Source organism: Acomys russatus, chromosome 14 (genome assembly GCF_903995435.1).
Source record: "Acomys russatus chromosome 14, mAcoRus1.1, whole genome shotgun sequence".
Lineage (NCBI taxonomy): Eukaryota > Metazoa > Chordata > Mammalia > Rodentia > Muridae > Acomys > Acomys russatus.
The window spans coordinates 47,337,824-47,389,729 of NC_067150.1; the positions used below are offsets into that span (position 1 = coordinate 47,337,824).

The 51,906-nt window shown below is 46.1% G+C and overlaps 1 protein-coding gene and 1 pseudogene across 1 annotated transcript; one reads left to right on the forward strand and one right to left on the reverse strand.

Moving 5' to 3' along the window:
- Nucleotides 1-825: 825 nt before the first annotated feature.
- On the reverse strand, nt 826-24,962 carry Tspan3 (tetraspanin 3). Its single transcript, XM_051156496.1, has 7 exons — nt 24,827-24,962; nt 11,996-12,187; nt 11,699-11,773; nt 11,078-11,179; nt 10,135-10,287; nt 9,830-9,913; nt 826-1,273 (listed from the first exon to the last, which is right to left on the reverse strand). Exons 1-7 carry the CDS (start codon nt 24,887-24,889, stop codon nt 1,181-1,183), a joined length of 762 nt encoding a protein of 253 aa, XP_051012453.1. The 5' UTR covers nt 24,890-24,962; the 3' UTR covers nt 826-1,180.
- Nucleotides 24,963-38,706: 13,744 nt separating this feature from the next.
- On the forward strand, nt 38,707-39,714 carry LOC127198053 (beta-1,4-galactosyltransferase 7-like; annotated as a pseudogene).
- Nucleotides 39,715-51,906: the final 12,192 nt, after the last annotated feature.

A 51,906-nucleotide genomic window follows, 5' to 3' on the forward strand; every position in this document is an offset into this window, starting at 1 on the left:
TCCTGTGCACCCTCTCCAGACCCCTGCAGAGCCTTCCAGCTTCTAGGCTTGGAAAATTTCCCCAGGAGCCCATGAAAGTAACGTCACTAAGCGCTCTGCACACACAGGGCCCTGTCCTCTCTGGGGCCTCCTCTGGGCCCCATTCTTTTGCACCACCATCACTGCACTGATGGGAATCACCTGCTCCTGCATGTCTCCTGTCCTTGGGACTAGGACAGCATCGTCACTGTGTCTGTCCTCTAGGCCTTTGCGCACCGAGGATGATCTGACACTCTGAAAGCACCTGTAGCTTGCTGACTCCACGGCCTTGAGAATCTGCCAGCATAGAATGAAAACCCATGCAGCCAACAGCAGCATTTGAAACATTATACTGCTGCTCTGGAACTGAACTATCCCCAAATAATTAAAAATTACACACGGTGAGGGCTGATACAGAGTTTATTGAATTAAACTTTTCTATTTACAATTGAGATCACATCTACACACTATTTTGCTAGTCCACATGGGTACACTGTCTCTAATGAGTTTAAGACTTGTGATGAATGAGTTCAATCACACAGAAACTCACACCCTTACACTAACGGCTTTAAAACAGTAGTGCATACATTATAGTCTTCCTATAAAGCAGCTTTGATTAAAAACCACTAGTTTCAAAGATCAGTCTCTGATTTTGAAGACGAACAAAGACATACACTGTATGATTCTAAAATCTATGTTAGCCATTTTGTACAGCTGCTAGGTTATTGTAGTACAGTATATATTCTGTAAAAGGACACTGGTGAGGGAGGGGCACCAGACAGTTGGAGTCTCCCTCACACCCCCAAAACCTTTGGCAAGAGTTCTCATTGAAGATGAAAAAGACCCGGTGATACTCCAGCACTGTCACATCACTCCTCGGAAGTGACAGAAGCAGGCCCACGCCCTCCTTTGGCTCTACCACACTAGGGAAACTTGTAAGTGGTTCTGAGAGTAAGGGCATGGAGAATCAGCTAGAACAGGGGTAAGAAGGTCATAGGTGGGTAGGTAAGTAGGTGGGTACATGAAATGCCAGCCTGCTGTCCAACACCAGCGTACGTGTGCTTTGACTAGATGAACTCAGGAACGAACTGCCGCAGGCCTGCTCAATTCACCTTCCAATCAGAACAAGGATACTAAAAGTTAGCCCAGGCTTGCCTGTCTGCTACGCGTAGGTTCCACCAGTGATGAGGAGCTCATAGGCAGGGTCTCTACTCCGTCTGCACAACACGATGCAGGCGCACAGCATGCCCAACAGCTGCAGGAAGGAAACAGTAGGAAATGGCTGAAGCTCTTGGCAAGTGTGTATTTCTTTATTGGCAATGAAGGTTATTTCAAGTTTTAGTGACCCCCAAATTGTCAAAAAGCAGTAACAACAATGAAAGAGGGAATTTTTTATAAACACATGGTATTTAACAGAAGTAGCTAAGCACTAAGTGTCAGCTCTCTGCCCTATGTCCAGGAACTCTGTGAAGCCAGCACAGTCCAAGGCTATTTTACTGAAATGCCCCATTAAGGATACATAGTAGCCAGGCATGGTGGTGCATGCCTGTAATCCCAGCACTTGGGAGGCAGAAGCAGGCAAATCTCTGTGAGTTCAAGTCCAGCCTGGTCTACAAAGCGAGTCCAGGACAGCCAAGACTACACAAAGAAACTTTGTCTCCAAAAACAAAAACAAAACCAAAAAACCCCAAGCCAAACCAAACCAAACCAATACACAGTGGCACATCCCAAAGCAGTTTCTATGGTGATGGAAATGGCCTGTCTTTGTGCACATGTGGCTACTGAGCACTTGAAATGCACCCACGGCCACTGAGTTGCACTTTAAATGTTTAACTTCAATTACAATGTGGCTGTGGCTTCCATGTTAGACAGCACACGTCTAGAGAAACCTGTTTGACAGTGTCTTTTTAGACATCTGGATTTAGGGAAGAAAAGCTTCATTAAAAACCCACAAACCCTCATAAAAGTGAAAAGACAGCCTTAATGTCAAGAATGTATTTTGAAAGGCTTCTGCTTAGTAGTTACTACTTTTGATTCTGTGGTACTATTGACATAGTGTTTGTCAAGGGCCATTGCTTCTTCCTAATTTTCCATTTTAATAAGTACTTCTGGAGTAGCATATTGGGATAGAGACATGTTACACTGATAAACAAAAGGATTACACTAGATTATTAGAGAAAGTAATTCCAAAAGTCTCGACGCAATCTCTCACAAAATACAAACAGTAGCCAACGTTACTTTGCTGTTCTGAGTCCCCACGACAGGTGAAGGGCCTAAGTTACTGGACTTTAAAAGGCAGAGGACTCATTCACAACTCCTGCTGTTTTCCCAGAGACCACACCAGCATCAGGGACCCCAGATAACACCCCCATCCTCTGCTTGCCAGCTCCCCTTAAAGCACAACTAATACTTCTGCTATACGTATGAGAAACGGCTGGATACAAAACTAACTCAAAAAAAAAAAAATCAGTAGCCTTCCTATATACAAGTGATACAAGGCTGAGAAATAAATCAGAGAAACCACATCCTTCACAATAGCCACAAATAATATAAAGTATTTTGGTGTGACTCTAACCAAGCAAGTGAAAGACCTATAGGACAAGAACTTCAAGTCTTTGAAGAAAGAAATTGAAGAAGATATCAGAAGATGGAAAGATCTCCCATGCTCATGGATTGGTAGGATTAACATAGTAAAAATGGCCATCTTAGCAAAAGCAATCTACAGGTTCAACGCAATTCCCATCAAAATTCCAACAAAATTATTTACAGACCTTGAAAGAACAATTCTCAACTTTATATGGAAAAACAAAAAAACCCAGAGTAGCTAAAACAATCCTGTACAGTAAGAGCTCTTCTGGAGGCATCACCATCCCTGATTTCAAGCTGTACTACAGAGCAACAGTAATAGAAACCTCATTGTATTAATATTAAATCAGACAGATTGATCAATGGAATTGAAGACTCACAAGTAAATCTACACATCTATTGGCACTTGATTTTTGAAAAGAACCCAAAATTATGCAATGGAAAAAAGACAGCATCTTCAATAAATGGTGCTTGTCTAACTAATGTCTACATGTAGAAAACTGCAACGAAATCCATGTATATCACCCTGCATAAGACTCAAGTCCAAGGGCCGGGCGTGGTGGCGCACGCCTTTAGTCCCAGCACTAGGGAGGCAGAGGCAGGCGGATCGCTGTGAGTTCGAGGCCAGCCTGGTATACAAAGTGAGTCCAGGATGGCCAAGGCTACACAGAGAAACCCTGTCTCTAAAAACCAAAAAAAAAAAAAAAAAAGACTCAAGTCCAAGTGGATCAAAGACCTCAACATAAAACCAGAGACACTGAACCTTCACATCTGACATAGGGCTAATTTCCAAAATATATAATGAACTCAAGAAACTAAACAACAAACCAAATAATCCAATTAAAAATGTGGCACAGATCTAAACAGATAATTCTCAACAGAGGAAGCTTAAAGGGCCATGAAGCACTTGGAGAAATGTTTAACATCCTTAGTGATCAGGGATGCAAATCAAAATGACTCTGAGATTCCATCTTACACCATCAGAATGGCTAAGATCAAAAGCTCAAGCAGCAGCTCATGCTGGTGAGGATGTGGAAAAAGGGGAACACTCCTCCATTGATGCTGGGAGTGCAAACTTGTACAACCACTTTGGAAATCAGTATGTGCTTTCTCAGAAAACTGGGAATCAATCTACCTCAAGACACAGCTCAAGTCACCACTCCTGTGCATATACCCAAAGGACACCTCACCATACCACAAGAACACTTGATCAGCTATGTTCGTAGCAGCTTTATTCATAATAGCCAGAAACTGGAAACAACCTAGATGTCCCTTAAAGGACAAGAGAATGTGGTACATTTATACAAGAGTATTACTCAGCTATTAAAACAATGACATCATGAAATCTGCAGGCAAATGGATGGAACCAGAAAAGATCATCCTGAGTGGGGTAACCCAGACCCAGAAAGACAAACATGGTATGTACTCAGTAAGTGGATATTAGCCACACAGTAAAGTACAGGACAGCCCAGCTACACTCCACAGACACAAAGACACTAAGTAACAAGGATGGCTGGGGGGGGGGGGGGCAGGGGAGCACACAGGGATGCGTGAGTAGACATGGAGGATGGATGCGGGGGAGGGGAGAATGGATGCCAGGGATGGGAACAAGAGAGATCAGGTGGGAAGGAAGCACTGGGGGAAAGAACTGAAATGGGCAGGGGGTGGGGAAGGGCATCTCTGGGATGATCTAGAAACCTAGGGCAACGGAAACTCCCAAAACTCTATGAGGATGACCCTAGCTAAGACTCTTAGCAATGGAGAATATGGAGTCTGAACAAGCCATCTCCTGTAACCAGGCAAAACTTCCAATGGGGGTATTGGGCCACAAAACCTTCGACCTACAATTTTTCCTACAAGATGTGCTAGGGCAAAGATGAACAGAAATCGAGGGAGTGGACAACCAATGACTGGTCCAGCTTGAGACCCATGCCACGAGAGGGAGCCCACCCCTGATACTATTAATGATACTCTGCTATTCTTGCAGACAGGAGCTAGCATAACTGTCATCAGAGAGCCTTTGCCCAGCAACTGGGAGAAGAGGAGGGAGGGGAAACTGCAGTCAGGATGTAAAATTAACTAAAAACTTTAAAGGGTCTCTGTACACACAGGGGCAATCTAATTTCAGCAAATGCACCTGGTCTATACATGCAAACTCAGAAAGTCACGCTCTGCCTTCCATCAGCTGCTATTCCACCCATTTAGGCTGGGAGGCTGCTGCTTAAACCCATCAGCACCACTACATTAATATTGACCAAGCAGTGGCCGGGCGGGGGTGGTGCATGCTATTCACCCAGCACTCGGGAGGCAGAGGCAGGTGGATCTCTGAATTCAAGGCCAGGCTGGTCTACAAAGAGAGTTCCAGGGCAGCCAGGGCTACACAGAGAAACCCCATCTCAAAAAACCAAACCAAACTACTTACCAAGTGGCTGCTGACCTACAGCACCATACATGCTTTGGAAGCAGAGGTTGAAGATTTGCTAAATCTAATTCTAGCGTATCTACTACCAATTCTTAGAGAAATGTTATCAGGCAGTATTAAACTAAGCAATAAAAAAATACTAACATCATGGACTTGCCAGGAGGAGAAAAGTTCTCCCTTCTCATCCCCACCCACCTCACTTCATCTCAGCTGGGTAAATTCCACTGGGGCCACAGCCTCAAAATGAGGTCAAAATACATCTCATTTCTTTCCTTTCATTTTACTTAAGTCAACTTGTACAGACTTTAAAGCAACTTAAAAGGCACAAAAAAACCCTACTGATTGGAAATGAGACCATTTAACAGCATTAAGCTATATCCAGAAATGTCTTATTCTCACCATTAAGTATGACAGAACCACTTACAGCACTCCCCTGCACTAACACTACATTGATTACTGAAAATTTGCAACAAAAGACTTGGAAATATTACAGGAATTTAATAGCTTTATTACTTCTTAAAATGAGGCAAGGCTACACAGAGAAACCCTGTCTGGGGAAAAAAAATGAACATGTACCGTGTAATATTTAAGTCATGGGAAGCAATCTTTACCTAGGTCAAATAAAACACCAAATATAAAATCTGTTAAGAACGAAAAGTCAAAAAAAAAAAAAGAACGAAAAGTCACCAATGGATAGGGCATTCTCCACAGTCATGTGGAGAGCGGGGACTGACTCTGACATGAGCTCTGGTGCCCCATATTTGACCACCTCCCCTTGGTGGGGAGGCCTGGTGGCACTCAGAGAAAGAATAAGCAGGCTACCAAGATGAGACTGATAGCCTATGACCATATAGTGGGGGAGGAGGTCCCCCTCGGTCATAGGCCTAGGGGAGGGGAATGGGGTGAAAGCGGGAGGGAGAGAGGAACAGGAGGATACAAGTGATGAGTTTACAACTGAGTTGTAATCTGAATAAATTAATTAAAAATCATGCTTACTATGTAAAAAACTAACTGCTAAATAAAATGTTCTATGATAGTCTGTAGAGGTGGAGGAAAGTTAGGTATTTTCACACAAAATTAAGCAATCTTTGTCCTGGAAGCACTCTTTTCTGAGAAATAATGGCTAGTACCTATAAAAACTCACTTATATTCTTAACTCTTCAGTTTCACAGCCACACACTTTGCTATAAATAGACTATGACATGCAGAACAGAGAGCCACTACTTGACTTTGTAGGACAAAACTTATACAAGTACCTATTAACATCAATTGAAGTATTCCCCTAAAACGAGATAGTACATAGCCAAACAAGGTAAATATATATAACAAAAGATACCAATCTGCTTTTGAGAAACAAGATGCAAACTGTACGATTCTCTTTATACCTCACTTTGAACTGTGGTGGGGAGAACAGTTATAAAAACAAAAGTAGAGCCAGGAGTGGTAGTGCACACCTTTAATCCCAGCACTTGGGAGGCAGAGGCAGGCAGATCACTGTGAGTTCGAGGCCAGCCTGGTCTACAAAGTGAGTCCAGAAAAGCCAAGGCAACACAGAGAAACTCTGTGTCTCAAAAAACAAAACAAAACACCAAAACAAAACAAAAAAAAAAAAAACAAAAAAACAAAAAAACAAAAACCCAAAAAACAAAAATAGGAAGGGATGCTGTCATATTGAAGCCATTTGTTTTTATTTTTTGTACTATTGGGCTAGAGCGATGGCTCAGTGGTTAAGTGCACTTAATTGCTCCTGCAGAGGACCTTAGTTTGACTGCCAGCACCCCATATAGTGTCTCACAACCATCTGCAAGCCCAATGTGAGGGGATCCAACAAGCACAGACATGAACACATACAAAACATCTTGAAGAACTCACAGAAACTCAGAGAAATGAGCTGCCTCTACAAACAAAGGCGAGGGGGCTCAAGAGGGTTAGGGAGATGATTCAGCAGTTAAAGCTTCTGCCATGAAAGCCAAGACCAAAGCTCAGACGGCCAGATCCTATATAATTGCCAGGAGGGCCTAGCAACCCATCTGTAATTCTGGAGACCATGGAGGCCAGAATACAGCACATGATTCCCTGAAACTGAAATTACAGTTGTGTGCCGACATGTGGGTGCTGAGAATCACACCTGGGTCCTCTGAAGAGCAGCCAGTGCTCCTAACCACTGAACCATTTCTCCAGTCCCTGTCACTGATTGCCCCTCCCCGCAACTCATACCCTCACTTTACCAACTGAGCTATTTCTCTGCCTAGAGCATGCCCACTGGAAGACTCCAAAGATCAGCCATCAGTCTTCTTCATGTTGCCTGCTCAGCACAATCTCTCAAGAACTTAACAAAGAACTTTGATTTGTACTATTATTAGAACTTTAGATACAAAATTCCTAGTTGATTATTTGTCTATTTGCAAGAAAGCATAACATCATGTTGATTAATAAGCTGACAAGAGATATAAGAAAAATGTTAAATAAACCTTGTTATAATAATCAGCAAAGATTTTCTTCTTTCAGAGTTCTTTTTCTTTTTGGTACTAAACACACCTGGATAATTTAACAAGGCTAGAGCAAGGGTTAGTACATATTTCTTAAAGGGACACAGTAAATATTTTAGGCTTTTTAAACCAAGAAATTTGGTCTCTGCTGCAACTACTATTCAACTGTACCATTTTCTCTAGAGTGCCAATTAGTCAGGATTTTTAAAAAAAATCTAAAAATCTGATCTGAAAACTCAAATTCTTTCATTTATAACTGCAAACAAAATACTAATGGAATGAGAGTTCAGACTCTACTTTTCTATTGCCTCTCTGATGGTCATAGTGCCCTTGCTTTTCCTAATTTTAGCGGCAAAGCAAAGGAAAAGAATTAAAGAATCTCTAAGTATTCTTTTCTAGCTTGAAACTTCCATGTTATGTGACAAACATAAAGGCTACTGAGTCACCTCTGTCATCATTAGTTTTCCACTCAGAGCACCACTACATTTTGATACCAAAGGTTTAGAAGATTTAGAGATAGACTCTCTTCTTGGTTTTTCAAGACAGGGTTTCTCTGTGTAGCCCTGGCTGTCCTGAAAAACTCTCAGAGATCCACCTGCCTCTGCTTCTGCCTCCCCAGTGCTGGGATCAAAGGCATGGACCACCACCACCGAGCTACAGACACTTTTGTTTTGTTTTTCAAGACAGTGTTTCTTTGTGTAACAGACCCCTGTCCTGGACTCACTTTGTAGACCAGGCTGGCCTCTGACTCACAAAGATCCTCCTGCCTCTGCCTCCTGAGTGCTAGGATTAAAGGCGTGCGCCACCATGCCTGGCCCAGGCACTCTTTAAAAACATATTGGAGAGATGGCTCAGAGCTTATGAGCACTGGCTGCTCTTACAGAGGTAATGAGTTCAATTCCCAGCAACCACATGGTGGCTCACAACCACCTATAATGAGATCTGGTGCCCTCTTCTGGCCTGCAAGCACACATGCAGGCAGAATACTAATACTGTAAACATAATAAATAAGATCTTCTTGTTTAAAAAAAAATTGGGGGGAAATCTATTGTTTTGCTTGCAACCCAAGTTTTTTTTACTTTCCAAACCACTAGGTTTTGAATCTGCGAAAACTCAGAATCCCTGACTTAGCCTTCCTAATCTGAAAAACAAATAAAACCACGTATCTTTATAAACTACTACTTACATCGGGACACAGCTAGAGCAAGAGCTTCCATCATATACACAGCTGTGTACTTCCTGAGACATGATCGCTACACAATCCCAAAGCTTTTTGTTTCTTTCTAGTATGCACAGCTTTGTCATCACAGAAATTACCAAGAAAATGCGCAGGCCAGAATTCTACTTGGGAAGACTGCTGTTCTCCTATTTCACTGTTTTAGCTAAATGAACGAATTTACATACACAATCAAAATGTGGACTACATCCCTGCTGGATTACTGTTATGCTGAGCCATAACGTAAATGCTTGGGATGGCAGGGACTGCAGCAAATATGAAGCTAGGCTTTGGAATGAATCGTTTCATTGCTGTTTGAATACCAGCAAAATAAACAATCACCCTTTGCCATTTTAGAGGCACTTTCCAGTAAATATAGTAGTTTCTGCTCAAATGTGCAAAGAGCAGGAAAGCCAAACATCTTATATTTAAAGTAGCAATTATGCTTGTTTTAATGTAACAATTAAAAGGTGTCATAAAGTACATTTGAGGCTAGAAGCCTATTTCAAGAACTAAAAGCTTTGAAAAATACTCAGAAGCCGGGCATGGTGGCACATACCTTTAATCCCAGCACTTGGGAGGCAGAGGCAGGTGGATCGCTGTGAGTTCAAGGCCAGCCTGGTCTACAAAGTGAGTCTAGGACAGCCAGGGATACACAGAGAAACCCTATCTCAGGGAGAATAAAAAAAAAAAGTAAAAACAAAACTCAAGAACAGAAAAACAAGAAAGTGAAATAGTATTAAAAACAAAACAAACAAGAACAACAAAAAAAAACTGAAGTGAAAGCTTTCCACTTCCAAACTGAAATATAGCAGTATTTTTAAAGGTCTGTGGAGTTCTATCAAAATATTTGCCAGGAATACCCCACAGCATAAGTGTGTTATCTGAATGGTGCCCTCACTAACCAATACAGGAAAACAAAGCAGAGTCCCCTCTAATAATCCCTTCCTATAAACATCACTGGTTTCTTTGAACCATTTTTGGAAACTGGTGGCTGGTACGTGAAGATTTGCTCTGCTTAGTAACTAAAACCATCATGGCTGACATGAGAGAGCAAGCTGCCTGTGATACCAGCCTCTCGTGGCTAGCGCTGCTCACCTGAATAGCTGCGAAGGCCAGTGCTGCCCAGATAACATGCATCAGGATGTCTTGTAGCTTCTTTACAACCAGAGCCCGACAGCCCTGTAACACACAGCCTCGTCAGACTTGCTCTTAAGAGAAGAAGCTGCAGACGCCAATTACAGTCACTGACAGCCATGGAACCGAAAACAGCTAATGATTAAAACAACTTATAGATGCACAATTAAAACACAACACAATAAAATACCATTAAAGACAAGTTTAAAAGACTGAAAAGAAGTCCCAGCACAGTGACTAGATAGTGAAAAATAGTTCAAACTCACCTCGGCATAGAGGTCAGAGGGGCTGGCCAGGCTGCCATTACAGCTTTTAGCAGTCTCTCTGCAGCAACTAAGAGGAACACTCTGGTTTTTTGTTTCTTTGAACCAATCTGTATTTTCCCAGTCTGAATAGTTATGAATTCCACAACAGTGCAACTGGATGAGAGAGAGAAATTCCTTAGGTGATGCAGGTGTCTGTTGGGCTCTGTGCACAACAGAGCTTTAACAAGCTACTCCAGATCAGTGACACACAGAACTTTCTACAATAAAGAACACACAGCATCTGTACAGTCCAGCGTGTAGCCACTAGCCACATGAAGATGAAAGGAGCACTTAAAATGTGCTTAGTGTGACTGAAGAACTAGATTTTCATCTCAATTTAAATATGGCTATGAGTTCTAGATCTGTACATGAAAAGTACATTGCCTAAAAGAGGTATATTCTTATTAAAGAAATCTTTATATCTGGGGGAGAGGAGGGTACTGAGACTGACTTCATTATTTTAAATGGTGTCTATGCATGGATATGGGCATGCAAGTGCAGGTAACCACGAAAGCCAGGTGCCATGCCCTAGAACTGGAGTTACAGGTGGTTGGAAACTATGCAACATAGGTGAAGGGAACAAAACTCAGGCCCTCAGCAAAAGAGTGCATGCTGCTAAGCACTGGCCATCTCTCAGCCCCTCACACTTCACAGCTATCCAGCTGAGTTAATATAATTTCCAATGGCAAAATGCTTACGAAATTTTGTTTGGAATGTGTGTGGTTTACTTTTAAGAAAATAAAGAAAAAGTTGAAACGAGACTGACAAAAAGCAAGAAACATGGAGGCAGGGTAGTAGGCACACACTTTCTTATGGCTGTGAAGGTCCACTCAGCCCACACTCCCATAAAGAGAAGAGCTAGTTCCTGTGTGCCCATGTGTGAACAACCTTCAAGGAAGCTCACCTGTCTCTGTACATAGTCAATAGCACGGCTGGCAGCATCGGAGTTGGTCCCATTGTAGGTCTTATATACTTTCTGAATGCTTCGATCAACCTCATTCTCCACCTGAACCAAAAGAAAAGATTCCATCCCTCAAAAATACTGCTCAAAGTAACATCAGTCAAAGTTGCAACTAATATTCCTAAATAGCATGTTTGTAAGTTGCCAGAGTACTCTGTACACTTATGGTAAGAAAAAGATTTCCTGCTCCACTTAGATTCAAACTAACAGCAAACAGTTAACATCTATTAAATCACGCAGGTTAGTGGCCTTCAAAAAGACTATGCAAAAGAAGCTAGCATGACAAGCCACTCAAAAGGAACAAAGCAACAACTGTGCATTGGGCAGGTGCCACCCATGTGGATATCAAATGTCTACCAAAAAAATACAATTTGTATTTAGCTATATTGAGAAGAGAAGTTGCATAAATAAGCGCCAATTAACCTTAGGTATTTTAAAGCAGTAGCACCACTGAAATAAGCCAAATGAAAACGCTGACCCTGGTGGGATGAGTATCTTTTTTCACTTTACCTGAAAAGCTTACACCAGCTTTCAAAGCACTGTGAGTCACAGTGGACAACGTACCTTTGCTCTGTACACGTATCCCAAAACCACCACAACAACTTCTGTGACAAAAACCAAGAGCAAGATGAAGACAAACTGTAAAGAAACATGATCAGAAATTAAGTAGATTAATAAAGACAGTTCTAAATATTCTCGACTTAAAAAAATTATATGGCAAAAAATTATATGGGACAACCTCTAGAAGTTTAAGACAGACATCTACATCTACAGAGCTTCTCTCTCAGTTCATAAGGAGGACCAGGTAGAACAGTCAGTCCCCCATGGTCTGAATGTGTGGCGAGTGAAGGGTTAACTTACCGTGGCGAGCCCACAGCGACTCTCCCGGATTGTAGCACAGCAGCCAATTAGGCCAATAATGAAAAGCAAGGCTCCTACAGCTATGATCACCACAGCAGGGAAGAGTGTGTACACATCCTCAAAGAAGTGGTCATAGTCGTCATAAGTGATGAAGACATAGGCTCCCACATAGCAGAGAATGCCAGCTGCCCCCTGTAAAAAGCAGAGTGAACACACTAGTCTGAGTCCCACCACCACAGTTTTCCTGCTTTTTCCTAGGTTATAATTTCTTTTCTGAGACTCTTTCTGTGCATCCCAACTGACCTTGAATTTCTGCCCTCCTTGCTTGCACTGTTTTTTTTTTTTTTTTTCCCTTTTCTTTTCTTCTTCTTCCCCCCCCCCCCCCAAGACAAGGTTTCTCTGTGTAGCCCTGGCTGTCCTGGACTCACTTTGTAGACCAGGCTGGCCTCAAACTCACAGAGATACACCTGCCTCTGCCTCTGGGATTAAAGGCATGTGCCATCATGCCCAGCCCATCTGCACTTTCAAGTACCAGGATTGCAGTGGGCACCATCAGCTCGTCTTAGGTCGTGCTGGGATCTAACCCAGGCTGTGCTCATGTTATGCAAACACTGTACCAGCTGAAGCTTGTCTTCAACCTAGGAGGGTATAATTTAGTGAGAGTTCCATCACTCTTAAATCAGTAAAGCTGAAACATTCCTGACTCCTTATTAAAATTCTTTGGACATTTGGGAGTCATGGGTGCTGCAACACTTAAGGGGAAGGTGGATGCACAAGGCCTTACTCAATATCCAGGCCCCTTCTCCACGGGCATTTTATACATTCTCCATTACTTTTGGTTTGTTAGCACTGGGCCCCACCCAGCTCTGTGCTGACAGCTACCTGCATATAGATAAATAGACACACACTACTAGGACTTGCTAAACTGTTCTAAAAAGCAGAACTTGCAGAGCTTTCACACAAGTGGGATTACTCCATCTTTGAAAAATTAAACATAAATCCTTGAGCTTGCATACAGCTTCCACAGTTAACATTAATTACCATTCAACCCTCTGACCCTGGAAACTCAGTTCATGCTGAAGGCTGTGAGGTTCAGTAACCTGGACACCACAGCTCCAGCTTAGAACACATCATCACAGTCACTGTTGGATCTGCAAAAAGGAGGCTTCAGTAACCTGATTCATACACTCGTGCGTACACACACAGCGGCCCCCTCCCTCCCCCTCGGCCCCCCTCTCTCTTGCCCACTCACCCCCTCCCCCTCACCCCCTCTCTTGCCCCCTCCCCCTCAGCGCCCCCCCCTCTTGCTCTATAGACCAATCTAGCTTCAAACTCAGACCCACTTGCCACTGCCTCCTAAGTGCTGGGATTAGAGGCACATGTCACCAACGCCTGGCTAACACACGATTATTATTATTTTTTAAATGGGAAGAAACTTCAAACAATGCTCCAGTTATAGCCTAGCCTACCACTCTCACTGTAGACTCTATTCTTCATAACTGAATACACTAATTGAGAATAATAAATAAAAACTCGACTGAAGGAGATAACTTTTTTTTTTACACCATCTCTGCTGCACTGCTAGTTTCCCTAGCTGCTGATATTCTCACCCTAACAAGGATTCTCCAGATTCAGGGTGCTGCAGTCACACCTCCTCATTTCTGCCTCAAGTCCCAGCTAACTCACTCTCAACCTCCTTACAGTACCTCGATGTCACCTTACTGAAGCACTTGTCTTAACCTGGGCTACCCTTAATCTTAATCCCTGACTCTCCCCTCACCCCTAAATATGTTCTTTATAAGAATTATTGTTGTTAAAAATACGAACAGGGCAAGGCCTAACTTGCATAAAATGCAGATTATGCAAATTTTTGTTTGTTTTTGGTTTTTCAAGACAGGGTTTCTCTGTGTAGTCCTAGCTGTCCTGGAATGCACTCAGTAGACTGGGCTGGCCTCAAACTCAGACTCTGTTTCTCTATATACCTCCTGGGCACAAACTGTGCCTGTTTACCTTCCAGCTCTGCGCCACCATATGTGTCAGTTCAAAGACTGCCTGGCATGAGCAAGTATCAAAGTTTACAGAGTAAAGCTCACCGTAACCTCCACCTCTGCCTAAAGGATAGCTAGCTGTGGTTGGCTTGTATGTGTTGTCCCATCAGTGCAGTCAGGTCACTATTCAAATACAATCCGGAAACTAATTCAGTTTACTGGATTTTGATGGCCACAACGTCTGGGACAGACTGTAAGCAGTAATTAGTAAGTAGTACACCATTAAAACAAAGGCTATACTAAGAGCTACTAGGCCTGTTGAAATTCACAAACACATTTGCTTTTGGGATATGTCACTGTGGGATGAGAAAAAAAGACAAGGCTTAACAGTTTAGAACTATGTGGACTCTGTAACAATGCTTGTTGGGTTGGTTTGGTTTGGTTTGGTTTGGTTTTTCAGGCCAGAGCTTCTCTGTGTAGCCTTGGCTGTCCTGGACTTTGTAAACCAGGCTGTCCTGGAACTCACAGAGATCGCTTGCCTCTGCCTTCCCAAGTGCTAGGCATGTGCCACTGTGCCCAGCTTGTAACAATGCTCTTATTAAAACATTTTCTCAACTACATATATATTCACAAACATACCTATACACACATTTTACTAAAGCAAATAATCTTCAAACAGAGTTAGAAGAAATCTTAAACATGAATTACTAATTGTGCCCACCACTTGCACTAAGCTAACTTTACACAAGAATCATTCCTTTAGAGTTATTTCTTAAAAGATTTATAGGGAGGAGGTGAAGGCATGGTGGCACGTGCTTTTAAGCCTAGTACTCAGGAGGCTAAGGCAGGTAGACTTCTATGAGTTCAAGGCCTGCCTGGTCTACACAGTAGTTCAAAGTGTGTGAGGGCTACAGTGAGACCCTGCCACAAAGAGAGGGTAGGGGCTAAACGGAAATTGTGGCAAATGTCTCAAAAATAGAACAAAAAAGTTTTAATTAAAATGACCTTGGGAGGTGGTGGTGGCAAGAGAGAAGGCTGCACATGCTGTTTTCCGTGGACCCAAGGTTCAGTTCCTGCACCCACATCTCCACGAGATTCGACATCCTCTTCTGGACTCTACAGGCCCCTGGTCTTGTGCACATATACTCACACCCCACCCCCAAATTTAAAATAAAAATAATATTGTTTAAAACTGAATTCATCACCAGAGAGATGCTCAGTGGTTAAGAGCCTGTACTGCACTTCGGGAGGATGACATGAGTATGGTTCTCAGTATCCACACTGGGCAGCTCAAAACTGCCCACAACTCCTATTCGTGTTCTGGGCACTCCAGTGCCCTGGTCTAATCTCCACAGGCAACCACATCCACATGCACACACATCCACACACACCCATGTAATCAGAAATAAACCCCCTTAAAATTTACTCAGGTGTTTTGTTTGTTTCTATTTAAGCATAGTGTACCAAACCCAGCTAGTAAATGAAGTGTTTTTGTTTTGTTTTGTTTTGTTTTGTTAAGCTTAGATAAATTTGAATTAAAAAAATGTAACAAGAGGGCTGGAGAGATGGCTCAGAGGTTAAGAACACTGTCTGCTCTTCCAGAGGTCCTGAGTTCAATTCCCAGCAACCACATGATGGCTCATAACCATTTATAATGTGATCTAATGCCCTCTTCTGGAATGCACATGTACATGCAGGCAGAGCACTGTATACATAATAAATAAATCTTAAAAAATTGCAACAAGAGGATAATGCACACTCAAAATTAATATAAAGTATAGGGCACTGAAGAACCACTTGCATTTTAGAAGTAAAGTGATGAGTTTTTAGCCTAAAGAGACATCTATGAGATTCATACTAAGTATGCCTGGGATAATGAAAGGCCTTGGGCTGCTCCTCTCAAACCAGAGTGAGGCATCCATCTGAAACTAAGTGCAAGAATGTAGAAAACAAATCAAAACTAGATGCAACGAATCCAATGGAAAGTGAGGCAGGAGATCCCACTTGTGAATACTGCTTACTGTCTGAGAGATGACAGATGCTGCACACCATTCTCACAGGACAGAAGAGCATCACTGGGAAGTAATGGAGCATTTAGACACACCAAGTGGACACTGCACTCACTGCTGACAGTGACAGTATAAACAGCAGTACTTGTCTCTTCTAAATGACTTTTGAAAATATAAAGTAGGTGTTTGCTTCAAACAGTGGCTGAAAAACCTAAACAATTTTAAGTATCTGCTTTAATGACACCCAAACAAAGCTAAACAAGTAAGGTAAATAGCAATTTGTAAGGTCGGCAGCAGAGGAGCATAAGCAGTTCCTACTAGTGATGGGAACTTTGTCCTCACTCTGATTTTTTTTTTTTTTTTTTTTAAGATTTATTTATTTAACACCTGCAGGCCAGAAGAGGGCACCAGATCTCATTATAGATGGTTGTGAACTGCCATGTGGTTGCTGGGAATAGAACTCAGGACCTCTGAAAAAACAGTCAGTGCTCTTAACCTCTGAGCCATCTCTCCAGCCCAGTCACTCTGATTTTTAATGTGTAACATTATTAGAAAAGTTACAGAAAATTAAAAGATAAACTTGGTTAGATCCTCAGTTTGTAGGAGGGGGGTCATTGATGGGATTGGATCAGGACTTTGCCAACAAAGCAGCTGCAGAGGAGAAGGGGAGGGAGGAGAGTGTAGCAGCAGGGCAGAGCTGCTGATAGTCACCTCTGAGACAGTCTGGGCCTGTCAGGATGATTTGTGCCAGGGCAGTGTACTAAAAATAGCCATTCTTTTTACAAAGAAGTAAAGGGGAATTTAGAGGAAAACAAGAATCTTTTTTTTTTTTTTTTTTTTTTTTTTTTAAATGTCCCCATGTTTTAAAAGTCACAGAAGTTTAAAACTTCAGGCAGGCTGGTGTTTTTCTGTTAACTGAACTGTTCTTCTACAAATTGAACTATTGGGTCTCTAAGTGAATGTGTTCAAGAAGAAATTTCATTCTTACATAACATTGCTGTTTTGAGGTTTACAAACCAAGGTTGGTGTTGGTTTTGTTTTGTTTTGTTTGGGGGGGATGTTACTCAACTCCTCTATAGGGATAAAAAAGATGAGCCAGTGAAATCCTAAAACCCATAAAACTATTTAATTCCTTCTTTTTCATCAAGCACTGAGACCTGCCTCTGGAAAATGGCAATGGTAAAACTAAACAGATCTGTTTAAAACTGGGAGATAACATTGCTCTGTTGTCAGTTTATCTATATGGAAATCCAGAGCCATGACAATGGAAGCTTCCTGCAAAACATGAGAACGAGAATGAGGCGACAGAGTCACTGTGGGTGTGTGTGTCAAGAGACACAGGGATCACACCTACTTACAACTGCAAAAATGGGGTCCACCTCAACTTCACTCAAAGCTCAGAGCCTAATGATTTCGCTTCCCATAAGCTGTTCCTCCAGAATGATGTCTGACTCAAAGAATCAATTGGTAAAGAATAGAAATTTGGGAGTGAGAAATAGTCAAAAAGAGAAAAACTGGTTAAAGACTGTACTCTAAACATTATAAAAAGCAGTGGAGAATCACAAACATTCAACATATACCCATATTTAACATTTAATTCTCAGTTTCTGTGTAGCCATATTAGATTTATATGTACCTCACTACTTTCCTGCAAGAAGTTATTGGTAATTCTGTGCAACTCATTTCTGGAAGAAAGTTTCCCAGAACTTTACCCTCCTGCAATTAAGACTACCTAAGACATCGAAAATCTTTTTGTTTCTATCAGGCTTACTCTGATCCCTTAATCTTAGCTCACGTATTTCACTGACTCTCTTGCCATCTTTCCAATGACCATGAAAAGACTACCCCAGAAACCTTCAGCACTCCCTCAGAAATCAAGGCCACCTTTTGAAGCTCCTGAGATAATGACATTTTCTACTTGACAAATTGGTCCATAATGAAGTAAAACAGGATTCAACTTATACCAGAGAAGTATAGAGTAGTACAAAAGCATCTTTTTGAAAAACAATCGGCAACACATAGCAACTTTAGCCTTTATAACCTAATAGCACTTCTAGAAATCTGAAAGTACATAAAATGGAAACAGTGTCTTGTACAATTGTCAAAACACCACCATAAAATGGCAACAGCAAAATAAAAAATCTAAACCCTAAGAAGGGAGCTTGCACTATAGCCTGGAAACACTGAGAATATAACTTAACATGTGTATAGTGCAGGAAACTACCCATCTTAGTGCACAGACATTTTTAAGAAATAGTTGATACTGTCTGAGCGATGATATTGAGGGTTTAGTTGTTTTTAATATATTTAAGTTCACACACACACACTCTTGCAAAATTACCTTTAAAGTTAAGACTGTTGTGTGTGTTTGTGTGTGTGTGTGTGTGTGTGTGTGTGTGTGTGTGTGTGTGTGTGTGTGTGTTTTCCAGATTAATTCCTAGATCTGTTTGCCCTGAAACACATAAAAGAGGCCTCTCTTCAATCCTACATTTTAGGTGCCTGTCAATTGCTCCCATTTGTCACTATTTTTAGGTTTGACTTTGATTTATCCTTTAGATATTTTCTGATGAATACTTCTTTTTGGTAAAAATTCTTTTATCATATTACCAAAAAGAAAACTTTGTCAAAGCCCACTTGGAATGTCAATAAGCTACCAGTGTCACTGACATCACGGCTTAAATATTTAATCCTTTTAAACTGTCATTCTGATGACATTGCAAAGGTCATGATCAATTATACTGTATTTTTCCTTCTGAGTTGGTCATTTATATTTACTGCTGATTCGGTCAATCCAGTGTATGACTACCATCAGTTGAGAGCCTCAAAGTTAAATCGCAATTGAAACTGGAGACAGACTACTTCACCACAGATAAGCTGCTGCAACAGCGTGGAAACGGCTATTTTAGACTTGCAAGCTTCTAAGGTAATAACTGACTTTTTACTGTCTGGGTGGGATGGGACAACAAAGGGTCTTAAAACACAAGCTGAAACTCCATGTTTGCAGTTGGCCCCTGGAGCCTGCTCCTCCTCCCTCACATATAACCTATACGCCTTTACTTAGTAATCCGAACATGCCAAGTAAACCCTGTCTTTATGACCTAGCTACTCCTGCAGTACTCAGTTGCCTCACTTCATTTAATCACTCCCAAACCAGCTTCTTATATCCACACAGAACTGTACTTCCTTAGAGAAGCCTCTGCAAACTTCGAACGGTTACCAGATCACATCCACACACTGGCCTAACTTTCTGAACTTTTCCTGGGTCTTCAACCGCCTGTCTTGCTCCACTTGAAAGTTCTGTAAGAACTTTTTGTAGAACAGGTGTGCAAATGCTCATATTGTATATAACAATTCTCCTTAGTTATATCCATTCACACAGGGAAATAAGCTCTTTTAAAAACAGGATACATTTTATATAGCTTTCAGCCTGTCTTTATAGAGGTTATTTCATAGGAGTATAAATGATGCTAGAGCAGGTGCTCACACCATAGAGGTAATGATGCTAGAGCAGGTGCTCACACCATAGAGGTAATGATGCTAGAGCAGGTGCTCACACCATAGAGGTAATGATGCTAGTGCAGGTGCTCACACCATAGAGGTAATGATGCTAGAGCAGGTGCTCACACCATAGAGGTAATGATGCTAGAGCAGGTGCTCACACCATAGAGGTAATGATGCTAGAGCAGGTGCTCACACCATAGAGGTAATGATGCTAGAGCAGGTGCTCACACCATAGAGGTAATGATGCTAGTGCAGGTGCTCACACCATAGAGGTAATGATGCTAGTGCAGGTGCTCACACATAGAGGTAATGATGCTAGAGCAGGTGCTCACACCATAGAGGTAATGATGCTAGAGCAGGTGCTCACACCATAGAGGTAATGATGCTAGAGCAGGTGCTCACACCATAGAGGTAATGATGCTAGTGCAGGTGCTCACACCATAGAGGTAATGATGCTAGAGCAGGTGCTCACACCATAGAGGTAATGATGCTAGTGCAGGTGCTCACACCTGGCCGGACTTCTCCCCACTCAAGTTGTAGTGTTACTATTTCTTCTCATTACAGACAAAACAAACACAAGATTAGAAAGGCTACAAGCATGGACAACGTTTTCTCTTACAGCCCCTGTAATGTCTAAAATAAATATGTGCAAAGTAAATACCAGCCAGATGGTTTTTATGAGAGAATAGATAAAGTCATCTGTGTGACACAGGACTTGATTAAGTACCAATAAACCTACCAGAATAAAAGCGCGGTGCCAGGAAGTACTGACTCAGGGCCGTGGAGATGGCTCAGGGTACAGTGCCTGCTACATAAGCAGGACTCTCCAGAATCCATGCGGAAGAGGGGATGTCCTGGCACTCTTACTAGGAGATGACAGGAAGTGAACGGCTGAGACAGGAGCGTCCCAGGAGCTGTGGCTAGCTAGTGTGGGTGTGCAATGGCCAACAAAGAAGAGAGCCTGGCTCAGATTTTTATTTTTGTTTTTCAAGACAGGGTTTCTCTGTGTTGCCCTGGCTGGCCTGGACTTGCTTTATAGACCAGGCTAGCTTCGAACTCATAGCTTCACCTGCCTCTGCCTCCCGAGTCCTGGGATTAAAAGGATGAGTCACCACCACTTAGCTGAGACAAACTGTCTCTAACAACATGGAAGACTGATCTGAGGTTATCCTCTGGCCACTAAACTAAGATCCTTCATTTAAACATGATGAAGTCTCTGACTTAGTAAACTAAGAACTCTGTCTGACCCTGTACAAAGGTGCATATTATCCCGATAAGTATTTTAACAGCCTTCAAAGGTAGTCTTTTACCTCAAACCCATGTAACCTTTAATAAATGCTCACGAACCAAGTACTAATACACTTACATTTAAAGCTACACTGCTGTATAAAAACAGAAGATTCAGAACTGGAAAAATGGCTCAGAGATTAAGAGCACTCGCTACTCCCCCTGGTCCTGAGCTCAATTCCCAGCACCCACAATGCAGCTCACAACGGTCTTGAACCCCAATTCCAGGGACCAGACGTGCTCTTATGACCACGAATATCAGGCATGGAAGTGGTGAAGACACACATGCAGGCAAAACACCACACATATAACATTTTAACCTTTTGTTTGATTGTTTGTTTGAGACAAGGTTTCTCTGTGTAGCCTTGGCTGTCCTGGACTCACTTTGTAGACCAGGCTGGCCTCGAACTCACAGTGATCCGCCTGCCTGTAACATTTTAAACTTTTAAAACATTTTTTAAATGTTGAGTTACCCTTAAAAAAGAAAAACCTAAGACACAAACTGTACACCCCTTTCACTTGTCTAAAGTGATCACTCCAGCCATACCCCTAATATGCTAGCAATCTGCTCGAGAACTGAGTTTGAGAAATGGCTGTCTCAGGCCGCTGCCACCAAGTCTGATGCCTTCATCCCACCCTCAGGACCCGCACAGTAGGAGAGAAGCAATATCTTGCAAGCTGCCCTCTGACCTACACACATGCATGTTGTGAAATGTACAAATGTGTTACTGCACAAATGCCCACATGCACGAGGAAAAGAAGCAACTGTCTCTTTTTTAAGAGCTACACTGTCCAAACTACACTAATTCTACATTAATAGGTTTGGCCGTCGGATTATTTAAAGCCTGAGGACTGGCACCACTCTATTTCCGTATCACAGCTCACCGGACAGACTGCCAAAGAAACCAGTATATGAAGATAGAAGGTTCTGCCTAAGCAATTAAACGTTAACACTTATCAAGGATCAACCAGCACCAAGAATGAGAGCCAGTGTGAGTAAGCTGCCCAGGGGAATCTAAACTTGATGAACCTGATATGCTCTGTCAGTGCAGAGGAGCCTTACTTTACCAGTTACACATGTCTAGGTTTATAAGGAGGGAGGGGCCACCTATAAGAACACACTCAGTACAAACTGATTACAATCTCTCAGGAAAAATCTGTTAACAAGTTAATGTACTTCCTCCTTCATGACTTAAACTCTTAAACAGATAAGCTAAATGGTATAGTTTAAGTGTGGGTGCAGTGTCTAACATTAATGGCAAAGTCAGTATATTTGAGAGAAAAGAGCCTCTAATATGGTCTAGCAGTGATGTCCCCGAGCCTCGCGGCTTTCCCAAATCTTTTGAAGTCACACTCTCCTCTAACACCATGGGCTCTAGCAATGGGACAGCCACCTGAGTTTGAACACTGGCCCTGCCACATCTTGGGTGTGTTACCCTAACTCCCTAAGCTTTGATGCTCTCACTGGTAATATGCACAGCAGCACTCCCTGCCGAATCACACTCATGTAAGTTCCTATCACAATGGCTAACAAGCAGAAAGAACTCAACAGTTACTAGTACTGTCAGATCCCAAAAGCTTGCTGCACGCTAATAACGTCAGTGGTCTCCACTACAACACTATGCTATTTCCCCCTGTTGTCTGCTTAACTTCCTTCTCAAATCTCACAAAATTTTACTATTACTAACTCGAATAAAAGGTAAACGAAGCTGGCTGGTGGTGGTGGACGTCTTTAATCTCAGTGCTGAGAGGCAGAGGCAGGTGGATCTCTGAGTTCAAAGCCAGCTTGGTCTACCGACTGAGTTCCAGGACAGCCAGAGCTACACAGAAAAAAAAAAAAAAAATCTTGTCTTGAAAATAAGCAAAACATGCCGGGCATGGTGGCGCACGCCTTTAATCCCAGCACTCGGGAGGCAGAGGCAGGCGGATCGCTGTGAGTTCGAGGCCAGCCTGGTCTACAAAGTGAGTCCAGGATGGCCAAGGCTACACAGAGAAACCCTGTCTCGAAAAACAAAAAAAAAAAAAAAAAAGAAAAAGAAAATAAGCAAAACAAAAAGGTATACTAAATGAACAATATGTCAGCCTCAGCAAAAACTCACTAAGAAGTTCACAAGGTAACTTTCACTGGAGTAAATATGCTTAATTTCCAAAGATTCATAAGCAATTGGCTGGAATTATTAACTGATATTATACATACAACATGTAATACATATTCTGATTCTCTTTTTAAAATGCCTCCTGTATTTCCAGTGTTTTCTCACATTAACACATCTAGGCTCTGAGTGTGAATGGCCTAGAATTCACCTAATAAGACTCTACAAAACCAAATACTTCCATAAACCCACAAGAAACTACTGTGGATACGAATATCCATAACAACTGAAGAGGATACAAATATCCACCTCAAGCCAGGCCCTATAGGACACACCTTCAATCCCAGCACTCCGGAGGCAGAGGCAGGTGGATCCCTCTGAGTTTGAGGCCAGCCTGGTCTACAGAGTAAGTTCCAGAACAGTTAGAGCTACACAGAGAGACTCTGTCTCAAAAAATAAGTAGATAAAATAAATAAAATTTAAAAAACAACAAAATTTCGGTCTCTTAAGTGTCTCATTAGCTACAAGGTGTTTTTCCTCTGGGGAATCTCTGAAAACACATTTTTTTTTTTTCTTTTAAAGAGGCATGTAATTTAAAGTATGAGGAACATCTGTTCTAAATGGGGAAAAATCTCAGGAATTCCAATGCCACACAGGTGATTTCAAGCAGTTCAGTCTGAGTCCAATCACGAACCTCCTGCACAGCGCTAAGAACGTCATTTAAGCTACCAGCAGTCGGGATATGAAAGGTTTCATTCTCTGTTAGGGGCAAGAGGAATGAGAAGACTCTTTCCAGAATAGATGTGCATATTTTCCGAGATAGGAGATGAGTGGGAACCAGTGGGGGTGGGTGACGGAACACTAAAGTATGCTCTGTGGAACTGTTCAGAGATTATCCTGGGTACTGTGGACAGAGAAACCTGCCCCGGCAAGGGTTTATAACAAAGGGAAAAGGAAAAGCGACTAGCCTGAGGACACTAGGGTGAGTTGGGTCCCAAATCATCACTAGTGTGCCATTAACTAATAATTTATCAGAACACACCCAACACTACTGTGTGGGTTACACTAGCAGACTTTCACTTACAATACCAAGGCAAACAGGCTGAACCCTGTTCTAATGTTAAGCTGTTGCGTGTTATTTATTTAAAAAAAAAAAAAAAGATGTGATGGAAGACATGTTTAAAAAGATTTTTTTTCTGGTGCAAAGTCCAGAAGGATTTAAGAAGAGGAGAGAGGGCCAAACAACAACAGGTTACTACAAACTACAGCCCTGGTGAGATAAGGGCTAACCCAAGATAGGACAGATAATAAACACTTTTTCTGGGGTCCGGTACCATCCGCCCCCCACGCCGCTCCAAAGGCAACCCATTATAAAAGTGAATTCGTTGCTTAAAAAAAAAAAAAAATCCCGTGGCAGCGGAAACATTTAAAAGGCTTTATAACCTCAGGCTACCCACCCGCGTGACAGCGATTTTCTTGATCAAAGAAATGGTCTGCTGTCTCAGGCTGACAGTCCTTTCAGCTTTCTGGGCTGGGTAGCAGCCAAGCAACGCTATACAAAGAGCTCTAAGCCGAAAATTCCTGGCCCGGGACTGGCCCGGCGTCCCCACGTAGCCGCAACACAACCTGGGGACGGCCACGGGCTCTGCGAGGCCTCAGACAAAAGACAGCGGAACCCGGCTCACCGGGGAGTGTCCCATTTCGGGCCTGGCGTCCCGACAGACTCAGCGCGGAGAGCGTCCCGCAGGCTGCTCCGGTCGCGGCGACCCGCGTAACCCTGGCCCGGGGCCAGCGAGCCGGAGCCCCCGAGGCTTCCGGTCGGCACCCCCCGCCCCACCTAGGGCTCCGGAGCCGCACAGCCCTGGCGACCCCTCGGCTGGCTCCCGAGCACCGCCCGGTGCACCCGCGCCGCGCAGAGGCCTCTCCCCCGGCCGGGGCCGCCCGCCAGCTCACCCAGAAGATGAGGTTGAGGAAGACCAGCACGGTCTTGGAGGAGGTGATGCCGCACTGGCCCATGGTGCCGGCGGCCGGCGGAGGCCCGGCTGGGCGAGCGGAGGGGCGCTCACCGAGCGAGGAGGCAATGGCGGCGGCGGCGGTGGCGGCAGCGGCTCCGCTGAGAACTGCTGGGCCTGAGCCGCGCTCCGGCAGCCCCCCGCGCCGCCGCGCACCGCCCCAGCAAGCACCTCGCGGCTGCGTGCAGCCCGCCGCAGCCCCCCTAGGCCGTTCCCAGGCAACTGAGTCCCGCGTCTGCGGCCGCCTCAGCCAATCATTGCCGCGGAGGTCGAGCCGGCCTCGCCTCTTAAAGGGGCCGACGCCGCTTTTCTCCCCCACCCCACCTCCTGGCCTCTGACCGTCCTTGAGTGTGGATTCTCCTCTTTGGGGGGAAATTTTAGCGGGACAGCCAATGTCCCTCTTGTATTGAGTGACTTTTTACTAGACCAAATGATTCACAGACCACAGAACTCTGTTCTTTTAACTACTGTTCCCTAAAAAAAAGCCCACCACATCACATGGGGAATTTTCCTGACCGCGGATATCTAGGCAGCACTCCATCTAAGTTGGGGAGAAGTGCTGTGGACGTCAATACAAGCCAATGAAAATTTTGGTATGCCAGAAGCTCTGATAGCTCAGGGAAAAATCATCAGAAAGGAGGAAACGCTCCCGGGTAATACATTTGGACTGAGATTTGCAATTACAGATACATCTTCCTACCTGGCGACATTTAGCGCACTTCCTTCAAATTTAGGTGAATTGTAGCGATTAACACCATTAAAAATAGCATGTGTGTGTGTGTGTGTGTGTGTGTGTGTGTGTGTGTGTGTCTGTCTGTCTGTCTGTCTGTCTGTCTGTGCGTACCCACAAGCATCCCACAGCAAGGAGGCGAAGGTCAGAAGACAGAAGACAACTCTGGCAATCAGTTCTCTCATTCTACCATGTGACTCCCAGGTCATCAGATTTGGTGGCAATGCCGCTGCCTCCGCTGAGCCGGCTCTGAAGGCTGCAGTTAACACGCAGTGCATATTAGATTCTTTTAACTATTAGTTCATTAATGCCACCATCCCCAGCATTAGATGGCTTGGTACCACAAGCGACAGAGTAATTCTATTGCCAAAGGTGCCTATAGCCACAAGTGGAAGGGTGATCTACCGCAGAAGCCACCTCAGCCACACACACTACTCCTGTCACAGCACTGCGCTCTCTTCCTTGTTCAGGCTCCTAACTTTACCCATGTACCTGTCCTTAGCCATCTGACTTCCCTGTGGTCTCCCTGGTCCATCATCTTCCCCGGGTATTCACAGAAGTACCCCCAAACACCTCAGCATCCTACCTCATCTGCTCCAAGCAATATTTGTTTACTCACTCATTAGACTTTCTCCCAGTGCCAACTTAGATGGAGTGCTGCCTAGGTATCCCGCGGTCAGGAAAATCCCCATGTGATGTGATGGGCTTTTTTAGGGAACTCTAGGTGACGGCCTTCCACAATGAGCAAGAAGACAAATTCACTCCCGTAGAGGAGGGAGATGACTGGGCCAGACATAGAAAAGTGTACTGAGTGACAGGTGACAGGTTAAATTCATTCTCTGGGACAGAGAGACGCAAGTGATTCTAGCCCTCTTCCTGGGGTCCCAGTGACAAACCTGGGCACCCCAAAGCTCACTAATATTAGACTCACAAGCAATGGGTAGGGCATTATGAGCAGAAGAATGGGTGACCTTAAAGCAGCCACAGTGAAGGCCTGCACCCAGCAAGGATGGCGACTCCCCCATGCCTGAATAGAGGGCACCCCCACCTCCCCTAGTCCTCCCCTAAGGCCACATGCAATTAAGGCAGAATTGCATGTAACTGATTGGATGCTCAGATGAAGGTCCCACAGCCCTCACCCATAGAATGTCAACTGTCAACAAGCCCAGCCGTGATGATGTTTTACAATGGGACACAGCTGATCTGATGGGCTCAGAGACTAGTCCTGTTCAAGAGGAGGGCACACTTTAAGGAGCATACTCTGGGGGAGGATCATATGAAGTGGGGCAACGAACCAAGTGATCACGTGGAGAACAGCTTGAGATAAGAATGGCCAGTGCAAAGGCCCTGGGGCAGGAACACAGGTCACTGTGCACTAGAGAAAAGACCCTAATGTGCTGCAGGTCAGCACAGAGAAATAAGTCAGCAAAGTCATGTCATCAAGCTGTCTGCATGTTTTGTTTTGAGAAAGGATCTCTCTATGCAGATCTGGCCCACCTCTACTGGGATTAAAATATATATATATATTTATTTATATGTGCACTGGTCTTTTGCCCGCATGTATGTCTGTGTGAGGGCACCGGATCCCCTGGGACTGGAATTACCGACAGTTATGAGCTGCTATGTGGGTGCTGAGAATCGAACCCAGATCCTCTGGGAGAGCAGCCAGTGCTCCCAAGCCTGAGCCACCTCTTAGCACCCTCTGCTGGGGTTAAAGGCATGAGTCTGGGTCCAAGTTGTGCACCAAGAGAAGATGCTCCAAGCTCAGGGCATGCCAGTGACGCCATCTGACTGAAAAATTTAAACCACCATTTTTGCTGCCCCATATGTGTCCAAATTTAAAAAAATTTTTACAGAAAAATCATGGCTGTCTGGTATTTTGAAAGTCTATATCCTTGATGTCCCAACCATCCAAAAACCAAAATCTCTCTGCTTTCCTCTTCCTATTTCTCCTTGCAAACCACTCTGTTGAATTTTCTTGTCCTCGTCACACCCCCTCTTATTTTTCCAAGGAGGTCTTCATCTATTCTCATTCCCACACCTGTACCTCCATCCCGCACCCGTACCTCCATCCCGCACCCATACCTCCATCCCGCACCCATACCTCCATCCCGCACCCGCACCCGTACCTCCACCCCGCACCCGTACCTCCATCCCTATACCTCCATCCCGCACCCGTACCTCCATCCCACACCTGTACCTCCACCCCACACCTGTACCTCCATCCCGCACCTGTACCTCCATCCCATACTCGTACCTCCACCCCGCACCTGTACCTCCACCCCGCACCCGTACCTCCATCCCGCACCCGTACCTCCATCCCACACCCGTACCTCCATCCTGTATGCTTCCTTATGTCTTCTTCTTCCCCTCTGCCCCAGGAGCATCACCTGGGCCACGCAGAAACACTTACTTAGACTTTGCAAGAGTGGGTATCAGAAAATCCCTTACAGCTTAGAAGCACCATGTGTGATTCTGGTACACTGCTGATTTGCAAAACCCTGTTCTCAGCCGGTAAACATAGCAGCGTCTCCCACTTTAGAAACAAACATCTCACTTAACACTGATTCTCCCACTCAGCCTCCCTCTCTGCCCTTCCCACTGTCTCTCCCCCAAAGCTCCTGAAAGACTCATCCCGCACGTGTGTGTGCACACACAAGCACGCACGTAGTGTTTCTGACTTTGCTGAGTGTGAGGTCACTTGAGACTGTTCAGATGCCAAGTGTACAAATCTAACAGCACCCAGAGTGTGTGGGCACAACAAGACCACTCTGTGGCAAGTGGCTGGACTCTGGCTCTGGCTTTGACTCCCAAACTTCAGCTTACTCTTTTACCCACCGCACTGTGCCATTGCCCCTTAGTGCCACGGAAAGTGCCCTTGCCGGAGTTACCAGGGATGTATTACCCTCCCAAGAGGCAGCGCTTTGCCATGGGTTCATCTTTACCAAAACTCTTCCCAAATTAGATTGCCACCGTGGAAGTATTGGGTGGTTGAGGCCGGTAAGACGTGAGTGGGTCATTACAAGGTGTTTCTTTTGAATGTGTGATAGTCACCACTTCCCACATGCTGAATTCTGCCACCCCAGCCCTTACTGAGTTTTGAGTCAGGGTCTAAGTTACTCAGGCAGATCTTGAACTCAAAGTCCTCTTGACTCAGCCTTCGCACAGAACTGTGCCACCAGGTCCAGCTCTGTCTCCTTGAAGTGAGTTTTTGTCTCAGAGAGAGGCCGCCTGGCACGCTTTGCTGCTGACGGTGCTCACTTGTCCATCTGTCTCCTGCTGTGCCCTGAAAGAGCCTGACATAATAGATCAGCAATTCTCAACCTGTGGGTCTCGACCCCTCCTCGGGGTTGAATGATGCTTTCACAGGGGTCACTTGAGACCATATGCATACCAGATGTTCACATTGCATTCATAATAGTAGCAAAATTAGTTATGAAGTAGCAACAAAATTAATTTTATGATTGGGGGTCACCAGAGCACGAGGAACTATGTATAGAAAGGAGCTGCAGCATTAGGAAGGTTAAAAGTCACTGCAATAAATGGAGCTACTGTGTGACACCACCTCACCGGCCTCTCCAGCTTCCAGAACTGAGTCAAAATAAACTGCTTTCACTAGGTATGGTGACGGAACAGCTCTATTGAGGCAGAAACATGTAGATTTTTGTGAGTTCAAGGCCAGCATGCTCTACATAGCAAGCTCCAGGCCAGCCAGGGCTCCACGGTGCGATGCTGTTTCAAAAAACAAAGAGAAAGAGCACTGGCTGCTCTTCCAGAGGTCCTGAGTTCAATTCCCGGCAACCACAGGGTGGCTCACAACCATCTATAATGTGATCTGATGCCCTCTTCTGACATGTAGGCAGAGCACTGTATACATAATAAATAAGTAAAATATTAAAAAATAAAAAAAGAAAGAAGGAAAGACAGAGAAAATCCACTTGCTTTCCTGTGTCAGTTGCCCAGGGTTGGGTTCCCTCTGCCAGCAACAGATGTCTTAAGGAGGACACGTCCCGGTGGCGAGCACACGCCCGACTCACCGCAGAGGCCAAGTTCACAATGCTGCCCCTCTCAGGCACCACCGTGGCCTCTCTGTGTTCTGTTAGGGAAGGCGTGGTGTTGGTGCTGGTTGCGGTGACGGTGAGGGTGTGCCGCAGAGTTGCTTATTAACATCCTGGTACAGACGCTTCGTGTTCAGCAGCAGTCACCGTGCTCCGTTGACTGCTCGGTTTTTGAAGCTCTCTCTCCACCCTTCGCTTCTGTAAACACATCATTTCTTAGTTCCGCTGTTGCTTCCTTGGCACCTCTCTTCCTCACACCCCTCTGTCCTAAAATTCAGGCTTGTGACTTGGCTTTCTCAGCCCACCTTCCCCTCAGTGCTCTGGATGTAGCTGTGACTCGCCAGAGCTGGCATGGCCACACACAGCTTTCTTCGTATCATTTCCTGTCAGGGCAGCTGACTGGCCACTGTGTTGCTCTTCACATGTGGCTGAGGCCCGTGTTGGGGCTACAAGGCCATGCGGTGGTTAGGCCTGGGCCACGCCCACCTCCCGGCACACGCAGCTTCCGGTCGAGAGCAGAGATCCCACCTTAATTGTGTAATCATTGATTTAATCGCAATCGGGAATAGTGAGCAGGCTGAGGCTGTGGGATACAGAAGAGGGACGGGGGGGGGGGGGGCAACTTGGCTCTGCACTCTGCTTTCTCAAGTACAGCCTCTCACTTTCCTGCAGTCTGCACCCCCAAGGCCAACATGGGAGAACGGAGAGTGGGTATCTGTCGCTTCTCTTATTGACTCTGTTTGTTTCTTTTTGTTTTTGTTTTTGTCTTTTTCAAGACAGGGTTTCTCTGTGTCGCCTTGGCTGTCCTGGACTAACTTTATAGACCAGGCTGGCCTTGAACTCACAGCGATCCGCCTGCCTCTGCCTCTCGAGTGCTGGAATTAAAGGCGTGCACCCACTACTGCCCGACTTCCCTCTTGTTGACTCTTGACTTGTACGTTGCCCACCACAAAACTCTAACCTTGATTCCCCAGTGCGTGAGATAAAATTCCTGTCCCCAAAGGAGAAAGCCCCCCATTATAAAAATTGATACTTGCTTGTAATAGTTACCGGTCTCATTAGAGCAGCTGTGGAGTCTGTGTTGCACACAGGCTACGTGTATAATGTGTGTATACAGCACACGTGTATGCTATACCTTTGAAGCTGCCCCTCCGGGGAACATCCTCCCTGTCCTCAGAACCTTCACTGTGTGCTTGGGGAAGCCCAGGTGAAAGCACCAGAATCCTACTGCCAGAGCACGAAGAAATTGTTGAGTCAGGTGACCCTGTTGACCTTGAGTGACAAAAAGACACAAGGGCAGAAAAAAAATGTTTATTATGGCAGTGTGGGCTTAGGAAATCCTGCTGCAGGTGGGGTCCCCTCCTAACAGTCACCTGATCAACTTGATGCTGTGATCAGACCTTGGCTGAGGCCACCTAGTGTCCTTACTGTAAGCCCTCTGCCCAAGGAAACTCAAGTCTTGTTGTTTATTTATAATCAAGAATCTGACTGATGTGATGCTTGACACTGGAAAATTCCAAAAAGTAGAAGTTAAAAAAAGGAAAAGTCTACATTTAAAAAACAAAATAACTAATGCTTTCTCCCACTCTTTTTTAAACATTTGTGTGTGTGTATGTGTGTGTGTGTGTGAGAGAGAGAGAGAGAGAGAGAGAGAGAGAGAGAGAGAGAGAGAGAGAGAGAGAGAGAGAGAGAAAGGGGGAGGGAGAGAGAGAGAGAGAACCTCCTGGAGTCAGTTCTCTCTTTCCACCATGTGAGTTCGGGAATGGAACTCAGGTCCCCAAGCTTAGAAGCTAGGTGCTCAACCAGCAGAGCTGTCCTCAAGAACCTTGGGGCCCTTTCTGACATTGCGATACAATGTTGCAAACTTCACTCTGAGAACCAGACAATCCATTCTCAAATGTTTTTAATAGGCGATGTTTTGTTTTGTTTGCTTTAGAGACAGGGTTTCTCTGTGTAGTCCTGGCTGTCCTGTCCTTGAACTCAGAGGTCTGCCTGCCTCTGCCTCCCAACTGCTGGAATTAAAGGCGTGCACTAGCACGCAATGTTTTATGAGTTTGTTCCAGGCTGCCTTCGTGGCTCTCCCTAGCCCCACACTAGGCATACCTGGTGGCCAATTGCTGTCCATGACACACCAGCATCTACCCTGGGACTCGGTGGAGGACTAAGCTAACTTCAGGCAGTTCTCAGTCCATTAGCTGGAGTTTCTTTCTACGGTGGCAGCGGCGGCGGGGGTAGTGTTTGGGGCAGGTTATTTCCCAAGTCCCGAGTCCAGGCAGAGAAAAGTTTTGTACTCTCAACTTCTACATTTTCCCTGATTTAAGAAGGGGCATATATTCATTACAGAACATGTAGAGCACAGAAGAAGCTCCAATCAGTGATCACTGTTGTTAAAAACTTGGGATAGTCCCTGAAAATGATTGCTGAGAATACACTGATTGTTCCCAGTTTTTATGCATAGTTAACTGAGAAACTACCAATTTAGGAGGGGAAAAAAAAGACATGAAGAGGTGTTGGGAAATGGGTAATATCTGCAATTTGCATAATGTATTATTCTCTGCCAATTAAAAAGCCTTAATGGATTTGGGTTTAAGATGCAGAAAATCATTTCACTTATTTCTTGGCAGTGGAAATGTGCATTGTGCCGTCCATCACTGCTCTGCTCCTCCTGGGCTAAACAGAAGGCTCTTTGTTCAGCTTTTTTCCTAGTGCAGTATCCCAAGTTCTTGAAATTTTTGTCCATTATTGGCAAGTGCAAAAACACAATAGGAGCTGTTAGTGTCTTTTGTGTCATTAAACATGGCGCAGATGTGCTCGGAGTTGTGGAACCACTTGTGCGGCTGGAGAAACACTTTTCCAGGAACTGAGAAGCGAGTGGAACAGAGAAGCAGCAGCTGACAGGATGAGTCAGTGAGGTGGCAAAGAACATGGGGCCACAGTCAGCCTGCCGAGACTTGCCTCTGGGTTCTGGCTCCTCAGCAAAGCGTGTTGGGACTTTAGCTAAGTCGTATTACGTTCCCTGGGCCTCGATTTCCTCATCTGCAAAGTAAGTAATACCATTTGCAAATGTTGTCTCCAGAATGGCGACGATAGTGACTAAGGAGATTGCTCAGTGGGTGAAGCACTTGATGTGCAAGCGTGAAGAGCAAAAGTCCACCCCAAAACCCGTGGGGAAAGCCAGGAGTGGCAGCAAGTGTCTGTGAGGCCAGAGCTGGGCCTCCAGGGACAGGAGGCGTGCTAGCTAGCCAGCCTAACTCAACTGGTGAGTTTCAGGTTAAGTGAGAGTCTCTATCTCAAAAATTAATGTGGAGGGTGATTAAGGAACATGCCCCAGGCTTCTATGTGTGCTTGCACGCATGCATACACACATACACACACACACACACACACACACACACACACACACACACAGTCTTAGTTTTCTATTGCTGTTATAAAACAACATGACCATAAGCAGCTTGGAGAGGAAAGGGCTTATTTCGGCTTACCACCCTCAGGTCACACGCTATCACTGTGAGAAGTCATGGCAGGAACTTGAAGATAGAGCTGCTGCAGAGGCCATGGAAGAGTGCTGCTGACTGGCTTGTTCCTCACGGCTTGCTCAGCCTGCTTCCTTACAGCATCCAGAACCTCTAGCCCAGGGGTAGCACTGCCGACAGTGAGCTGGGTCTACTCACATCAATCATAAGTCAAAAAGCTGCACCACAAACTGGTCCACAGGCCAATCTCATGGTGGCCATTTGTCAACTGAGGTCCCCCTCTTTCCAGATGATTATGGCTTGTGCCAAGTTTACATAAAACTAGCCAGCAGCCACATGCGTGCACATGCACAGGCATACAAAGTATTAAAAAAAGAAGAGGAAGAAGAAGAAGGAGGAGGAGGAGGAGGAAGAGAAGGAGAAGGGTGTGAGCCACATTCTGTTTTTTCATAAATAATTCCAACTACCCACGGGCGGGGGGGGGGGGGTAGTTCGGATAAAAAATTCCATGCCAGTCTGGGCAATTAAGCACGAATCTATCTCAAGGTTAAAAAAAAAAATAGAAATAGAAGAAGAAAACAGTGGGTATAGATGCAGCTCACTCAGAGACTCTGGGTTTAACCTCCAGTGTCCCCAAAAGAAAAGGGGTTACAGTGACAAGAATAACACCCATTCCACACAAAGCCATTTCATTAAAGAGACCTAAATATATAAACATTCTTAGCTCCACTGAGTAGGAGTCACCCATGACTTACAATTTGCAGGGCGACTGAGTTCAAGAAATCTTTATATCAGAAATTTTTGCTTAAAATTTTTTCAGCAAAAAAAATTTTTTTTACGAAATTAAAACATACATTCAGAAAAGTATACAAACTGTAAGTGCACAGCTTACTTTTAAAAAACTTTTTATTGATTCTTTGTAATTTCACATTATGCATCTTGTTGACTCTGTTTTTTAACAATTAAACTTTATTATACAACCCAACTAGCTTATACAAGAAGGAAAAAGGTTAAAGGGACAAAAGAGTGGACCTTCCAGTAGCCGTTTCACGGGATGGGTCCTTAGGTGTCTCTCTGGCCGGCGTGTTGGTCCAGCTGGTCCGCTGCTCTCCCTGCGCTCTCCCGCCTAGCTGACTTTGTTGTTCTCTCTTCCCCAACTGCCTGAGTCACGTGGGAAGGACCGTCTTCTTCTCCCGGGGAGGGTCAATTAGAAAGACAATAGTCCAAGTGGGGTTCCCAGGTCTGCTTCCTGAATTCCAGACCCAGGATGGCTTCACTCAGTCTGTCACAAGGTATTCATGGGGTGCCCCAAGGGTAAAGCCCGCCAAGACTGCTCCCACCTGTGACAAGGCTTATTCTTTCCCACAGCATCTCAATCCCACTCATCTCTCCGTCCCTTCATATCCACCTCCACCCTTGCACTCTCCCTCCCCCCAAAACAAACAAACACTCCTCCTAACCATTTCTAAGCAGTTCCGCCCTCACTACGGGTGGCCAGCAGTCTCCAGCACAGGCTGCGAAAGGCTGGAGGAAGAGGCCTCCATCTATGCAAACCATAGGGAAGTCACCACCCATGCTTATGTGGTGGCTGACTTAATGCCACCCAATGCTCTGTAAATAAGCTTAATAAATTCACTGGTACCCCAGAGAGAATTTTGGTGGAGTTGGAACTCTGTTACTGGAACTTCAGGAGGAGAGGTGGACATACTTTTCATCTCCTCCAGCAACAGAGCTTCAGCGGTGGTCTCCACGCTCTACAGAGCCAATTCTGTAGAGCAGCTCCACAAATACAATGGTAAGGTCAGAGCAACAGTTTGTTTGTTTGTTTGTTTTTCAAAATAGGGTTTCTCTATGTAGCCTTGGCTGTCCTGGACTCACTTTGTAGACCAGGCTGGCCTCAAACTCACAGCAATCCACCTGCCTTTGCCTCCTGAGCGCTGGGATTAAAGGCATGCCAGAAAATAAAGTTGAGCACAATAGAGGAAGGTGGCTAAATTCTTGTCTCTGGCCCCAACATATGCACACACAAGTGAGTGTACCCACCACACAGATGTGCTCACACACAGTGACAAGCTTTAAACATACTTAGAGTTAATTATAAACTCCCACAAGGGATATCGGCGGTGGAGAGCTGGGGCTCTAGCTCAGTGGTAGAGCTCTTACCTCCTGTGCATGACACCCTGCGTACTGAAAGCAAATCCTTGACCCTCACCTGTTACATAGCACACTGAGCTATCCTGAGGCCAGCGACGACACCATGCTCGGCTGTGTGTCCCTGTGCCAGCCACAGCAGGTGGAGGGAAGTGTTGACTGAGCAAATGGAGAAGGGGCTAGAGCCCTGTCTTCGTCTGATGGGAGACAGCGTATACATCCTCACAAAATGACCACCCCTCCCCAGTAAAGAGACACACTGGACACCGTCTTCACAGAAACACCTTCCCTAAGTGATTCCCTCTCGAGGAAAGTGTCCTAGCTCTGACTAATGGCCCCACAGCCTGGTCAACATGCCTAAGATAAAAATGGGGTGTGGGTTAGAGAGTTCCTTTTAGAGGAGATGGCCAACAGCACAGGGCTGGGGAGATGTTAGAAATCAGGAATACGGCTTCTCGGAGAAAAGAGGGCTCCTTTGCTCACAAAAGCTGTATGCGAAAGAAAGTGATACTGTAAAAGCAATTTTATTCTCCTGGCTCAATTGCTGTCTAGGAATCTAACTGCCTCCTCCTGCTAACCTAGGCCTAGTCCTGGAAGCTTCCAGCCTTCATACAAACTACCCTAAGCCTCTGAGAATGTTTTCAGCCTCTGAGAATTACTACTTAATAAACTCACCCTTTCTTGTTTTTTTCTGAGCTTTAGGCTAGCTGGTTCAACTCAGCTGTTCTGGCTCGAGCTCTCTTAACAGCTGACTTACTTAATCTGGCCTCTCTCTTGCCCCAAAATTGCTGTATTAAGCCTCAAACTAACTCAGCTATCTGCTCTAAATCTTCTGGCTTCTTCTCATTTTTCTGGCTCATTCTGTCTTCACCTAAGTTCTCTCTCTGCAACCCATTTCTCTATTACTGTCCTGGTAAAAACTGCCTCCTCTCTCTCTGTAAAACTATCTTAAGTAGCTTCCCTTTCCTCTCTCTTCTGCGAGTTGGGTGCATCCTATTCTGTCAAACCTTTCTCTGATTCATCACCTTTTCTGCCACTCAATTAGACATCACTTTCAAACATGGGTGTTTCCTTCTACAAACTAACTTTACCTTTGTTTGGGATTAAAGGCGTGTACCACCACACCTGGACCTCAGCTTTTCTTTACCTGATACTTGCTCTATACCAGGCTGGCCTTGAACTCAGATCTGATTGTCTCTGTCTCCTGGATTAACGGCGTGTTTGTATTCCAGCCAGATCACACAGACCTAGATGATCTTTGGATGTGATCTCTTGCCAGCTGGATCACATAGACCTAGAAGGTCTTTGGATGTGACCTCTTGCCAGAGCAGCCATGTTGTGAATTAACGTTCCTCTACACAATACCCAAGAGAAAGGTAGAGAAACTGTGATGGGGAGCCATAGGCCCAGGGAAGCCCTAGCAGCCAGTGTGGACTCCTCCTTGGGTCCCCTGGTCAATGGGGCGGTAGGGGAGGCATGAGAAGGGCTCAGGACCCAGGAGATTGTGTTCCAGTTACTTCCCTATTGTAAGTATGATAAGAAATCATGATCAAAGCAACTTACAGAAGAAAGAGTCTATTCGTGACTCATAGTTGCAGAGGGCTAATACAAGTCTATGACCATAGTTGTGGGGAGCAGGCCGGCAGGCAGTCAAGCAGGCAGGCACCAAAGAATTAGCTGGGAGCGTACATCAGAAGGCAGGGAGAGAAAGGGGTAGGGTAGGGTAGGATATCGACTGACTTTCGAGACCTCAAAGCCCACCCCCAGTGACACACTTCCTCCAAAGAGGACACAGTTCCTAATCCATTCCAAACAGTAGGTGGCTACTGGGGACCAAGCACTCAATATACAGGCCTATGGTGGGTGTTACCACCCAAATCCCCACCCTCCCTCCCTAGTCTCCACTCACAGCGACCAGCTTGGCTCTCAGAGAGGCTCAAGGGGGCAGGACACACCTTCCTGACCAAGAGAACATAGAAAGAGACAGAAGCTGCCAGCTCAGGGTCCAGGCCTCTGGTGCTGCCAAGATCCCTCTGGCCATGGGTATGGACCATCCTTGGCGGAAGGGGCCCAGCCCCTGGGGAACAAGGGAGATTTTGAAAGCCCAGGTTTTCACAGCCACCAACTAAGCAGGTACAACAGCTGCTCGGACAAACAAAACAAGCTATGTGGCCTGCAGAGTTGAGAAGCCCGTTACCGAACAGGCTTCCTGGGAGGCCTAGCTAGAGACCAGCATGTCCTGGAGGGCGAGGATGGCGGGCTCTTCCCCTGCTGCAACCAAGCCCAGGTCCATGGCCCTGGCTCATGCAGACGCTGGGGCAGATGTCTCTCTGTGTTCCTGCGGACGGCACAGAGCCATCTGGACTGGCGCTGTAGTTCAGTGGTAGAGTGCTTGCCTCGTATGAAAGGCCCTGAGTTCAATGCCTAGCACTCTGCACACAAAACAGGTACCTGATGCAGTTGCTCTTCCATTTTGTACCAGGTGGCCCAGCCTCACGGTTCCTGATCACCATCACCCCCAACCCCCATCCCCAACCCCCCTGTACTAGCTTCCAAGGCACTGATGGATTTTGACAATAGAGTTCTCAACAAACAGACCCCCACACATACACTTGGGGTTTATCCAAAGCAGGCCTGCCCCTTTCTCCAAGGCTTTAAGTCCAAGGGGCAGGAAAGCCTCATGGCTTGCTGCAGTGCAAGCTGGCCCCCAGCTTGTCACCCTGCCTCTGCCCTCAGGGTACCCGGATCACGAGTCAGAGCCTGGCTTTTTCCCTATCTGTACACAGGATCATGGCCATTCCTCTTTTTCCTCTCAGCCCCAGGAACCGTGGTTGCGCTCACAGCCGACTAGACTTGTCACCTCTGAGCACTGTCGTTCAGCAGAAATGAAGACTTCCGGGAACGAGGACAAACTGAGATTTCCTAACAAGCTCAATGATAGACAGGCCAGGACATCATGATTGAAGTGGAATTTAACAACACCTCGTGTCACGATCTGGAAAGATCTCCAGTTTGGAAAGTGGCTTAGCAATCACCACATCACTTCCTTTGCAAGGATTACAGATATGTGTGTGTGTGTGTGTGTGTGTGTGTGTGTGTGTGTTCCCGTTGGGCAAAAAGGACTGGAGAGAAAGCTCAGAGGTTAGAAGCACTGGCTGCTCTTCCCAAGGACCTGGGCTGGGATCTTAGCATCTACATGGCCGCTAACTACTGCCCATAACCCTAGTTCCAGAAGATGCAGTGCCCTCTCCAGCCTCCACAGGCACTACATGCACGTAGGCAAAACACCCATACACACTAAAAGATAAGGAAGAGTAAAGATACGTGCTTATTTGGGAGACGGCGCCGAGTAGGCCGAGCCGTCCGGGGCGTTGGGTCTGGGAGCTAGAGCCCCATATCTAGTTGTGTCTACCCACGATGTTGCCCTCCCAGAGGAAAATGGCCCAGCTTCCCTGGGAGGATAGCAGGACCAGGTTGCTTCCTGGAGGCCTCCGCCGGAAATGCTCCATCTTCCGCCTCTTCATCGCCTTTCTCCTGTTGGTCTTCTTCTCTCTACTCTAGCTGCAGCCCAGCTGCTCTGCAGATACGGCCCAGGTGACCAGAAGGCAAGGGCAAGAGACCTCGGGTCCTCCCGGGGCTTGCCCCCCACCCCCCCCCCCCCGTCCCCCAGAGCTGGCCCTTGAGCAGTGGGAAGAAGATGAGTGATGGGGGCCTCACCGCTTGGCAGTGCTGGTGTCCTTCCGGGAACGCTTTGAGGAGCTGCTGGTCTCTGTGCCCCACATGCACCGCTCCCTAAGCAGGAAGAAGAGCCAGCACCACATCTATGTGCTCAACCAGGTGGATCATTTCAGGTTCAATCGGGCAGCACTCATCAACGCGGGCTTCCTGGAGAGCAGCAATAGCACAGACTACATCGCCAACGCACGACGTGGACCTGCTCCCTCTCGGCGAGGAGCTGGCTGGACTATGGCTTCCCCAAGGCTGGCCGTTCCATGTGGCCTCCCCAGAACTCCACCCTCTCTACCCCTACAAAACCTATGTGGGCAGCATCCTGCTGCTTTCTAAGCAGCACTACTAGCTGTGCAACGGGATGTCCAACCGCTTCTGGGGCTGGGGCGGTTGAGAGGAAGAGGAATTCTACCGGCGCTTCAAAGGAGCTGGCCTCCAGCTTTTCCGCCCCTCAGGAATCACAACTGGCTACTAGACATTTCGTCACTTGCATGACCCAGCCTGGCGGAAGAGGGACCAGACACCCGTTGCATCTCAAAAAACAGGAACAATTCATGGTGGACCGGGAGGGAGGTCTAAACACTGTGAAGTACCGGGTGGATTCCCGCACGGCGCTGGCTGTAGGAGGGGCCCTTGCACCGTTCTCAATATCATGCTGGACTGTGACAAGACAGCCACCCCATAGTGCATATTTGGCTGAGTGCTAAACTGTAAGGAAGTCTATGCTTCCAGACCTCAATGCTGCTCAGGCTCAGGATCCCTCAAGCCTTAGGCCCAGGTCATAGGATGCAGACTGGCCTGAAGGAATCGACAGCCGGTCTGTATCTTCAGCATCCTGGCCCCCAGAACCAGGTGCAAGACCCGACACGGGTAGTTAGTTCCTGTGATACTTCTGGAAACATTTGTCAGAGAGAGGCTGGTAGTGTGGCTCCTGACTGACCTGCTCCACCCTGCCTTCCTGCTCACCCGGCTCTGCCTGCCCACCCATGCTGAGGCCTGAGACAATGGAAAGATGGGCTAGGACAGCCTCAGCAGCCTGCCTGCTCCTCAGGAAGATGAGCCTCACAAAGATGTAGTCGGAAGTCACATGGCCAGTATGATGGCAGTTGCTGCTAGGAAGCTTAGAACATCAGAAGGCAGACTATGAGCTCCATGCAAAGGAGCGGCTGACACTAGGTGTAGCTGGTTGTCACCACGGAAGAACAGGGGCCGTGTGTCACCAGATCTCACTTTTCAAAAGAAACTAGGATGCTGGATTCTAAGCAGAAGTTCCTGGTTTTTAAATGGTAGCAACTAACGGAAAACTTTAAAAAGCTATGGCAGGCCAAACAAAACGTTTTGTGGACCACTGAGAGGGGGATGCTGCAAAGGTGATGCTGTCAGTTGTACACTGGCAAGGAACTGGATCTGGGTTGGGGCAAGTTGGCAGGTGTAGATGGAAAGAAAAGCCAAAGGCACCAGCTCCTGCACTCCCCTGGCCTCAGGGGCAGCCCCCTCGGCTTCTGGATCTGTCTGGTTGGGCTCTGTCTCTGGCACGGTGCCCATCCTGCTTTACGACGGAAGAGGCAGAAGGAAAGTAACTGAAGAAGCAGAAGCACGGGACCTAACTGGGTGTGTAGTGAGAATTCTGGAGACAAGGTTTCTCTGAGTAACAGAGCCCTGGCTGTCCTGGACTCACTTTGTAAACAAGGCTGGCTTCAGACTCACTGAGATCCTCCTGTCTCCGCCTCCCGAGTGCCTGGCAAGTTTTGGTTTCTTTAAAAAAAAAAACAAAGAAATGTAAGAAGACGTTTTCACTTTAACCCCGGGTGTGGGGATGTGAAGCTACTTCGCAGCAGCTGACTGGAAACAAAGGTGTGGTTTTGCCAGCTGCAGATGGTTTCTGGGATTTTGTGACATTCAGAATTCTGGGAAATTTTCAGAAGGTATATAAATGCTAGAGCCCTCCCCCCAAAAAAGATATGTGTTTATTTATATCTGCATCAAATAATGCTGGAAAAAAATACACAAAGAATGAATGAAAGTGGTTATCTGCTGGGGAATCAGGGATGGGGCATGGGGCAGGTGTGGTGGGGGACTTTTTGTTTTGCTATGTGAACCATATGAATGGTTCTAAAAATTACAGAATCTAAGTTGCAAAGCACAAAAACTGACTGAAGAAACATATCAATGAAAAGATGAGTTAGAAACTATCCAGAGAGCTGGGTGTGGTGGTGCACGCCTTTAATCCCAACGCTCGAGAGGCAGGCAGATTGTTGTGAGTTCGAGGCCAGCCTGGTCTACAAAGTGAGTCCAGGATAGCCAAGGCTACACAGAGAAACCTTGTCTCGGAATAAATAAATAAATAAATATCCAGAGTTTAGCATCTTTTAGGATTCATGGGATGGAAAGACAGTGGCTCCCCTGGGTTCTAGCTGTGCATCTGGCCCTCTGCCAGCTGATTCCGCTGCTCTGACAGGTCTGGGCTTCTCTGCTGCTGCTCAGGCTTGCCACAGACTCCAGCCATGGGGCATGGGTATAAATCACTCCCTTGTCAGCAGGACCATGATTGGGACAATCTCCCAGAAGAGGACTCGGGTCAGGAAGACTGTAATTGGCTCACTTGGCTGGGCTATGGCAAGATGGGTTACTTAAAAGCCAAGGGCAAAGGCCTAGTTCACAATGGGGGGAACCTTTAGGCATGAGAGAGCAGCCTGGAAATGCCCAAGAAGGGGAGAAAGGAAGTGAGACCTAGGTGCCTATGGGGTCAGGGGGTTCCCAGTTTGCTGTGGGTCTCATGCTCTGTTCTCTGGGCTTTAGTTTCCTGTCTGTACAGCAAAGAGTTGGCCAGTTGGTACTCTGAAGTCCCTGCTATCTCCATGCCAGCCAGTTTTCCATGGCAAATGGTGCTGATCCCATGCAGGGCCAGCACGTATTGTTGACAAGAGCCCTGTCAATTGTCCTGTAGGTGTAGGCAGTCAGGGTGATTGATGGTAAGGCCTAGCACCTCTGCAAGACAGAGATGGAAAGCTGTCTCTACCACTGTCAGGTTGACCATGGGGGCACATGGGCTGTACTGCTCTAGGGAGGGGGACTGAGCTCCAGACTGGCATAGTGGGGGGGGTGGGGGGGCTGTGCTCTGTCACTTGTCACTGTGTGACTCTGCCAAGGGTCTTTCCTCTCTGGGCTTAGGCCTTTTCTCTGTGGGGGCTTCCGGAATGATAGCATCGATCTGACGGTGCAGTGAGTGGGAGAGTATTTGGGTGAAACTATGGGAGACCACCTCCCAATCTCTCCAGCTCCCCAACCTTGCTCTCCCCGGCCAGAGGGGAAGGCTGTGCTGTTAGTTAGACTTGAACACAAAGGCCTTCAGTGTGCTTGCAGGAGTCCTCACCGTGCATGACGAATCTGTAAAGCTCACAGACCTAAATGGTTTCAAGCCTGGTGAGTTAAGGCCACTGTCTCCTCCACTCCGAGTTCTACATCCTACCCCACCCTCACTGAATGGCCACGGGTATTTTGCAGTCTAGGAAAGGGTAAGGGATGTGTTGTGTCATTTACAGTTACTTCCATGTTAAAGTATTCCTGAGTGTATATAACATGTGTGTTTGCACACACAAATACATTTGTGACTGACTGTGTGTATGTATGCCTTAGTTAGGGGTTCTGTTGCTGTGAAGTGTATGCTCAATTTTCTTAACCAATATATTTTATTAACAACTTAGTGCCCGAGCATACGTTACTTATAACCCGACTAACCAAAATAATAGGAAATGAGGATTAATGGACACAATAACAAAACCGTAAGGATATCAGTTCCGAGGAAGAATTCTCCTGGCGCAATCTGCAGAATTTCTTCTCCTGGAACCTAGAGTAACCAGAACCCAGAACCTCAGCAGGAGCCAGAGTCCCAAGCCTTCCCTCAAGCAGTTCTCTCTAGGAGCGTCTCGAAGTGCAGTGACGAACAGCCAAAACTATCCCAAGTCTCCAAAAAGCCCGGCTCCAGTTTTGGGCTCATTTATATATCCCCTCTCAGAGTCTGTTCATGGGATCTTTTCAGCTGGCAACAATCAAGCTCCCACACGAGGTGGTAGGTCTTCTAGTGGATTAACCTCACCTGTTCTCTCACAAGACCGTTCCAATCCTGCACTTGGGATCCTAAAACACAGGTCTATCTCTCCTTCAGTAAAGAGACACCCCGACCATGACAGCTCTCATAAAGGTAAGTATTTAACTGGGGCTTACAGTTCAGAGGTTCAGTCCATTGTCATCATGGTGAGAAGCATGGCGGTGTGCAGGCAGACACGGTGCTGGAGAAGGAACTGAGAGTGCTACATCCTGACCCACAGGCAGCAGGACGTTAACTGGCTTGAGCTTCTAAGACCTCAAAGCCCCACCCCCACAGTGACACACTATCTCCTGCAAGACCACACCTACTCCAACAAGCACACAAGTCTATGAGGGCCATACTGTGCACATGAGGATGCCAGAAGACTACCGCAGGTGCTGGTCCTGGCCTCAGACCTTGTTTGAGACATGGTCTTTTTGTTGTTGTTGTTGCTGCTGTTGTTGCTTGTTCGCCACCACTGTGTACACCCGGCTAGCTGGCCAATGAGCTTCCAGGGATTCTCCTACCTCCGTGTCCCACCTTACTGTAGGAATACCGGGATGCTGCACACAACTTTATGTGGGCTCTTGGGATTTGAACGCAGGTCCTCAAACTTCTGTAGCGAACACCTTACCCACTGAGCCATCCCCATGCCAGCTGTACAGTTAAATAATCCTGGCCATTCTGGTGTGGGAATTGTTCCACATACATCCAGTTCACCAGTATCCACCATAGCACAATACGATGGTCCAGGCCGGAAGCCACAGTAAGCTACGACTGCGCCAATGCCCAGTATTGTCAGTTGCGGAGGAGAAAATAAGCTCGAAAGAAGTTGCAGAGCCAAAAGCTAGTCTGCAGAAAATTCTTCCACAGGACTCTCTGGGCCTCATGAGTGACCTCTCAGAACAGGAGCGCTCTCCTGTCAACTATCTATGTAGCAATGCAGTCTAGACAGTCATAAGCGCATCCTCTACGTTTTGGTTCTTTGTAATGGGTTTCGTGCACATGGAAGTCCATCAGTGTTCCAGTGTCTGTGGGGCTAAAGTATTGGAGCCCTCCTACAAACGGCAAGTGCTTCTGTATGTGTGAGGTTGGATGCTCTATGCATCTCAATGCACGGAGCCATTTCTTAGGGTCACCGGTGCATCTTGTTCTGATGAGGTCTGGCAGTTCCAGATGAAAGCACAGGCAAAATTGCCACCAGCACAGCAAGACCGCTCAGAGAAAGAAGTGCCCTAGTGGTGAGACTCCCACATGCACCCGTCAGTAAGTACAGTGCGTGTAACATAAGAGGGATTTTATTGCACAATTATGCGGCTCACAGCAATGTAGGAGCAATTTAAGAATGCGTCAGAATTGCCCTGGTTAATGAGTGCCATAAATTTAGGGTATTTAAGATTGATCCTTTGCAAACAAAAACTTGAAACACCCTCAAGTCTTATAGTTCATTTATATAAGAAACTTGATGAGGAGTCACCCCAATTTGACAACAATCCAAGAATTATTTAAGGCTTTACCAATTAGTCATAAACTCAAAAGAATTTTTAGTAAGCCATCATTTATAAAATAGCCAGTGGATAATCCAGCCATAATAGGGGATGCCTTGAATTATCTTTCTATAGTTTCTCTACAGGAGCTGTCAGTATAAAAGGTTGTGTCATATAATGAGATGACTAAAAGTGCATAGCAAAAAATGAGAGGGGTGGTATTATCATCCTAAAAGTGTGGTGAGCTGGTACTGATGCATGCCTGTAGTTCCAGTACTAGGAGACTCAGACGGGAAGTTCATGAGTTCAAGGCCAGCCTCAGCCATAGCGGAAGACTGTGTCTCCAAAAACCAAGGCTTGGGATGTGTCTCAGTGATAGAGCACCAGGTCTGATCATCTGGCCAGGCATGAATCTAAGCATGCTGCTTGCGAAATTATAAGTGTTAGCACCTATTTGTAACTTTTTAGTCACAATGTGTCAGCAACTCCTACTGGTTAGTCATCTGGATTTCTTTCCTCCTTAGAAGTGTTTGTATCTGATTTTACCTTGATAATTTTTAAGACTTTCTTTGAGGAAGGTTTCCAAATTGTATAGGCCTATAAATCTTGTGTCTGCTGATGATTCGTATCCCATGAGAGACCCCTGTCTATCCAGATGTGTCTTGCTGCTTGGGCCTCCTGTGGAGGAGATTTCACACTCCTCACTATATAGCCAGAGAGCTGGCAAGGCTCACAGTGGTGACAGCCTCTTCCAGAGGTAAAGAGTCTGTCTGTCCCCAGTCCCCCCATGTCAGCCCCACATCCCCCAGCACTTCCAAGGCAGGAAGGTCTGGCTTCAAGTTCTGCCTGGCTCTCATGCATTGATAACAGGGCTATATATTTTTTTTTTCGTTCAAAGTAAACCAGCAAACAGGGAAGTGGGTTGGTGTCTGGCCACCCCAGTCAACTCTTTAATGTTTTCAGCTTTCCTGTTGACTCTCTGGAAATTTCTAGGAAGACAGGCGCGCCCTCTGCAAATCATCACATGGTCTGGTCATTTGCAGTGTTTTTGCTTCCTTTCCAGCCAGTGGCTCTGTTAGTGACCAGCAGCACCAACTCCATTTACTCCAGTGCTGGAAGGTGGCTGAGAACAGAGCAGCCAAAACTGCCCCCTGTGCCTCCCTCAAGTCAGCTTGCTGCCATGCTGGGGGCCAGGAGAGCAGCTGTGGTCTACCAAGAGAAAATGGCCTGACCTCTTTCCTCACCTGCTCTCGGCCTCTCCCAGGGGTTCGATACTGTCGAACAACACATACCACGGTAGAATAAAGAGAAAAACTAGAAACACCTGTTAAAAATATGTAAACATGCCGGGCGGTGGTGGCACATTCCTTTAATCCCAGCACTTGTGAGGCAGAGACAGGCGGATCACTGTGAGTTCAAGGCCAGCCTGGTCTACAAAGCGAGTCCAGGACAGTCAAGGCTACACAGGAAAAACCCTGTATCGAAAAAACAAAACAAAACAAAGCAAAACTAAAAACCCAAAAAATATGTAAACATGGCTGTGGCCCAGTAGGGGAGAATACACAGACAGAACTCAGCTGTCTTGGCTGAGATGGAGTCCCTGTTTACTCCCCAGCTTTGGTCCTCAGCTAGCCAGAGCAGGGACCATGACATCCCCTAAACTCCTTGCTGTATCTTTGTTTCTTTCGCTGTTGGCCATTGCATACCGATGTTCAGGTCCTAATCAATCAGATGGCCCAATCAAGATGGGGCTAGCTGGCAGGACAGAGGCCTCTGTTGTGACTTCCTCACTACCTTCTAAAAGTGCAGTCAGCGCCGTCCTATAGTGTTTTCTGCCCGAGTTCACCCTGCTTGATCTGGCAGCCAGGAGACAGCATATGTGGGTGACTGACTGCTTGATATGTGGCTTTGGTGACTTGTAACTTGACCTAATTTTAATTACTTTTAAAATAAAAGAGCCACAGGTGGCCCCTGGCTACCGAATTGGACAGTTCAAGTCTCAAATCAGTCATTCTACACAATGCCAGCGTCTCCTCCTGTGGGCCTGTCCACCCAGCAACGCAGATAGCTCATAGTGGCCAGCTGGCAAGCTAAATTCTGTCCATCACACCTGCTAAGCATCCCCACTTTGAAGCTTTGATCTCTTGGTGATCAAACCCTCTAAACCAGAAGCTGTTGAATTGGGAAACAATACCTTTTTAAGAAAATTGGGGGGGGGGGGCTAGCAAAATAGCTCAGTGGGTAAATGTGCTCACAGCCAAGTGGATAACCCGAGTTTTATCTCTGGGACCCTCGCAGCAGAGGGAGAGAACCAGTTCTTGTGGTTTGTCTTCTGATTAATGACCCCCCCCCCCCCAAATAAAGTAACTAATTCTCCTGGCTCAGTTCCTATCTGGGAATCTAACTGCCTCCTTCTGCTACCTAGGCCTAGTCCTAGAAGCTTCTAGGCTTCGTAGAATCTATCCTAGGCCTAGAATATTTTCAGCTTCTGAGACTTACTGCTTAATAAGCTCATCCTTATTTGTTCTTTCTGAGCTCTGGGCTGGCTGCTTCAACTCAGCTGTTCTGGCTCAAACTTTTTTTCCCAGCTGATTGACTTAATCTGGCTTCTCCCTCCACCTGGAATTGCGCTGCTTGGGCTCAAACTAATTCAGCAACCTGCTCTAGTTTTCTGGCTTCTCATTTTCTGGCTCGTTCTGAGATCTTTGCAACCCATCTCTCTATTACTATCCTAGTAAAACTGCCTGCTCTCTCTGAAAAACTGTGTCTTAAGTAGTTTGCTCTCTCTTCCCATGAGAGTTGGTTGAATCCTATTCTGTCAAATCTTCTCTGATTCATCACCTTTTCTGCCACCCAATTAGACATCACTTTCAAACATGAGGGCTTCCTTTTACAAACTAGCTTTACCTTTGCTTGGGATTAAAGGCGTGTACTACCAACACTCCTGGACCTATGTTTTTCTTTACCTGATCCCTGCTCTATACCAGGCTGCTCTTGAACTCAGATCTGCTTGCCTCTGTCTCCTGGCTTAAAGGCGAGATTGTATTCCAGCTGGATCACACAGACCTAGAAGATCTTTGGACGTGATCTCTTGCCAGAGCAGCCATGTTGTGAATTTAACATTCCTCTACACCTCACCCCCCATAACAAGTAAGTAAATGTAAAGAAAAAAAAAAAAAGCACGCTGAGAAATGATTTAATAGAGAAGGGAATGGGCCACACAGGTGGCCAGCAGCAGAGAACTTGCGGGCACGAACAAGGTCCTGGGTGTGAGCCCCAGTGCTTGGTGGTGGTTGAGAGTGATACCCTACATCCATACCTTTGTTCTAAGGTTGAGTTCATATGCTGCATCCCAGAGGATGATACGTAGGGTTCTTCAAGGCCATCCTACCCTATGCAGGTGATAGGACAGCAAGCCCTAGAGCCATCACTGGCCCTCTTCTGAGACTGTGAATTGAGTTCTTGGGGGCAGCACAGTGTTGCGTGGGTTGCTAAGCTCGTGTGAGGTGTATTTGTTCACTTCCTTGCTCGTGGTGCTAAGAGAAGCCTGATGGAGCGAGACTTCATATTCTATGGCTGTTCCTGCCCATGGCAGCATGATTTCAGATGTGCAGAAGTGAACCTACTACTGAGAGTGAGAACCTCGCTGGTGGCAGTGGTAGCTTCAGCTCTAGAGAAACTGGCGAGCCCATCCTTGGATAAGTGATCTCTGACCCTACCTCTTGCTCTGCACAGACAGAGGATGGTCTATGGTAGCTATGGTTCTATGGTTTCCGTTTCAAATGAATGTGCCTATTATGCATACAATAAGCAAAGAATAAATAGTAAGAGGCAGTAGATAAAAACAGTGAATATGTAGTATGGTGGTTTGAACAAGAATGGCCCCCATCGGCTCATATATTTGAATGCTTAGTCATCAGAGAGTGGCGCTATTTGAAAGGATTACAAGGATTATGGGGTGTGGCCTTGTTGGAGGAAGTTTGTCGCTGGGGGTGGACTCTGAGGTTTCAAAAGTCCAAGCCAAGCCCAGAGTCTCTCTCTCTCTCTCTCTTTCTCCACCCCTCTCTCCCTCTCTCTCCCTTTCCCTCTCTTTCCTCCTCCCCTCCCTATCTCTCCCTCCCTTCCCTTTCTCTATCTCTCCCTCTCTCTCCCTTTCTCTCTCTCCCTCCCCCTCTCTCTCCCTCTTTCTCTCTTCCTCCTTCTCTCCCTCCCTCCCTCTCTCTCCCTTTCTCTCTCTCTCTTCCCCCTTCTCTCCCTCTCTCCCTCTCTCTCTCTTCCCCCCCTCCTCCTTTCTCTCTCTCCCCCTCCCCCTTTCTCTCTCCCTCTCTCTCTCCCTTTCTCTCTCTCCCTCACCCTCTCTCTCTTCCCCTCTCTCCCTTTCTCTCTCTCTTCCCCCCTCTCCCTCTCTCTCTCTCTCCCTTTCCCACTGCCCCGCCTTCCTCGCTCTGCCTATGGATCAGGATGTAGCTCTCACCTACTTCCCCAGCATACTGTGCCTACCTGCCACCATGTCACCTGATGTGATGATGATGAACTAAGCAAGCTCCCAATTAAATGCTTTATTTTTATAAAAGTTGCCTTGATCATGGTGTTTCTTCACCATGTTTGTGCACAGCAATAGAACAGTGACTAAGACAAGCAGCAAACTCATCAAATCAGGCATTTACAACCCTAAGCAGAGATGACTGCTGTGGCCTGACTCAGAGAAGAAGCAAACGTTACATCAAATAAGGTATTGCAACATCCATCAGAGACCAAGCTGGCAGGAAGCAGTCATTCTGGAGTTTCTAACCAAGAGTCTCTCTGTCTACTGGGCTGGTGATGCAGACCTTTAATACCAGCACTTGGGAGGCAGATCTCTGAATTTGAGGCCAGCCTGGTCTACAGAGAAAGTTTCAGGACAGCCAGGACTATACAAAGAAACCCTCTCTCTCTCTCTTTCTCTCTCTCTCTCTCTCTCTCTCTCTCTCTCTCTCCCTCTCTCCTCCTCCCCCCTCCCCCCCCCTCTCTCTCACACACACACACTCTCTAGTCTCTCTCTATGCATGAGCTTTGGGCCTCTTGTTCCCACACTGCAGGCATTTCTATACCACAGGATAAACAAGGCTTACTCCCTCTTGCTATTAAGTGAACAATTTTTGTTCTTTGGGGCTGTTTTCCTTTCTCCCTGTCACAGGGTTAGGCGACAAACTCATTTTGGGACAAGGGGTTTGGGGGTACATTTTAAGACAAACATGTTGGTTCTGAAATGGGGGTGGGCTTGTCACTGTGTCTAGAGCCAATGTCTCTGTAGATTTAAACAGCATGAGACAACTTGCCAACATATTGCATCTTATACCTGCCCCAACCTCTTTATTGCAGAGGTACAGGGTGGGCCATTTTCTCCCTGTTACTGAGACTGCTCCCACACTGGGGACTATATTTACTTACTTTCCTTGTTGCTATAATCAATGCCTGAAAAAAAGGAGGAACCAATTATCTTGGGTCAGAGTTTGAGAGTCCTACAGTCCATCACAGTAGGGAAGCCATGGTGCCAGAAGCCTGAAGCAGCTGGTCACATTGTGTCTGCAGACAGGAGGCTGCTCGACTTGTTTCTTTTTACCCAGCTGAGGACCCCAGCCCATGGAATACGGCTGGCCACGGTTAAGTGTTCAGTAACCTATAAGGCCAGCATGAGTGGGGTGGTCACACTGCAGTGTGGTATTTCCAAGAGGCCAGATAGGTGCAAACACTGACCAGGCTTGTCTTGGGGACAGCATCCTAGGGTGTGAACTATTTCTACAGCTGTGTGGGTGACAGGGCACATGTCCCCAAGTGTGTCTCCCCTAGGGACACTTGTGCACGAGCCTTCCTGTCTGTAGTTTTAATTCCAGAGTTTATTGTACATATATATTCTGGCATGCTAGCTCTGCATACCGAGCTGTCTATGTTCTCCACAATTTACACAGCATTATCCATACCTCCAGCTTTTTTAAGGGTTAGGGACTGAACCCAGGGCCTTGCACATGTTAAACCAGTTCTCTGTCACTGAGCTACCTCCCACCCAGGGTCTGGGTCTGCTGTCACATCATCTGGCATTTATGTTTTGGTAGGTAGATCCTGAATGGTCTTCTTTCCTTTTGTAGTTATTAGACTCTCAGTTGGTCTATTTATTTTTTCTTTTCTTTTTCTTTCTTTCTTTCTTTTTTTGTTTTTTGAGACAGGTTTCTCTATGTTATCTTGGCTGTCCTGGACTCATTTTGTAGACCAGGCTGGCCTTGAACTCACAGCAATCCGCCTGTCTCTGCTTCCTGAGTGCTGGGATTAAAGGCGTGAACCACCACGCCCAGCCATACATCTGTTTTGTTTTTTGTTTTTTAATAGAAAGAACTAGAACAGAGCCAGGTGTAGTGGCGCACACCTTTAATCCCAGCACTGCGGAGGCAGAGGCAGGCGGATTGCTGTGAGTTCGAGGCCAGCCTGGTCTACAAAGTGAATCCAGGACAGCCAGAGCTACACAGAGAAACCCTGTCTTGAAAAACAAGAAAAAAAAATCAAAATCAAAACAAAACAAAACAAAACAAAAAAAACAAACCAAACCAAACCACCACCACCAACAAACCCCAAAACAAAACCAGACTTATTTCTTTTTATTTTGTGTGCTTGAGTGTTTGCTGTGCGTATGTCTGTGCACTCTATGTATGCCTGGTGCCTAGAGGCGAGAAAAGGGTATTGGAGCCCCTGGAATTGGAGTTAACAGACAGCTGTGAGACACTGAGTGGCTGCTGGGCACTGAACCTGGGTCCTCTGCAAGAACAGTAAACATTCCTAACCACCAAGCCATCCCTGCAGCCTTCACTGTTCTACTACTTCTTCTTTTTTTTAAATGTATGAGTGTTTACCTGCATACGTTTGTGTGTGTGTGTGTGTGTGTGTGTGTGTGTGTGTGTGTGTGTGTGCAGTATGTGCATGCTGGTGCTCACAGAGGCCAGAAGAAGGTGTTAGATCCCTGGAACTGTTGTGAGCCACTTGATATGGATGCCGGGAGCCATCCAAGCCTCCTGGCCCAGGTCCTCTGCAGAAGCAGCAAGGGCCTGAACTGCTGAGCTGTCTCCCCAGCCTGCCAACTGCTCTGCTTTCCTTTCTCTGAGACAGGCTCTCACTCTGTAGCCCTTGCTGGCCTTCAACTCTATGGAGACCAAGCTGGCCTCAGATGGACAGAGCTCTATCTGCCTCTGATTTGGCTGGGCATGGTAGCACACAGCTCTAATCCCAGCACTCAAGAGGCAGAAGCAGGTGGGTTTTTGTGAGTTTGATGCCAGCC

What these genes read in the sequence shown, in the direction of transcription:
- Tspan3 (XM_051156496.1), bottom strand. Translation starts at nt 24,889, where the DNA reads ATGGGCCAGTGCGGCATCACCTCCTCCAAGACCGTGCTGGTCTTCCTC. An exon ending in GTCGCTGTGGGCTCGCCACG is followed by an intron (nt 11,774 to 11,995) that starts GTAAGTTAACCC and finishes GTTTCTTTACAG; the next exon opens with TTTGTCTTCATCTTGCTCTT. An exon ending in CCTCTGACCTCTATGCCGAG is followed by an intron (nt 9,914 to 10,134) that starts GTGAGTTTGAAC and finishes TGTGTGTTACAG; the next exon opens with GGCTGTCGGGCTCTGGTTGT.